Genomic DNA, 70214 nt, shown 5'->3' with positions numbered 1-70214 from the left:
TGTGTGCCTTATAATTTGGTTCGGAGGGAGTATATGAAAGGACTAAACAGGCCAACAGGTTTACATGACACCATGAGGAGAAAATATGAACAGGATAAAAGGAAAGAGATATGAGAACATGCCGTTTAGCATTACCAAAACCATGCTTGGCACCATTTTGAAGTACAGGGTCTTGACTCTCCAAATATGATGCTTCTAGTGAACTCTCCCCAAATCCATTGTCACAATCATTATCAGCATCACCATTATAGCTATCACTGCTCCGTTTTGTAACTAAGGATTCATTATTTGCAGTCACACATCCTTTGGATGAACCTAGGAGACCCTGGCAGTTTAAAGGGAACCAATGTATTAAAAATTATAAAGAACATACTGACTGAAGTACTAGAATTAGAGCAATCCCTACTCCCTATTTATATATTGATGAGGATTAATAGTAAATTGAGGAATTATAAAGAACAAACTGACTGAAGTACTAACACTAGAGCAATCCCTACTCCATATGAAAGAAGATAATTAATAAGTAAATTGAAGAATAAAAGCTTTGCATGTCTAAATATTCTTCAATAGCTTTCCATTCCTAAATACCCTTCGATAAGTTTTTCATTGTAGATAAAATCAATTGGTTGCTAGAACAGTTAAGGAGCTGAGAAGAAATCTTAAGAGCTGAATAAACCTAAATTCAAAATGATTGTGGAGCAGTCAATAAATTCAAAATGATTGTTAAGTGACAGATTTCAGTCCTGCAAATGTATACAAATAACAATGCAGTTTTTTTTTGCCGGGGGGGGGGGGGGGGGGGGGGGGGGGGGGGGGGGGGTGTAAGTCATTGTATTTGCATATGCTACATAGGTTTCAATTTTATTATCAAGCAATGAAATTTGGTATACCATGGAAAACCGGTAACTATTAACCCTGCACTCTAGTTTCTAGTTTTCAGTTTCATGGCAAGTAGAAAAGGCAGTCTTCTTGTGCAGCTCACACATTCGCCCTTCAATTTTTATAATATGTTAGGAGAAAAGAAGTTGATGTACTATGAATATATTTTCCATGACCAGTATATGTGTTTCTACTTTATAGCTATCGAAGTTGAGAAATAAAACTGCATGCATAATAGCAATTTGCTGACAATAACTTCTGTAATTTACTGCCTTCTGGATAATCTTACTCAGCTCAATAAACAAGTTTACTTGACAGAGATGGCTCATGACCAATAGCTAAACTTCCAGGAAAAGGATAATATAATTTAAAAACATCCAGGAAAAGGATATTATAATTTAATTTTCCATCTAATCGTTATCCAGGAAATACATGCATCAACTTTACATGATATCGCATGGTTATTACGCCAGGTTAGAAAAAGAAATGAGCAGCAATGCAAGAAAAGTATAGCAAATATGAAGTTCTACTGCCTACTGGTATGCAAAGTCAACCAATACCTTAATCTGCAAAAGATCCAGAAATCCATCCATTCGTTTCTTGTTAGCCTCCATTTTACTGTTGGCTATTCTAACAAGGTACCTAATATAATCAGGTGACACAACTAGCTCTTCAGTCTGCCCTAGCGGCACCTCCATCCTAATTGAGCATCTCAATGCAACCATCACACGTTTCACCAAGCTTGTGATGCCTAAGAATGGTACCAACAAGAAAAAACAAAACTTGATCAGAATATTTGAAAAGGCACATCAAGGCAAGCAAAGTGAAGAAGGCCATACAAATGACATTATCTCCATCTAAAACCTAATACTATATCAAAAGGCATCACTCTTGAAATTTCAACCTGCGCCTTATTTGACCAGTACATTTCAGGCAAACTCGATCAGATAAATAAAATAATCACTCAAAATTTCATCGACGATAGGAATTTTACCCAATTTAAACAGAATCAACAAGTTACAGCAACTTCTAATGGAATTGTTGTACAGTACAGCGCAGCTAACTATAACTGACCCAGGCCTCTGAAGAAATGAAGGTTTAGCGAACTTTTTTGCACAAACTATACACTAAACTGAACCAAACCCAACTACGTAGTAGCTCACTAGCTAGCTGAACGAATTCAAACGTTCACCTGACTCACGGAACCCCGCGGCAACAGCGGTAGACACGAGCGCCGCCGCCGCAGCCGCGTCCCTGCACTCCACGGCCACTATCATCGGCTCGAACCTGAACACCAGCTCATCACCTCCCCCTCCCGCTCCCCCTCCCTCTTCCTTCCCACCGAACAGCAGCTCCACCAGGGCCTCCGGGTCGGCGGGGTCGTGCGAGACGTACACCCACCCGCCGCCCCGCGCCTTCTTCTTGGCCTTGGCCTCGCCCTGCGGCGCGGGCGGCGGCTGCGCGAGGACGGAGACGCGGCCGGAGCAGGAGGAGGTGGTGAAGAGGTCCGGGTGGGAGTTGATGGCGTCGAGGAGCGGCGCTATGGGCGCGTCGACGCCGCCCTTCGGCGACTTGTCCGGCGCCGGCGAGGCGAGCGCGGCCAGCGCCGCCGCCTTCCGGCGATCGAAACCCATGGCAGCCAGAGGCGAGGAGGCGGCGGTTAGGGTTTGGGTTGGGCCTTTGCGAGTGTTAGGAGTAGACTGCGCGGAAGAATGAGATTTTGATTTGAAGGCTCCGATATTGGGCCCATCAAGAGACTGTCTAGTTGGGCAGGCCTTTTTTTTTTCTCTTAAAAAAGAGTAAATTTCACAAAAACACATGTGTTTAGATCGGGTTTCAGAAAACCATAGCGTTTTTAAGTATGTCAAAGATATTCACGTGTATTATGGTCATATAGTTTTATAAAACCTTACATTTGATCAAATATGACTTACAAAATTATGTAAAATTATGTCAGATTTATAAGTTTCTTGACACATCGTACACTAGTTGTAGCCATCTAACACTAATCATTTTATTTTAGTATAGTACCAAGTTAAATTGACTCTCGGAGCATGATATTCGGGGTCACGTGCCATATACCAAAATATATGTGTTTTTTTAGCAACTTAGACCATGATATATGCCTTATGTGGTTTTGTAAAATTTTAAATTTTTTTTAGAAAATAAAAAAGATTGGCAGGTTTTTGGGCATCGATGACGGAAGACACGCCTGATGGATCGATGTGTTTGAAGGTATTCGTATTGTTGGGGCAAATTGTGAAAGACATATAAATTGAGTGATAAATTCTGATAGGCTCGCGTACTCATTGCAAGTAGTGAAAATTTTCCCAGATGGGGCTGTCACAGTTTAAATCACATGCTTTTGTAAACGTGATCCCACTCCCAGCATTTACAGAAGACTACTCCATGATCTGTAAAGGAACATATAAAGGATTTTGATTTTTTTATATTTATTAGTACATTCGTTTCATATTGTAAGACTTTTTAGTCTTGTCTAAATTCATCAATTGATGAATGTATATAATTTGTATATATATAGATTAATTAGCATCCATGTAAATTAAGACGGGGCTAGAAATTCTTTACATGGTGAAACGGAGGCAGTAATAATCAACAAATCGATAAACTTGCACGGACACATTGGTAGTGAGATAACAGAGACAAAACACATCGATTGCATTTAAATAATTCTTGATCTTTCATTCATAATCGTGATAAGAACGATAGATATGCCATTTGAGAAGACTACTCCATAATCTGTAAAGAAACAGGTAAAAGGATTTTGATTGTGATATTATTAATAATCAACAAATCGATCAACAGAGACAAAGCACATCGCTTGCATATAAAGAAATCTTGATCTTTCATTCATAATCGATCATAATTACTCCTACAATTCACAGATTGTACGTAAAGAAATCTTGATCTTTCATGCATGACAACCAAAAGTCAGAGGAATCAAGACAGAGGCATCAGGCATGGTCTGAATCCTACAGGGCGGCGTCGGAGTTGGCCTGCATCTCCTTCAGCAGCAGCAGCTTACACTTGCCGCCGCCCTTGCTCCGCCGCGGGGCTGCCGTTGCCCTGCTGTCTGACGGCGGCGGCGGTGCGGTGTGGTCGACGGCGGGCAGCTTGACGTCCTTGATGGCGACGCGCACGGTCCGGAAAGGGTCGTCGCGCGGGAAGTTGCCGTTGTACATGACTTCGAGATGGTCGCCGGCGTCGCCGGCGTCGGAGACGACGACCGCGCCGAGCCACAGGACGAGACGCAGCGTCGAGGGCAGCAGCCTCCCCACCGGCGTGCGGACGCGCACCTGGTCGCCCGTCTTGAAGGACACGGGGGAGGGCGCGGCCGCCGGCGTCTCACCACCCCGGGACGGCGACTTGTTGACGGACGACCCCGACGTCGTCTTCTTGGACACCCTCGCCTTCGCATCGACGCCGAGGCTCCTGCGGCGGTCGCTGGAGCGGTGACGATGCGCCATGGACGATCAGTGCCTGCGTGCGAGGATCGGTGCGTGGAAGGCGATGGTGAATGTACGTGGGTGGAGGCGGCGAGGTGCGCGCTTGGATTTATGGCCGGCCAAGTCCGAGTTCGAGTTGAATCCGATTCCGTGGCCCTTGCTGTTAATTTGTCCATTGCCGACTCGAAATCGGAGACGTCGGCTTAGTTTCGACGACGAACGTTGCCGGATTGCTCTTGCTCTCAAGAATCTGAACCTCCGCGTCGTTCTTCTCCAAGACTCCAACGATTCTGCGAACACCATAATTATCTTGGAGTGGTATCAATTTTTTTATACTGTTTTTCTATTTGGTAATCGACTGCCCTTTTCCTTCATGTGTCAGTCGATCTTGCCGAGCGTCGGATGAGAGCGCCAAGATTAGTGCGACATAAATCTTACACACAAAAAAATGGACTGACAGTTTAAAAAAATATCAGTCAACCACTGAATAGACAACCATTTTTTATAACTATTTTTTATGACAGAAAAGAAGAAAAATGTCCATAGGGCTACCATTGGGTATCCGTTACTTGTCCCCATATTCATACCCACGCTACTGGGGTAGGGTATTGGTAAATAATAATTAAGTAGTGAATTTGGGGTATGAGAAAGATACTACTCATTTTATTCACTTTGTTTGTATCCATTTAGCACGTATAAACTAATGCCTATAATTTTAAAGTCATATTCATGTTGTAACTTTTTAAAATTTTACTAAATTTTGTAGGATGATTTACTATGTTGTAGAGTAACTTCATATAAATTTGATTCATTTCTACATGTGAAATTCACATATATATCTATTCTTTTACCTATTAATATCAATTTAGTTAGTGTTAGTAATATATTTGAAAATAGTTATAGTTATGGGTTACTTAATACACCCAAGTGGCAAACGTGATATCCCCACGAGGGTTTAAAATAGAGGTTTTTTTTATCATGTTTATCTTAAAGATACCAAGAATTTTAGTATAAACTTTCAGTATCTTAAATATCACATATTTTATACTTTAAAAAGTGTGCTATCTTAAGGTACTTTTTAAGTATGCTAAAAAAAATCCTAAAAAGGTTGTTGCAGTCAACGAAGTAGCCTGACCAAGACATCAGTTCAGGTTGACAAGAGTGCAGCAGCTAGTTAGTCAAGTACAGAGTTTGCAGATGCAAAGAAAGTAGTCTTGGAGTATGACACAAGTTTTTGGAGCACAACGTTCTCTTATCCATTAATATCCCATGCTTATGAAAAGCAGCCACATGGCCCACATCATAGCAAGTCAACTAAACGCTCTTCAAATGATATACGGAGTACTTGCATGGTATGAGAGGTTGAGGAGAATTGAGGGGAGGGGTGCTCAAGCCACCTCAGTTTGTTTGGATGGCGTTAGATAACGTTACGCTCGCTAGACTTGTTAACGAGGTACTAGATTTGGATTCATTACTTTATTAATCACCTCAGTTTGTTTGGATTCATTAGATAACGTTATGCTCGCTAAACTTGTTAACTAGGTACTAATGAATCCAAACAAAACAAACTGAAATGAATGTATATAATTTATTTATGTATCTAGATTTATTAGTATCCATATAAATCTAGACAATACTAGAAATGAAAAATGCTATAGATACAATGTTTTGTACGATCAAACAGCTAAGCTCACGGGCGTGCGCAACGGAAGAACGCTCATGGCCTAAAGCCCATTTAGCTTAAACCTAACTTTACGTCTTCATTTGTAAACCCTAACCTGTCTTTCCCTATTCCATGTTCTCGACGCATCTGCAAGCGAAGCTCCATCTGTAAGTCTGCAACTAATCCAAAGAACACACACCATACGAAGACAAAGACATGTCATCTTATTTACTCGAATTTCTTTAGCTTCACAATCATCTTTTTTGGTGCACTAGTCTCCCTCTCTTTCTTTTTTGTTCCTGGGCAGTGTCCATGGCTATGAAATGTTTTTTTATTATGGATTTAATCTGAACTTTTGCTTTGCAAAACATGCTATTGTTTCAATTTACCAGTTTCAGTAATGGAGACTAATTTGTCTACCAGTGAAGTAGAAGATGACATTGTCATATCAGACCAAGATGATTTTGTTGTTGAGGAGGTCCAAAATGAATCAGATGACCAATTACTATATAAGATATTATTAGGAAGAAGATTACTTAAGATATAATTAGAAAGAAGACTGGTTTGGTTGGCTGTGCAAGCAGGCCAACGAGATAGCAGGCCATGACGTCAGAAGCTTGGGCTTTGGATATAGCAGTGCGAAAAGGAGGTATCCGTTTTATCGTACAACTCTCGTACAGAACTGTAGTACGTATAGCAAAGCTCACTAGACATACTTATATTGCGAAACGGAGGCAGTATATCTCATTTAAATCATCTATATAATTTATAAATTTATCACTTTATTATATATTAATATAAGGATATACACTAACAAACAAATAAATCACTAAATAAAAAAGTTTGGATGTGATTAAATATAAAAATATGGTGATCTTTGATACTAACGAGCTTTTAAAAAAGTAACTCATGAGCTAAAAAGGCCAGCTCGACTTGATTAATCAAAATTACGACTTTGGGTTGATCCGAGCTATGAGCTTTTTATCCACCCTAGAAGAAAGTGAAGCAAACCGAATGGAAAACAGGGTCGTCACTTAAATCAAAAGCACACAATAACCAAACAAATATAGCAATTTCTAGGAAATTTGGTCTCAATTTGGTCATAAGAGCTAAGGAGAACATGTCATTAATTATTTGTGTAACCGTTTCTTCTAAGAAACGAACAAATTGTATATATGGAGAAATCTCGCGATTAAGAATTGCATCGACCAGGTCGATATTTTTACTTTTAGCTATCAAAAGTTACAGACACGGAACAACCAACGTGTAATCTCTAAAGAAGATACTACTAGAAAGTGATTGAGCAAATTTACTGTCCTTGAAAACTATTTGTATGACGAAATTCTGACTATACACTTGTAGGACGAAATGCCTCCAGATCCTGCAGTCCAGCCCTGTCTCCGATGCGAGTATGTCGAAACTACTTCTAGGGTTTAAAGTTTTTTGACGCTTAAAAGTACTAATCTTTCAAGAAGCAGCGCAAGGGTTTTGATTGTGATCGGAACACGTACTTGGCTGAGGCTCAACAAAACCAAGGATAACAGAGACAAAAACGCATCGCTCGCATGTAAAGAAATCTTGATCTTTCATTCATAATCAATCGTAATTACAATTCATAATCTTGCATGTTCTTCTTCTAATCCAAAGAACTCCAAAGAAAATCATCCTGTCTACGAACCTACGACAAATACGGGATCAAACTTGCGCCTTCCACGACACCAACAAAAAATCATAGGAAGACAAGACAGATCGAGCCATTGTTCTGAATCCTACGAGCTTCTGCACCGACACGTGCGATGCTGATCACCGTGTAGATGCGGCGTCGGAGTTGGCCTGCATCTCCTTCAGCAGCAGCAGCTTACACTTGCCGCCGCCGTAGCTCCGCCGCGGGGCTGCCGTGGCCGTGCTACCAGACGGCGGCCGCGGTGCGGTATGGTCGACGGCGGGCAGCTTGACGTCCTTGATAGCGACGCGCACGGTCCGGAAGGGGTCGTCGCGCGGGAAGTTGCCGTTGTACAAGACCTCGAGATGGCCGTCGTCGTCGCCGTCGCTGCCGTCGGAGACGACGACCGCGCCGAGCCACAGGACGAGACGCAGCGTCGAGGGCAGCAGCCTCCCCACCGGCGTGCGGACGCGCACCTGGTCGCCTATCTTGAAGGGCACGGACGCGTCCGGCGAGTTGCGAGGCAGCGCCGGCGCCGGCGAGGGGGCCATGTTGACGGCGGGCGATCGGGAAGGCTTCTTGGAGACAGCTCTCCCCTTGGCCTCGACGGCGAGCTTCTTGGAGACTCTCGCCTTGGAGCTCGAGCTAGGAAGCACCATGGGCGAACGCCGCTTCCAGGATCGATCGGTGGAAGGGATGTGGTGAATGCGGAGGAGCGCGGTAGGATTTATGGGCAGCAGAATGTCCGAGTTCGAGTTGAAATCGGTGAAGGAAGCAAGCAAGTCCGAGACGGAGATGGAGTTGAAGTCGGCGGCGATTTGCGCGCCAATCATTCATCGTTCAATCCGAGTCCAACTCGGAATCGGAGGTGTCGCAGTCGCAGCCTCACCGGAGAGATGAACATGGACGCAGGCGCCAGCGCCATTGCTGGCCTGAGGTTACGACCTGGGCTGCTTCATTTCCGTTGGATGATTTTTTTAAAAAAACTTATTTTAATTTTAAAACTGAATTATGTACTATATCCTTGGCATATTGCCACATGAAGTGCCTCCACTTTCCACCATTATAGTCCCTCTAAATTCTGAAATAGCATGTCGGAAAATGTGAACTCATTGTATAATTTATCCAAACACTAAGGCCCTGTTTAGATTCCAAAAAGTTTTAGAAGAAGAGTAACGTCGGATGTTTGATCGAATATCGAAAAGGGTTTTTGGACACGAATGAGAAAACGAATTTTATGGCTCGCATGAAAACCGCGAGACGAATTTTTGAGCCTAATTAATCCGTCATTAGCGCATGTAGGTTGTTGTAGCACATATGTCTAATTATGCACTAATTAGGCTCAAAATATTTGTCTCATAATTTCTCCTATAATTGTATAATTATTTTTTATTTTTATCAATATTTAATGCTCTGTTTAAATGTCCAAAGATTTGATGTAATGTTTTTTGTAAAAAAAATTGGAGGGCCTAATTTCATTGAGACGTATTGAAATCTGAAGATGCGGTCTAATGCAGGAATCTAATAAGCAGTTATCGGTGTGCCCATGAGTCACTATAAAGCATTTCCAGCAGCTGCCTTCTCTGACTAATCAATAGTTGCGAGTTTCAGAATATCCATTATATAAAAGGGTTAATTCGATCCTATAGAATGCTAAGGATTCCCTCCGGTAGAACATGATCCATTTCACAATTTTGAAGTTAATATAATGTAATTCCGTCCATTAGTTTGTGCCACTGCATCATAAAAATTTCTGAGAGTTACAAGACCAGTATTACATCATTTAATCTGTACAGCCACCAATGCAGAAATTACCAAGCGCATAACAACGGCCAAACAGAATTGACCCCTTTTTACATGAAAAATTGAACCAGTCCATGATAATAGTTATTTCCATTAATTAGTATAAATAGAAAGCAAAATATTAGTGGTTGGACTAGCACGAGTGTATGAGTGTTCATGGAAGCAGGTCGATCACGAATATAAAGCATTTATAGTTCATTTAAAACCGTAGTTAATTGATGAATATTCTCACTTAATATAAAAGTGCCTTAAAAAAGATGAAATGCTTTGCTTCATATCAGTAACCTGCATAGCACCCAAGGTCTTCGGTTCAAATCTCCACATTGATATTTGAGTGATAGCGTTCCCCTGCATAGTGCATGCAGAAGTGCCTAATCAATAGTTGGGAATATTGAACATTTAGGGCTGGATGTCAAGCCAGCTCGGCTCGGCTCGACTCATTATAGTTCGTTTGGTTAACCAGCTACCTCGGCTCGGCTTGTTAACTAAACGAGCTAGCAGACCAGCTCGGCTCGACTTGTTAGCCAACTCGAGCTAGCTCGTTAGGCTCACGAGCCGCAATATTTACATAAATTCTTGCATCATAAATTTACAATGACCATAAAAATAAAAATATAAAAAATATAATGTACATTTAATTCAAATATGAAAACATAATCTAAATTTAATTTCATACCTTCATAATTTTATGATCAGGATTGCTTAAATTATAAGTGTAAAGGCACAAAATAATCTAGAAAATTACTTTGATACGACTCGTTTAGCTCACGAGTACCTCGCGAGCCAGCTCGAGCTAGCTCGTTATCACAAATGAGCTAAAGCGGGCTCGTTAAGAAATTGAAACAGTCAAGTCGAGCCAAACCGAGCTAGCCACGAGCTTAACGAGCTACCGAGGCACGAGCTTTTCGTTCAGCCCTAACCCCGACTATCCGCTGTGCCTAATCACTTGTTAAAAGTTTCGGAACATGTATCTAGACTAGAACACCGCAGGTCATTCCTTCCGCATTATATAGGTCACGATATTTTTGAGAAATTAACTCATCAGTCTTTCTTATACGGCTGACAAGCCTGGATATAATATGTTCATTTGATCCTCTCATTTACAAAAAAAAAAATGCATCGTCGCATGTAAAGAAATCTTGATCTTTCTTTCATAATCAATGATAGTTACAAGAGATGTGCTTGTATGCTTCACGTACGAAAAAGAGCACGGAAATTAAAGCGTATCAATGGCTGAGATTAAAAGATAAACAGTGTCATTACTTGGGGGTAGTTTTGTACTTAAAAAATGTCTTCAGCCCAGCCCACAACAGAAGAACGCACGTTCGTTCTCACCACGCACGCACCGCATCGACGCTCGTCGCACGCACGCAGCACCGCCCCATCCTTCCTCCGGTGAGCAGGTTCGCCGGCGCCGTCCCCTTCCTCCGGCAAGCAAGTCCGCCTCATCCGTGCAGCCCCCTTTTTCCTCCGGTGAGCAAGCCCCTCGGCGCCGTCCCCTTTCCCGACGCTGCCCCCTCCTTCCTCCGGCGGGCAGGCCGCCGCCATCCCCTTCCGCCAGCGCACAGGCCGCCACCGTCCCCTTCCTCCGGCGAGCAAGCCCATCGGCGCTGCCCCCTCCTTCCTCCGGTGGGCAGGCCGCCGCCATCCCCTTCTGCCCAGCGCACAGGCCACCACCGTCTCCTTCCGCCGACGAGCAGCGCCGGCTTCCTCCCTGTCCTTCTCCAACCAGCACTTTGTGCAAGGCTGTATACTGTTTCTCAGACATATGTAGAAGCGGTCGAGAGCTCTATGACCAGAACTAATTGGTCTACATTGGAAATTCTACTTATCTTGTATGGATACCATGGGAAGGAAAAGGAGCTAAAGATGACATGGGACCTCATGCAAGGTCTCCCTCATATTCGACCCAAAAAGCTTTATTTTAGCGATTGAAGCATTTGGGAAGATTGGTTCAATTGATCAGGCAGAAGAGATATGGGGAAATATTAAATCAACCAGGAAGCTCAAGCTTACAGAACAGTTCAATTCTATTTTATCAGTTTATTGTAGGCATGGCCTCGTGGTCGTGGATAAAGCTTCGGCTGTGTTCAAAGAAATGAGAGCAAATGGTTGCCAACCAAATGCCATTACATACCACCACTTGGCGCTGGGCTGCTTGAAAGCAGGTATTGTTAAAGAAGCTCTGAAGACAATGGAAATAGCAAGAAAGAAGTTGTCAGCAGGAAGGTGAAAATTTCAACACCATGGTTGGAGACAACACATATGTTGCTTGAAAACTTTGCAGAAAATGATGAGTTGTTAAATGCAAAGAGAGTCTTTAGCGAACTGAATGAATCAAAATACTGTAGGAATTCATTTGTGTATAATAGTCTTCTTAAAGCTTATGTGAAGGCAAAAGTATATGAGCCAGATTTGTTAAAAGCAATGATTTTGAGAGGAGTGATGCCAGATGCTGAAACATACAGCCTTGTGGGTTTGATAGAGCAGTTGAAGACATAATAACTATGTACATAACTGGGAAGGAGTTAGAAATGATCTTCAGAAGACAGTGCTGAATTGAGCCGTACAACAAATGGTGGTTAACTTGTAAACATTTTGTGGCTCAAAATTATTCAATATTCCAATTGTCACATTGAAGGTATCACTGGTATGCGGGGTGCATAATCAAAATTTGCAAAGGTGTCAGGATATCACAATGACCACTGATTATACAACATGTTACAGATATCATCGTGCTCCTTTTAACTTCTTTGCAGATCCGGGGCCCCCCTGCAGGGCTGCAGGATGTACAAATGACTGAAAGAGAAACAGTAGAAGCTAAGCTAGCCATGATTAAGCTGAAGAAAACCGTGCTATGCTTCCCCAAGTGCTGGTTACACAAGAAGCAAAGTAGGCACATGTTCAGATATCAGCCTCCATTTGAATGGCATCAAAATTAGCTGCATGCAACTGTAACCCAAGCAGCTTGTGCTCTGACTTTGGAGCAATAGCTTCATGTATGTCGTATAGTTAGTTGCATATCAGGCTATCAGCAGTCTGACGTTCTTGTACATGCAAAAGAAATAAAATAAAAATTACGCATGTTTTCCATATGGTATGTTGACTCACTGGATATGTTATATTTGCATCATGTTTCTAAACAGTGTCCCTTGGACCCTGGGGTTGATGCAGAATGCAGAGGCCCTGCCCCTTGGAGGAAGAAGGGGGCGGGGCTGGGAAAGGGGACGGCGTTGAGGGGCCTGCTCACGGAGGAAAAAGGGGGCGACACGGAGGAAGGGGACGGCGCCGGCGAACCTGCTCGCCGGAGGAATGATAGGGCGGCGATGACCGGTGCCGCGTGCGTGCGTGCGTGGTGAGAACTGAGAACGTGCGTTCTTTTGTTTTGGACTGGGCTGGGCTGAAGATGTTTTTTTATGGACGAAACTGCCCCTAAGTAATTAGTTTTGCAACACTGCTTATCTTTTAATCCCAGCCATTGACACGCTTTAATTTTCGTGCTCTTTTTTGTGCGTGAAGCATAGAAGCACATCTCTAATTACAATTCACAGATTTCATCTTCTTCTTCTAATCCGAAGAACTCCAAAGAATATAATCCTATCCACGAATCTAGGACAAATAGAATCCTATCAGGGATCAAACTTGCGCCTTCCACGAGACCAAAATAAATCATAGGAAGACAAGACAGATCGAGCCATTGTTCTGAATCCCACGAGTACGAGCTTCTGCACCGACACGATACTGATCACCGTGTGGATGCGGCGTCGGAGTTGGCCTGCATCTCCTTCAGCAGCAGCAGCTTACACTTGCCGCCGCCCTTGCTCCGCCGCGGGGCTGCCGTCGCCGTGCTGTCAGACGGCGGCGGCGGTGCGGTGTGGTCGACGGCGGGCAGCTTGACGTCCTTGATGGCGACACGCACTGTCCGGAAGGGGTCGTCGCGCGGGAAGTTGCCGTTGTACAAGACCTCGAGATGGCCGTCGTCGTCGCCGTCGCTGCCGTCGGAGACGACGACCGCGCCGAGCCACAGGACGAGACGCAGCGTCGAGGGCAGCAGCCTCCCCACCGGCGTGCGGACGCGCACCTGGTCGCCTGTCTTGAAGGACACGGACGCGTCCGGCGGGTTGCGAGGCAGTGCCGGCGCCGGCGAAGAGGCCATGCTGACGGCTGGCGATCCGGAAGGTTTCTTGGAGACAGCTCTCCCCTTGGCCTCGACGGCGAGCTTCTTGGAGACTCTCCCCTTGGAGCTCGAGCTAGGAAGCACCATGGGCGAACGCTGTTTCGAGGATGGATCGGTGGAAGGAATGTGGTGAATGCGGAGGAGCGCGGTAGGATTTATGGGCAGCAGAATCCGAGTTCCAGTTGAAATCGGCGAAGGAAGCAAGTCCGAGACGGAGATGGAGTTGAAGTCGGCGACTTGCGCGCCAATGAATCATCGTTGAATTCGGGTCCAACTCGGAATCGGAGATGTCCCAACAGGTGTCAGGGTGGGGTGTCGCAGCGTCGCCGGAGAGAAAGGAGATCGACGGCGGCGGCTGATCCCTCCATATATGCAATAATACCACTCTGAAAAATGGAACGAGAGATGAGCATAGAACCTTTGAATGCATGCTAACTACTGTCTCGGGTTACGACATGGAGTGCTTCAGTTGTGTTGGACCATTCTTTAAAAAAAAAATTGAAACCTTTTTTAATTTTAACACTGAATCCTCCTAAAAACTTATTCTCAAATCTGACACTAGTACCCTCGTTTGGTTATGCTAGTGAGCCTGAAGTGATAAAAAGAATTTTCTTTTTGAGCGACGGGACAAGGAATTGTGGTATATTGTGAACGGAATATTTGGCTCAACAAAACCAACAACAGTGCTGAGCCTGGTCATGCGAGTGAACGATCGAAGGGCCAAAGGGTGTTTTGGTATTATTTGTGATAGAAAATTAGATTTAGTATGTGTATGTGCGACTAACATGGGTTAAGTTGCGACATCTATATCCGAAACGACTTATTTGGTTTGTGTGTGTACAGGTGACCAAAATCAACTTTGCTCGATGTTGAATACCAACACTACACTCAAGGAGGAGCGAAGGTCTAAAGCGGTCAGGATATCATGTGACAAGGTTAGATGGACATCAAGTTACTAGAAGATCAACCTGCCATGTGAGTATATGACAAGGTTGGATGGACATTAGGTTACTACAAGATCGACGTGTTCAATGGTGGATTAGGGACTAGACTCAGGGAGAAGTTGAGATCCAAAAAGATCTGGATGCCGAGTGACAAGGTTAAACACTGTGGGAGAAGGATTTTGCGACGGGTTTCACAAGGTGTTATGGAAGTGCTGGATATTCGTGAAGAAAATCAAGATTGAAAAGAGTGTTTATATTCTTTCGTGCTTCACAAGATTTTCTTATTTCCTTCTTTTCTTCCTTTCTCTTCTTATTTTATTTTCTTTCATGCCCTCCCTTCGACGACTGGGCTGCCTAGGCGTATCGGTGGCGGCGATGTTGGCCTGCGCAGGCCATCGCCGCCCGCCTAGCCGCCACCTTGGCAGTCGTCCTGCTCCGTCACAAGCCACCTGCGCGAGCCGTCGCCGTCTCCTCCCGCCCCGCTGCTGCCCGCCCGTCGCCGTCGCCCCTACCTAGTTCCGTCACAAGCTGTCTGGTCGCTGCCCCCACCCGGCTTTGTTGCATGCTGCCTCAGCGGGCCACCGCCAGTCCTGCTGGGCCTCGTCACATGCTGCTTGGGTGGGCCACCGCTCGTTGCCAATCCGCCACCTCCATCCTGCAGCCGCTCCCCCAGCCTGAGAGAGAAGAGAGGAAGAAGAGAGAGGGATGAGACTTGAGAGCATGGGAGACGAGAGAAAGAAAAGAAGTATTTAGAAAAAAAAGAAAAACCCTAACATATGAGGCCCATTATACGCCACGTCAGCAAAACCTAAAAAAATAGTCATTACTATCGAGAGACGTTTTTTAAACAGTTTATGTGAGTTTAGAGATACACATTTTTAGTTTTAAGATTAAGAGATCTAAGATAATCTCGAAGTTAAGTTGAAAGACCTCCGGTAAACATCTTCTTTAAATGGTCCTTGATGGTTCATGCTTGCGAGAGAGCAGCAGGCAGGGCCCGGCTTCGAGCAAAGCAGGCCGACGGGTGGCGGCCCAGCCGAGCGGCGCATTCGCGCGCGCACGGGCATGGGCGAGCGAGGAGGCGCTCTGCAGCAGCCCGGCCGGCGCGGCCGGCCCACGATGGCCACGCTACACGGCGCACCATATTGACGTCGCGCCCTCCTCTCTCAGCTCCGGTGCTACGACCTATCTGGACCCGGGAGCCAAGGGCGACGCTGTACGCCCCGCCCGCTGCCCCAGCCTGCCGCGGGACTCGCGCGGCGCCGCAACCTGAGACCAACGCCCTGGTGTTCCGTTCCACCTCCTCCGCGCCGGCGCCACAGCACCCTCATCTACGACGTCCCCGACAAGAAGGGAGGGCTCTCCGTCTGCGCGTGGGACATGATGCTCGCCCGCAAGTGCAACCTTCTCTCCGCCGCCGTCGGCGAGCGCCTCTCTACGTCCTCGAGACCTTGCACTGACGGCGGACAGGTCAGGATGGTGAAGCACATTGTCTAGGTGTATCAAGCTCTTCCATACTACCATTGTGGCAGAAACTTTGTTATCTAGACTAATCGATTAATTACAGTGAACTGTTTGGAGATGCAAAAAATAGAGTAAGATCTTGTACCAGAACCACTATATGTGTGCATCACCATTTCTACCAAGAAACCAAGAAATTACATACGGCGATCTAGAAAGGCAAGTGGAGATTCATTGCAAATGACACAACACTCTGCTTGTACATTTGGCATCGCTGAATTGAAATCTTATGTATCTCGCGATTAAGAATTACATCGATCGGATCGATCATTCTTTTTTTTTTCTTTTTTGCGTGCTAATCACAGAAATTACAGACACAGACAAGCAACGGCAAGGGCAAGAGAAGAGGAAAAAAAAGTGAAAAAAATAATGTTATATATATATATAGTGTAATAGCAGCATGCTTAGCTCAGCTCAGGCTCAGGCTCAGGTTGGTAGATTGATTGATTAGGCGAGAGCGTCGGCGCCGGCGACAATCTCGAGGATCTCGCCGGTGATCTTGGCCTGGCGCCGGCGGTTGTAGACCATGGAGAGGTTTTTCCGGAGCTCGATGGCGTTGTCGGTGGCGCTGCTCATGGCGCTCATCCTGGCGGCGAGCTCGCTGGCGAGGGACTCCTGGAGGGCGCGGAGGATCTGGCTGTTGAGGTAGAGCGGGAGGAGGGCGTCGAGGATCTGGACGGGGTCCTGCTCGAACTGGACGACGGGGGAGAAGGGCTGGGTCTCGATCTTGACCTTCTCGCGCTCGACGGTGAGCTTGCCCTCCTTGGTGGTGAGGCGGAAGAGCTCGTCCTCGGTGGCGTCGACGCAGACGCCGTTGATGTCGCAGATCTCGCCCTTGGGGGACATGGGGAGCAGGGTCTGGATGATGGGGTCGGAGCGGACGAGGGAGACGAACTTGGAGTAGAGCAGCTCCACCTTGTCCACCTCCTCGGAGACGAAGAGGGAGTAGACGAGGTCGCAGATGGTCTGGGAGTCCTTCACGGTGGGGATGCCGTTCAGCTCCAGGGTGCGCTCCGTGGGGATGAAGGGGCGCCGCACGAAGAAGGCGTTCCCCTTCTTCCCCACGCTGACCACGGTGTAGTCCAGCCCCAGCTGCTTCAGCTCCTCGATGCGGGACTCCGCCTTCTTCAGCACGTTGTTGTTGAAGCTGCCGCACAGCCCGCGCTCGCCGGTCAGCACCACCAGCGCCACCTTCTTCACCGGCCGGATGCGCGTCAGCGGCAGGTCGATGTCCTCCGTCTGGATCTCCTGGTTCATGTTGTACAGCACCTCCACCAGCGCCTCCGAGAAGGGCCTGGACGACACCACCGCCTCCTGCGCCCGCCGCACCTTCGCCGCCGCCACCAGCTTCATCGCCTCCGTGATCTTCTGCGTGTTGCGCACCGAGTCGATGCGGCTCCGCAGCTCCCGCAGCGAGCACCGCACCACCAGCCTCCCGCCGCCCCCGGGCGCCCGCCGCCGCCCCGACGCGCTGCTCGCCAGCGCGGACGACGACCAGGCGGTGGAGAGGTGCGAGCACGACATGGCCAACAGCAGCAGCAGCAGCGTCCGCGGCGGCGGCAGCGAGGATTTTTGGATTGGGTTTGGGTGGAGAGGCGATTCCAAGGCAGCAGAGCAGCCAGGTGGGGTTTTCAAGCCGGGCTGAGTGGTGCAGGGGCCACTGCCCGGATCATGTGGATGCTGGATGTGCTGCCATTTCTCCCTCCAATTTTTTTTTTTGTTCTCTTTTTTCGTTTTTTTTTTGCTTGGCCTATCTTGAACAAATAAACATCTTGGAAAAAAAAATGCAAAATGGGAAAAAAGAGAGAGGGGAAAAGATAGTACCCACACTCACACTAGCTGGGATTGTGCTGAGGATATCCTGCAGTAGAAATCAGACACGCACACACAAAAAAATCTAGAGGTGAGGGTTAGGCTAGTAGTTGTGGGCTTGCTGGGTTTAAATATTGGAGAGAAAAAACGATATTTATTTTATTTTTGTTGCAATGTTTCTGCATACACCCAACTCTTCCTACAAGTAGAAATACATGAATGGGGAGGGGTACAGGTACCAGGTTCAGGTTTTTTGATGAAATGTAAAAATCAACTTCGAATGTAATTTGAACCTCAGGGTGCAGTGGCAGCTAAGGTCTCCGATTGATCCGCGGCAGGAGCATTCTTTGATGGCTTGTACACACTGAAATCGCCAAAATCCCGTCGGCCGCTACACAGCACCAACACAAGGTAGAGGGTAACTATCAGATGGTCAAAGATAATTAAGTGACCTAGGAAAAAAAAGGATATTTAAGAATTTGCCACTCTTAGAAGTGGTATTTAATCTATGTATCTATGACAAGTAGGTATTGACCTAAATGTCATAAACACAGAGAGTGACAATTTGTTAAATCTGATACTGTAGCAGGTGGCAAATGATTAAATGCCCTGGAAAAAAGGCATCATGTTTCACAGAAAAATCTCCCAAAGCTACCATAAGGTTTAGATAGGCTGGGAAATTCCAAGGACCACAGCCATGCGCAATCATCAATATGTGAGAACAAAAAAAGAGTAGCAAAATTGAAGGGTGAACTTACCTGTGCTTTATATTCCAGCCCGAAGGCAGATAACGGGGGTGAACAGACTCTACAAAAACCTGCCTCCACCGTTGGCAGAACTGGTTGATAGCCTCCTCCCCACCGGTCGAAAGCAGAAGTTCCACGACCTGTTTACCGTGATGCCCATGACCCAACAGGGATATCTTCTTGTCACCATTTTGGGGAATGGTTTGGTTAGAATTGTCACCGCTACATGGATCCCTGTCAAGATCACCGTTTGCAGGATTTCCACCTACGTTTGCGTTTGCTTGATGCACGGTTTCTGTCTCCATGTTACAGATAGACATAGGATCCTCTATACTGAGTGGATAGCTTGTGCTTTCTTGGCTTAGATTTGGATCATGCAGATGATTATTACTTCTGATGTCTGGCTGACTGGTAGTGTCATCAACATCTAGCTGGCTATTATTCTCATCAATGTCTGGTTGACTGTTACTCTCAACTCCATCTTTTGAAAATTGCTCAGGTAAGGCATACCCATTTTCTGAATCATGTTGGTTATTCGCAACAATGTTGTTGCTGTTGTTCTTTCTAATAACATTTTGAGCCTGAGATCTGTAAGAAAAACCTTTTTTCTTTGAAAGTCGCCTTCGCTCGTGGGGACTCATGCCAATAAGTAATGCCATCTCAAGGTCTTCAGGAGTCACATCCCTACCACCATAGTAAGATTTCACAATCTGCAATGAAATGAATAAGTCAGCAATACAGATTTAAGGCTAATCATAAGAACAGGTTCACTATAGCAAAATATTGACAGCTAGCATAAAAAGTTGTATTCAATAAGACAATGTCAAAACTATGTGTCACGGATAAAAGTGAAGCCCAAAATACTTGAAGATTGTCATGACCTGCATTAGTTGTTCACATCTCTTCAGAGGCATATTGGATCCATGTCGTAGAAGGGCCATTGCAGCAGTCCTCAGCTGCAAAGGAGAAACACCTGTTCCATTTAATTTATCTTCAGATGATGATGCACCAGCTATTAAACTTATATCACCCGAATTAACTATCTTCTGTACAAAAAGGGGTACTCCAAATTCTTTTGCTATTTCCCTCTTGTACTTCTCAGCTGCTGAGTGAGCAATTTCATGGCAGTCTACGCAAAGAAGAACAATATCATGCGAACGATGACTTTTCAGATGTTCTGGAAAATGCATCCTGTAGCAGGATGGTATTATTCTATATCTGATGTAGTGGCTCTTTTCTCCACACCCAACACATATATTTTTCTTGCTCTGAATATAGAAGTCATTATCTTCATCCTCTGGGCGACCCTTAGGTTCAAACAAGAGCATAATTGCTGGAGGATTATCTTCTATTAGTTTTGCAAGATTACGTTGAATATACCTGGGACATAGAGAGTCAGTTGAAAAATACTTGTGATTTACATAGTTATAAATACTAGTAAAAGGCATATATAAGTGACAAACCATTCCAACTTTTTGTGGTCACAGTAGCAAAGTAGTCTCCCATCACTGGCGTAGATCCTGCAATTGTGATATACTGGGGACTTACATGAGAATTTTTTAATGAATAATTCCCGAGAAGCCTTTTTGTTGGGTGGTGCCATCAACAACTTTTCTCCACTTGATGCAAACGAGAACATATTTGTTTGCTTCAAGCTCAGTTGTGATACAAGGTTATAATTATAAACTGATAGTCGACATAATCCACTTGGATCTTTATACTTCTCAAGCAATTTTTTAAAGACGGCATCCATGCTGACAGTTGCGTCCTCAATCAGACAACGAAGTTCTTCAATGTGAGCAACAACAATAGGTGAAGGCGATGGCAAGGAAGGAGACATAGTTGAATTGCTTATGTCAGTTTCTAATATGGCAGAACACACCTCAGTTGGACCTCTTGGAACACAAACAGCAAGAGAAGCTATAGCTTGATCTGACAGAATGTACCGTAAGCTCTCATCATGCATGCGAGCCTGCAATGAGGTACCCAAGACAATTGAGGAGTCTGAAAGGAGTGCCAGTATCCTAAATCACAAAAAAGTGGATATGCCAAATTATTAAGATGGCACACTTGGAAAGAATATGGGAAGCAACTCAATATATCATGAGGTGTGAGTCCACAGAAATAGATAACTACAATGTACGAAGGAGTCAATAAATATAACTGATAGATTTAACAAGAAGTTAAAAACATACTCTACCAAAGTGTGAAAATCAATTGCTCTAGAAGAATAAGAATACGTTCACTGACCATTAAGTCCCTCCATGCACAAATTTTCCAAACAAGATCCTACAAAAGATAAAAAAATTGAGAATCTATTGAAACCACTGGCAAGCAGGCAAACAAATACAGAAAACAAGCACCTTCACTTCACTTGATTTATAGGAGTCTAGACCATGGTTTTGCAAATTTCTTGAGAAAATAGATGCTGCAGAGGATGATCCTGGTGGACATTCAATTTCCTTTGCATACAGTTGCATGCAAACCATATTTGAGCGATGACGAGCCTCGAAGAAAAAATTGATTTTGTCATTGGGAGAATCTGAAGCATCTGATTAGATATTACAGCTTATCAAAAAGTGAGACAGGAAACAAGGGACATAATTATGTAATTTAGTTTCAGGAAGCAACAACATATCATTAATTCAACACTGAATCTTATTTGTTGAACTGCAGACAAGGACTTTATTGATTGATATATTTTCTTACAGAGCTATATTATGTTGATATCATCAAATAAGTTTTAGATACTTGATCCAGTAGGCTCCAGTTTATGCACAGGCTAAGCTATTAGTACATGAAACCTTGTTTTTTACTTGTATTTTCAAAGTTATTAATCCATCCAAGAATGTAAGATATGTCATCTTGAACATAGACCAAATCGTCATTAGAACTTACTAGATTACTCTCTAATTAGTATCTCTAAGAGCTATATGAATCAGGCCTATTGATGACAAGACTATCCCAAAAGTACACCTTGCATTCTTGGATGGAGGAAGCATTCAAAAGAGAGTACAACAAATAGTTATGAGTCTTTATATAAATTCTTCATAGGTGCTCCTCCAGCTACACAGCTCAAGGACTGGAAGCTTTTCAAAGTTTAAGCTACAGAAGCTCCCCAGGAATAATTAGTCTAATTTCAGAACCCTGTGGTCAGCAGTAAGCATGACAGAGCTACATCAAGTAACTTCCATTTGCAGAAAACAATGTGCTCAGACCAACTGAAGGGTGAACAAAGAACAGTCCAGATAAACTGATGCCATGAGATCATGCAAAATTAGCTTAATGATGCAGAGAATCATGAATTCTGTTGTTTATGATGTCAAATGTAGCTGTAGTCATCGTCTCCTTGACTCAGTTTGCTGAACAAATTATACTATCTTGTAACAACTTAAAGTAGCACATGCTACATATTGGAAGAGAAAAGTTTCCATCCAAAAAAGCAAAGGGAAACTTGATATAGGACAATAGCACCTAAATCATACCATAATTTTTTGCATGAAGCTCTAATGCCAAACAATTTGCAATGTATAACAGATAATGCGCATCACAACGAGCATACTGAATCATTTCTGGTGTTAGTGGGCGTAATCTCCAATCTTCACGCTGAAATATCAAAAACAAGGAGAAAGAGCATTGAGACACAAAAGGAGAGCAACTGTGATGCTGGAATACAAGCTACTCCCTCCGGTCAAGTATATTTGATGTTGGGAGTATTCGTTTTAGTGATCCCAGCATCCAATATACTTGACTGGAGGGAGTAAAAGTTTGCAGGCACAACTAAAATTTGATAGGCAGAAGTAACTTGTTTATCATCTTCTTTGGAAAAAAGTCTACCTAACCCCCTGAAGTAAGAAGGTTGGATTACTTCACCCCCCTAAAGTATAAAAGCAGACAGATAGACCCTTAAAGTATCAAAACCAGATCAAATAACCTCCTATGGAGGTTTTGCCACCGTGGTATCCAAGTGGATGATGATGTGGCAGTGGGCCTGTCAAGCTCTCTAAGCCTTACCCCTCTGTCTTCCCTTTACTCTGAATCAAGGAACCATAGACACACTATTCTAGGGACAAGGAGAAAAGGAGGAGTGGGGGTAAAGAGAAGAAAATGATAGGCAGGACCCACTGTAAGTGAGAGAAATAGATAAGTAGTGGTGCTAATATGTAGGATCATTGCCATGTTGTCATCCACATGGATCGCCGAGTTGGCTAAACCACCTCCAAAACCGTCAATAGGGGGTTATTTGACCCGGTTTCATACTATAGGGATAAAGTAATCATACCTCGTTACTTCAGGGGTCTAAGTAGACATTTTCCTCTTCTTTTACGTGTCACGTGTTTAATAGCAATTGAATATGTAAGGAATAAAAGAATCAGCTGAACTTGATTAATGGAAAAGAGTTTCAATCAATAATTTATACGTGGATCAAATAGAATCGAGTAAAAGGGCAAGGGGATCATGCATATACTATTGCAAGCAGTGAGCTAAAGATGGAGAACCATTTTAGAGACATTTTGTAGAGGGTGTAAAGGCGCAAGTTCAGGAAACTACAAAAGTTCAATAGGTCAAGTGGGTCAACAATCACCTTTTCCAGCAATGGTGGTAATATTCGTAACAACATTATAGCACAAAAAAAATAGAATCTACTGCTGCACTAGATTCTGAAATCATGAGCGACAATACATAACATGAGCTTTATTATGCAACTAATGTTCTGTAGGACTTGAAAGCTTCAACAAAAGTTAAACATATATATTGCCAAGCTCATAAAAGTGCTAAAAGAAGTAATCATGTCAAAGTTTAGGAGGCACATGAAAGCTAACCAGCTACCTAAACAAACCAATAATAAGCTGATGAACACATTAGTGGCTATATAGCAAGCCAACCTTGAACAATGGCCTACCTGCATTGTCTTGTCTGTGATTACTCCACAATATAATTCAAGCAAATATGCTAATGACTTCTGTGGTTTTGATAGTAGCTCACATGCCTGAAATAAATTACTTTCATAAGGCAATTCAAAAAAGGCTCAATAGCATAAATAATGAAGTGGGGCTGGGTTTTTAAAAAATAGAGAACATCTACGATAGCCTAGGTGAATAACTATAGGGGCAAAGTTGCCATCATAAGTAGACGGTCTATAATCTAGATTATAGGTACTGGTATTCATAAAATATTTTCCCGGTGTAAACTGTAACAGCATTCTACCACTTTCCAAATCCATAAAGCTTCTCATATTGCAGCAAACCAGTTGTGAATTCACTTTCCCCTGCTTAAACTGAGTACATTTCTGGTTGAAACTAAAAACAAACATAGGAAATTGTACTCAAGCGTGAGGAATTTAAAACTATCACATATCACAATACTGGGTGATGATGCTTGGCAGCTCATCACTTTGCCTCCATGAAAAAACTATAATCTTTAATCCAAAATGAAGGGGAAACACATAATGTAGGCCAGCTCAGAAGGTAAATTTTAGCAGTTCATTGGCGCTGCCAATCTTCCTTCATTTACATTAAAGAAAGTAAAACATGCATATCTCACGAGATGTCTAGGAAGTAAAACGGTGTTTCATGACATATTGCCATTTCTATGTACTGTTTGGCATGTAACTTGCTACAAAAAAGACATGGCAATGTGACAAAAATCAAGCACCGTTCACTCACATGCTGGAGAAATATCTGCGAAATGGAATTAGATGTTTCATCCAAGACATACATACTGTAGAAGGACTTACCTTAGCAGTATCAAACATATTCACGACATAAATATGAAAGTCTCTCTGAAGCCAAAGTACATCGTTGTCAGATCCATGGAAGATCTGAAGATATATAGGCAGAACATAAATGAGACTGCATTTTAAGCAAAGAAAGTAAGACAGATCTTCTGTTCAGGAATGTATATACAGCAACTGATTTTGCTCATTAGTGAAAAACTTGTTAGAAATTAGTGTAAGTGTATTAAAAAGGCTTCCGCCAGTACAAGGTGAAGAAATGAGATAACGAGCTAAAATAGTTGTGAGCTCTGAAGGAATTGAAGAGACCATCAAGTGGCTCAGGGAATCCTGGATATTACATATGCACATTGCAGAAGGGACCAAAAAAAAGGAGCAAGCATGGTAATGAAACAACTCAAAACTGTGGCCGAGAAGTTAACAGCTAGCATCGGTTTGTATACATAGGAATGTCTATATGGCTTTGTAAAAGTTCATAACACTATGTTTTGCCAAATGTCTATATTGCTTTGTAAAAGTGAAATACACCACGCTTGGTAAAATGTCTATGAGAATACTGATGGACTAATTCAGCAATCTTATTGGAATAGTTTGATCAACAAAACAGCCTTACAGGCCAATGATCCAGACATTCGAATTTACAAGAAGATTTAATGGCTTGGGTTTGTTGGAGTGATTTGGTTGGCCAAACACCAAAGACCAAACTTAGCATTTATTTATATAAGGTGTTAGGGGTCCAGAGACTACAGAAAAATATAGGATTGGCTGAAATAACTTATAACTTTTTGTCCTTCAAGCACCGATATTTTGGTTGTTTGTGCTTAATGATTCCTGACCCTGCTGTGCCTCAGCATAATTCATAAAAAGTTATTTTACTGCCTCTAATGCAGATGTGTATAATTATCTTTCATATTGTCTGAAAAATAAAGATCCACCATCATATGGATATCATAAATTGAGTTTATTGTGTTTAAGCTTGACAAAAACAAAAACAAAAACAGGAAATTAGACTGACAATGAAACCACGTTTCGGAGGGATGAACTATGAAAGCTGTAGGCTTAGTCCCTCTTGCACGTCAGACAATGTGGATTATGTGCAATGGTGAAAATATCACTAAAAGGCATTTCAGTACTGTTTTTTAACCAGAAAGAATCAATCGCTGAAATTCTCTAGATATACTACTGTAGTAAACTTAGTACTGAGAGTGCAAGAGTGCACACAAATGCGAAGCAGGTGGAAAGTTGTTTACACCACATTCTCCTACACCCTATCTCTGTAGCACGTGTTCCAAGTGTAATCTAAAGTTTATTGGAATAGCATGTAAACAAATTCACACTATCATGTGTACAGTTCCACAATTCTAGAGTGTCCAGGGTTTGGCTTATTGTCAACACGTAAATCCACCAGAGTACCAGAATGTATAAAATACAAATGGTAAGTGGCAAAATCACTTTAAGCAAAACTGAGAATGAAAACAAACAGTTGCCCAGTGATATCAGATGCTCATTCTGTTTTTTTATTTGACGTCAGTGAATTTTAGGTCTAAGTTTGACCAATCATTTTATTTAAAATTTATATAGTTATTAACTATTATGTTATAATTTGATTTATTACTAAAGGAACTTTAAGCATAACTTATTGCATATTTGCACAAAATTTTTGAATAAGACAAATATTCAAACATAGATCCAAAAGTCAACGGTGTCAAATAAAAAAACGGAGGGAGTATAAAAGATGCACTACCTTGCAGATTGAAGGATTGGCAAAAACTGGTCGCAGCATGCCCATCACATCATGCAGGGCTATTGTGTCTATTAAATAATCTGCCTTCTGGGTAGAGATCTAAAAAATGATATTATGTCATAATCTTAAGAGAGCAACAAAGAAGGTATACATCACCACCAATTACCTGCATTAGTGTAGTGTATCCTAAGAATGACCGAAGGCTATGTTGCTCTGTATCAACAGCAAAAGCCGTTTCATCATCCAACAACCTAGCCAGGTTGTCCAATTGAGCTTCTGTATCGACCCAATTGTATGAACTGCTCATTTCTGGCCATTGACCATCAGGCATGAAATTTTGAAAGCCGGGGGGGTTGTTCAGCAAGGAAGTGACTTCCTCCTCAAATGGGTGCACCTTTTGTGATGATTCTATAACAATAAGAAAAGGAAAATGTGTCATCCATTATATTTCAAGTTGCGCTATGTTACAATCTGCAGTCAATTTGGTTGCAGTACACGCATAAAGATTGATTATGGTAAAACACTTGCAATCAAATTTTGACCTAGGAACTTGTGTTGTCATCATGTCCTCTAACTATCACTTGTTGCAAATTTGAATGATCAATATTTTCAATTTACTTGCCTAAATAGGAGCCTATAAACATTTAGGTGCACTGCACCAAATATAATGGGGAAGGATGTACAACACTGTGTTTGGAGTGTGATATACTGATATACAAACAATGTCACTGCTTAAATGTGTAAAGTATTGATAATGAACAAACGTAAGAATGCAACAGATCCGCATTGAGTGCATTTGCACCGTTGTCACACCTACCTGACGAAGCTCCCACAAAGAAATCGGTATCCTGAAGGCACCTAAATTTCAATGCCAAGTCAGGACTAACACATGGTGCAATCAACTCGGCAACCGTTCCTATGTTTCATAAATGCAACGACACAGGTTCAAACCTCCGTAGTCAATCCTCAAGCTCGAGGCAAATTTGCACTCAAAATGTTCGATGAAATTCCCCAAAGAACCAACATGAATTTACGTCCCCCTAATACCCTCCTTGCCTCCTTAACACACCAAATGTTCGCTGGAATTCCAAATACCATCGAGCATCTACAAGGGAACGGCAATGCTGAGACTAAACAAAGCAGGAGCAGCCGACCGCACCTTGTGGCACCTGCTGGGCCTCGCTGCCGTGGCCGGAGCCAGCCTGTTGGGCCCCCTGGCGGCGCAGGTGCTTGAAGGAGGAGTAGGAGTTGTCCGCGAGCACGCGCCTGAACCGATCTTGCGGCTTCTCCTCCTCCTCGCAGCCTCGGCGCGGGCGACGCCCTCGCCGTCCCTCGAGGTGGCCGGGCGAGGCTGGCGCCCGACCCCGTCTGCGCCTGCGGTGGAGAAGCGTCGCCGCGGCGAGGACCGCGAGGCATGCGGCGGCCGCCACGGCGGCGTGCGACCTGAGGTTGGTGGTCGGCATGGGCATGTCGCGACGCAGTGGCGGTGGGGAGGAGGAGAACCGGAGAAGGCGGCGAGAGGTGGCTCGGTTTGACCATTTTGGGACTCCAACCGTCGGTCCTCCTGCGACGGCTGACGTCAGACAACGCTTAGGCCCAGTTACATTTTTCCCGGCCCATAGTCTCATTATTGGATGGGCCGATTACTGGGCCAGATTTATTGCACTCAAGATTAGGCCAAATTTAACCACATATTTGGGCTAAATTGACGTGCATCTATGGGCCGAATGTTTGGGCCTCAATCCCTGCTGGCTCGACGCGAAATATGGGCTTTCTCACATGTATGGGCCAAAATTAGGACTACTGTTGGTCCAAATTTACGCTTATATTTGGACCGATTACCTTTGGGCCCAATTGAGTCCCACGTTTGGGCCGAATTAACAGTGACTTTTCTCCTCAAATGACAAGCAGTGTAGGTCTGAATTTAAGACTACTTTTGGACTGAAATGCCGTAACTGTATATTTAGTATTGGGCTGTATGGAACGAGCCTTTGGGCTTAAATTACCAGCACTGATGGTCAAAATTCGCGGTCATATTTGGGCCAAATTTAGTTATACTGTTAGGCTGAATTGACGCGTACCTTTGGGCTGATTGACACACATCTTTGGGCCAAATTTGTAACTGATTTTGGGCCGAATGTACAGTCCCTTCTCTGTGAAATTTGCCACACTCTTGGGCTTATATCATTAGCACTGCTGGGCTGAAATGAAGAGCACATTTTAGGCTATTTTAATGATACCATTGGTCCATTGGGCTGAATTTGTGCTAATTTTAGGCCGAATTCATACGAACTTTGGGCTGAATTGACACACATCTGTGGGCCAAATTTGTACCTTAGTTTGGGCCGAATTTACATTCCCTTCTGTGTGAACTTTGCCACAGTCTTGGGCTTATATCATTTTAGACTGCTGGGCTGAAATGACAAACACATTTTGGGCTATTTTAATAATACCATTGAGCTGAATTTCTGCTTATTTTAGGCCGAATTCGTACGAACTTTGGGCTGAAACTGTGAGGACGTTTCGGCTGAATTGCTTACAACTTTTGGGAATAGACTTGGGCTGAACTGTCAGGTGTTTTGGTCTGAAATTACAAGTGCTACTGGGCCTAATTGACTTGCAGTTATACTTTTGGGCTTCTCCAAAAAATATACTTGTGGGCTGAATTTATTCTCGTTTTGCTTAACTAGCACATTTCTGTGGACGAAAAGTCTAATGCGCGTTCGCACTATCGGCCCACGGCCCATCTACACTGCTGTTGCGGCCCAACTTAGCTGCACACACATTTTTTTCTACCTTTTGTTATGGTTTTAACTTTGGGAACGTATCAGGTGGAAACTAGCGAGCCTGTGCAACCATGGAAACTCTGTATCAAATCCATAGGATGAGCATCCGATGGCTAGGGACAAAGGTGGGCTAATTTTGCAAAAAACAGCCTGCTATTAGCCATACTAATCTTGCTTTTTTGCAAATCACCCCTCCCCCTAATCCCTAGCATGCACGCTGCCGATTTGTTTCTCCCGTGCAGTCCCAAAGTCACGCCTCTTCGTTTCTCTCGTCCCGTTCGCGAGTCGTTGCCGCCGCCGTCCGTGAGTGGATGCTGTCGTCGTACACGAGGCGCCGCCGACCTGGCCCTCAAGTCCGCACGCCAGCGAGCCGGCATGGAGTCCTCTTCCGCGACGCCATGGACTCCTACACAAGGAAAGGACGTACTGCCCCACAAGGGTGACATGGATGATTTGATCAACTCCGGTAAGACTTTCATGTCGTCGTAATTTTCTCTTGTAAGACTTGCATCTTGACTTCGATAGAAATTAATCTGATCATTGTCGTGGACGGTAAACCTGTAGTCGCCGTTGATTCTGCCTACGGTGAGGCCGCCGCCATGGATCATGCCGTCATCACCGTTGATGCCATCGACGCCGGAGTTGTAGCCCACCTTGAACAACCAAGTACACCACAGCCAACATCTTCTCCGAGTATAGCAAAAAGTTGCAAAGAACATTTGAAGCCTATGGTTGGAATGATATTTGATACACTTACAGATGTGGAGAAATTTTACAAATCGTATGCACATGAAGCTGGTTTCTCTGTTCGTGTTGGTCAGCACAAGAAGCAAAATGAGGAAATATTATTCAAGCGGTATTACTGTTCAAGGGAAGGGTACAGAAAGGAGAGCATGAAAGATGTTACTGATGAATCTGGAAAAACAAAAAGAAAGACACCAAATGTGATGGAAACCAGATGTGGCTGTGAAGCACATATTGTTGTCAAGCTTGGCAGTGACAAGAAGTATCGAATATCTTCAATTGTTGAGGAGCACAGCCATGGTTTTGTGTCGCCAGATAAGAGGCACTTGCTAAGATCCAGCCGTGCTGTTAGTGAGAGGGCAAAGAGTACTTTGTTCAGTTGTCATAAGGCTAGCATTGGCACGTCCCAGGCATTTCGACTTCTCCAAGTCAGTGACAGTGGATTTCATAATGTTGGGTGCACACTGAGGGATTTGCAGAACTATTACCGTGACCTGAGGAGCAAAATAAAGGATGCTGATGCACAAATGTTTGTAGGACAACTTGAGCGAAAGAAGGAAGTAAATCCTGCCTTCTTTTATGAGTTTATGGTGGATAAACAAGGACGACTTGTTCGTGTCTTTTGGGCAGATGCCATATGCAGGAAAAACTGTAGTGTTTTTGGTGATGTGATTTCGGTAGATTCAACATATACCACTAACCAATATAATATGAAGTTTGTGCCATTTACTGGAGTCAATCATCACTTGCAAAGTGTTTTCCTTGGGGCAGCATTCTTGGCTGATGAAAAGATTGAGTCATTTGTATGGTTGTTTCAAACCTTTCTTAAGGCTACGGGGGGAGTAGCACCTCGTCTAATCATAACAGATGAAGATGCAAGCATGAAGGCTGCTATTGCTCAGATTCTACCAAGTACAATTCATAGACTTTGCATGTGGCATATCATGGAAAAGGTACCTGAGAAGGTTGGGCCCTCCATAAGACAGGATGGTGAGTTCTGGGATAGATTACACAAGTGTGTTTGGGGCTCCGAGGATTCAGATGATTTTGAGTCTCAATGGAATTCTATCATGGCAAAATATGGGCTCATTGGAAATGAATGGTTTTCCACAAAGTTTGATATTCGGCAATCATGGATTCCGGCATACTTTATGGACATACCTCTAGCGGGAATCCTTAGGACTACATCACGATCGGAAAGTGCAAATTCTTTTTTTAACCGTTTCATTCATCGAAAATTGACATTTGTTGAGTTTTGGCTAAGGTTTGACATAGCTTTGGAGTGCCAACGCCAAGAGGAGTTGAAAGCCGACAATACAAGTCTTCACACCAATCCAAAATTGATGACACCATGGGCCATGGAGAAGCAATGTAGTGATATATATACACATGAAGTTTTTAGTAAGTTTCAGGAACAACTCATAGTTGCAAGAGACCATTGCATTATTCAAGGAATTTCAGAGTTTGAAGATATGAAAACTGTCACCATCAGCAGCTTATCTGGAAAAGAACGAGTGGTTCAGATGAACAAGTCAAACATGTTTGGTACGTGTTCGTGTAAATTATATGAGTCCTATGGCATCCCGTGCCGTCATGTCATTCAAGTGCTTAGAGGCGAGAAGCAAAATGAGATACCATCGATTTATATTATGAAGAGATGGGAGAAAATATGTAAAAGGTGAGTTTGTATGACTATTTTGTTTTCTATGTGCAATAGTGTTGATCGGATCTTTAATTTCACAGAGAACTATTTTTTGACGACGAAGGTAACCTTCTGGATGAAAAGGCTAAAGATCCTATGGAGGTGGAAACGCGGAAAAAAATTTCAGATTCACGCAACAAGTTTGAAGATCTTATCCAAATGGCCAAGAACTCTGAACAAGGGATAAAGTTTTTATACTCTAGTTTATCCAACCTTGAAGAACCTCTCCAAAAGATTATTCCTGCTGCTACAGTTAATAAACAGGATAAGTTTGAATCATTCCTTGGCAGCAAAATTCCAGATGAAGTCAAGATACATCCACCAAATGATATCAAGTCCAAAGGGCGATGCAAAAGAATTAAGAAGAGCAAGGAGAAGACGGCACCAAAAAAACGCAAGTGTGGAAAATGCAAGCAAGTAGTGGATCATGATGCACGGAATTGCCCAAACAATGTTGTTGGCTGATTGTAAACATTTTTTTATACCAGTGCTAATTTTCATGGTGTCAGTGAGTTATATAGCATGGATTTTTCAATGTTTCAGTGCTTGAAAAAATCAACATGAATGTTTCAGTGTTTTAGTGATTGTAAACACCTTGTAAAAATTCAGCATGAATTTGCAATGATATGACCATTCTGGTATGTTTCACTGTTTCAATCTCACACACAAGTTCATTACATATGAGGCACCATTGCTGAATCTGTAAAAAATCAGTATGAATTTTCAATGATATGAGCTTTCTGATATAAGCAACTGAGGTACAATTTTTCAATGAATTTCAGACACTGCTCCACACACAAGTTCATTACATAGGAGGCATAATTGCCATTGCAGAGCCTTTTGTTCATGCATTACAGTCCCAGACGAGGATGCCTTTTGTTCAGGACTTTCCTTGGGTGCCTGCTGCACATGTGTGACAAAATAGCATCCTGCTGCACATCGAGCCTGACCTGTAGGAACCTATCACGTTGTCTCTCACTGCTCATGTGTCCTAGTAATCGCTGGGAGTGAAGCCCCTTCTCATTTTTTGCCGGCGATGCGCAGCTGCCGGTGAAGCACTGCTGCTGATGATGCTCCATGCTGCTGCCCGTGGTTCCACCACCGCCGAGGACATCTCCCTGTCAACCGCCAGCAAGACCACCTCCGAACACCACCGCGTGGCTGGCGAAGCCCAATGTGAGGCTCATGAGGCGGCACGGCTAGATTGGAGACGGTGGCTGGATCTGAGGCGGCGCGGCGGATGGGAGGCGACGACTGGATTGCGAGTCGTGGTGAGATGATACAGGCACGGGGTACTTGGGCGCAAAAGTGATGGGAGGCGGATGGCACAGGGGGTGTTTTGCAAAACAGACAAAGGGGCTGGCGGGCTGTTTTTTGCAAAATTAGCCCACCTCTGTCCCTAGCCATCGGATGCTCATCCTATGGATGTGATACAGAGTTTCCAAGGTTGCACAGGCTCCCTAGTTTTCACCTGATACGTTCCCTTTAACTTTATAGATATGAAGTTTACATGTATAAATTTATAGTGTATAAAGATTTTTCAATATTAAGTATATATCTATAATATTTGTGTATATATATATAGTGTATGTATGTATGTATGTGTGTATACACACACTAGCCGCAAAGGATAAAAAATATTATGTTATTTCTAAAATAAATAGAAAAATATTTTTCATGAAATATGTGACCATCTTTTTTATATAGGAAATATTCATACCAATTTGATTTTATATGGATATCTATCTAGATTTAATTGATTTTTAATATTATGAAGTTAAGGGGGGTAAATATCACTAAAAGACATTTCAGTACCTTTTGGACTAGAAAGAATCAATCGCTGAAATTCTCTAGATATACTACTGTAGTATAAACTTAGTATTGAGAGTGCAAGATTGCACACAAATGCGACGTAGGTGGAGAGTTGTTTACACCACATTCTCCTGCACCCTATCTCTGTAACACGTGTTCCAAGTGTAATCTAAAGTTTATTGGAATAGCGTGTAAACCAATTCACACTATCATATGTACAGTTCCACAATTCCAGATCGTCCAGGGTTTGGCTTATCGTCAACACGTAAATCCATCAGAATGTATAAAATACAAATGGTACGTGGCAAAATCACTTTAAGCAAAACTGAGAATGAAAACAAACAGTTGCCCAGTGATATCATATGTTCATTTTGTTTTTTTATCTGACGTCGTTCACTTTTAGCTCTATGTTTAACCAATCATTTTATTTAAAAAATTATATAGTTATTAAATATTATCTTATAATTTGATTTATTATTAAAGTAATTTTAAGTATGACTTATTACATATTTGCACAAAAATTTTGAATAAGATAAATAGTTAAACATAGATCTAAAAATTAACGGTGTCAAATAAAAAATACGGAGGGAGTATAAAAGATGCACAACCTTGCAGATTGAAGGATTGGCAAAAACTGGTCGCAGCATGCCCATCACATCATGCAGGGCTATTGTGTCTATTAAATAATCTGCCTTCTGGGTAGAGATCTAAAAATGATATTATGAGTCATAATCTTAACAAACCAATAAGCAACAGAGCAACAAAGAAGGTATACATCACCACCAATTACCTGCATTAGTGCAGTGTATCCTGAGAATGATCGAAGGGTATGTTGCTCTGTATCAACAGCAAAAGCCTTTTCATCATCCAGCAACCTAGCCATGTTGTCCAATTGAGCTTCTGTATCGATCCAATTGTATGAACTGCTCATTTCTGGGCATTGACCATCAGGCATGAAATTCTTAAAGCCTGGGGGGTTGTTCACAAAGGATGTGATTTCATCCTCAAATGGGTGCACCTTTTGTGATGATTCTATACCGATAAGAAAAGGAAAATGTGTCATCCATTATATTTCCAGTTGTGCTATGTTACAATCTGCAGTCAATTTGGTTGCAGTACACACATAAAGATTGATTATGGTAAAACACTTGCAATCAAATTTTGACCTAGGAACTTGTGTCGTCATCATGTCCTCTAAGGGGTTGTTTAGTTGGCAAAAAGTTTTGCTAAAGAGATCACATCGAACGTTTAACTGGATGTCGGAAGGGGTTTTTGGATATAAATGAAAAAACAAATTTCAGATTCCGATTGGAAATCGCGAGACGAATCTTTTGAGTCTAATTAATCCATCATTAGCACATGTTGGTTACTGTAGCACTTATGGCTAATTATATTCTAAGTAGGCTCAAAAGATTCGTCTCACGATTTTCTCCGTAACTGTGCAATTAGTTTTAATATTCATGTATATTTAATGTTTTATTTATGTGTACAAAGATTCGATGTGATGTTTTTGGGAAAATTTTTTAGGAACTAAACAAGACCTAACTATCACTTGTAGCAAATTTGACTGATCAATCTTTTCGATGTACTTGCCTAACTAGGAGTCTATAAACATTAGGTGCACTACCTGTAACAAATATAATGGGGAAGGCTGTACAGCATTGTGTTTGGAGTGTGATATACTGATATACAAACAATGTCACTGGTTTAATCAGTAACGTATTGATAATGAAGTAAGCATGCAATAGATCCTCATGTCACAGCTACCTGAGGAAGCTCCCACAAAGAAATCGGCATCCTGATTCCTGAAGGCACCTAAATCCCAATGCCAAGTCAGGACTAACACGTGGTGCAATCAACTCGGCAACCGTTCCTATGTTTCGTAAATGCAACGACACAGGTTCAAACCTCCGTAGTCAATCCTCAAGCTCGAGGCAACTTTGCACTCAAAGTGTTCGATGAAATTCCCAGAGAACTAACACGAATTTACGTCCCCCTAATACTCTCCTTGCCTCCTTAACACACCAAATGTTCGCTGGAATTCCAAAGACCATCAAACATCTACAGGGAAAAGGCAAATGCCGAGACCAAACGAAGCAGGAGCAGCCGACGCACCTTGCGGCAGCTGCTGGGCCTCGCTGCCGTGACCGAAGCCAGCCTGTTAGGTCCCCTGGTGACGCAGATGCTTGAAGGGGGAGTAGGAGTTATCCGCGAGCACGCGCCTGAACCGGTCATGCGGCTTCTCCTCCTCCTCGCAACCTCGGCGCAGGCGGCGCCCTCGCCGTCCCCCGAGGCGGCTGGCCGAGGCTGGCGCCCGACCCCGTTTGCGCCTGTGGTGGAGAAGCGCCGCCGCCGCGAGGACCGCGAGGCATGTGGCTGCGGCGGTGGCGGCCATGGCGGCGCGCGACCTGAGGTTGGCGGTCGGCATGGGCATGTCGCGGCGCGGTGGCGGTGGGGAGGAGGAGAACCGGAGAAGGCGGCGAGAGGTGGCTCGGTTTGACCGTTTTGGGACTTCAACTGTCGGTCCGCCTGCGACAGCTGACGTCAGACAAGCCCAATACACATTTTTCCCGGGCCATAAAGTCTCATTGTTGGATGGGCCCATTTCTGGGCCAAATTTATTGCACGCACGATTGGGCCGAATGTAACAGTATATTTGGGCTAAATTGATGTGCATCTATGGGCCGAACATTTGGGCTTAAATTATCCCATCATTGAATGGGCTGACTTCTGGGCCAAATTTGATGCACGCTCGATTGGGCTAAATTGACGTGAATATATGGGCCGAAGGTTTGAGTCCCAATTATCTCATTATTGGATGGGCTAATTTATGGGCCAAATTATTGCACGCACGACTGGGCTGAATTTAACAGTACAATTGAGCTAAATTGACGTGCATCTATGGCCGAGGATTTGGGCCTCAATTATCCGATTGTTGGATGGGTTGATTTCTAGGCCAAACTTATTGGACGCTCGGTTGGGCCGAATTTAACCATACATTTGGGTTAAATTGACGTGAATATATGGCCGAAGGTTTGGGCTTATCTCATTATTCACTGGGCTGATTTATGGGCCAAATTATTGCGGGCACGACTGGGCCCAACTTAACAGTATATTTGGGCTAAGTTGACGTGCATCTATGGACCGAACGTTTGGGCCTCAATTATCCCAATGTTGGATGGGCTGATTTGTGGCCCAAACTTATTGCACGCTCGGTTGGACCGAATTTAACCGTACATTTGGGATAAATTGACGTGCATATATGGGTCGAAGGTTTGGGCCTTATCCCACTATTTGATGAACTGATTTATGGGCCAAATTTATTGCACGCTCGATTGGGCCGAATTTTACCGTATATTTGGGCTATTTGACGTGCATATAAGGGCCGAACTTTTGGGCCTCAATTTGGTACTCTGCTGCCTCGACGCAAATTATGTGCGTATGGGCCAAAATTACAACTACTGTTGGTCCAAATTTACGTTTACATTTGGGCCGCTTACCTTTGGGCTCAGTTCAGCCCTACGTTTGGGCCGAATTAAAAGTTACTTTTGTCCTCAAATGACGAGCACTGTAGGCCTGAATTTAAGACTACTTTTGGGCGGAAATGACGTAACTGTATGTTTAGTATTGGGCTGTATGTAACGAGCCTTTGGGCTGAAATTACCATATTCGGGCCAAATTTAGTTATACTGTTGGGCTGAATTGACGCGTACCTTTGGGTTGATTGACACACATCTTTGGGCCAAATTTATAACTGATTTTGGGCCGAGTGTACAGTCCCTTCTCTGTGAAAATTTGCCACACTCTTGGGCTTATATCATTAGTGCTGCAGGGCTGAAATGACGAGCACATTTTGGGCTATTTTAATGATACCATTGAGCTGAATTTGTGCTAATTTTAGGCCGAATTTGTACGAACTTTGGGCTTAAACTGTGAGGACGTTTGGGCTGAATTCCTGACAACTTTTGGGTTAAATTGACGCGTTGTTTTGGGCTGAACTTTCGGGTGTTTTTGGTGTGAAATTACAAGTACTACTGGGCCTAATTGACTTCCAGTTATACTTTTGGGCTTTTCTAAAAAAATATACTTGTGGGCTGAATTTATTCTCGTTTTGCTTAACTAGCACCCCTGAAGGTTTTCTATTTTTCTTTCTTTCGAATCCTATCTGCTTGTCTGCCGCCGCCGCCGCCGTCGCTGCCTCCGGCAGGTGGCCCAATCCCCGCATCCGCCGGCGCCGGATGCTCCTCCGCCGCGCCATCTCCGCCGCAGCGCAGCGCTCCTCCCGATTAACGCACTCGCATCCCCTCCTCCGGCACGTGGGTCCTTCCTTCTCCAGGCGCACCACCACCTCCTCCCCGCGTCGTCTCGGCCGTCGTCGCGCCCCACTGGCTGACTGCGACGCCCTAACAGCTACCGCCGCGCCGCGGCCGTTCCCGGACTACTCCCCGCCCCTCCCCGATTCGCCGGTCGACGACGACCTCGCGCGACGCCTCGCCGCCGCCGTCCTCTCTTCCCCGAGACCCGCCTCTCTCCCTCCTCTCCCCTTCCTCCCTCTCCTCCGCCCACTGCATCTCCTCCTCGCGCTCCCGCGGCTCGCCTCCCACCCCGACCTTCCCAGCATCCTCCTGCCGCTCCTCCTCCTCTTCCCATCGGGGCCTCGCCCCCATCCTCACCTGCTCCAGTCCTTCGCTGTCGCCGCACACCTCGCCGCCGTCCGCGATCCTGGCGCCGCGCGGGCCATCCTCGTTCGTGCCCTCCGCTTCCCGTCCCCTCATCGCCATTTCGTGGAGCAGTTCATCTCCACCTATAAGGCCTTCTCCGCCGACCCTGTCTCGTTCGACCTCCTCCTCTCGTGCCTCCCCTCCGCGCCACTCCTCCGCCGCCTCCGCCAGTACGGCATCTCCCCCTCCGCGGAGTCCTGTAACGCGGTGCTCTCGCGTCTCTCGCTCGATGAAGCCATCCAGCTGTTTCAAGAGCTCCCCGATAAGAACACCTGCTCGTACAATATACTACTCAAGGCGATGTGCAGCGCTGGCTGCATCAAGGATGCACACCAGTTGTTCGATGAAATGGCATCGCCACCAGATGTTGTAACATATGGCATTATGGTGCATGGGTATTGTGCTCTTGGTGAGCTGGAGACTGCAGTTAAGCTGTTAAGTGAAATGGGGACAAGGGGGTTGGAGCTCAACCCAGTAGTGTATACTAGTGTCATTGCACTGTTGTGCGACAAAGGGCAGGTTTCAGATGCTGTGAGGGTGGTAGAAGATATGGTGATGCATGGGGTGGTGTTGGATGCAGTGGTGTTCACAACGGTAATAAGTGGGTTCTGTAGGAAAGGTAATTTGGTAGCTGCAAGGAATTGGTTTGATGAGATGCACAAGAGAGGGTTGGCACCTGATGCAGTGACGTATACTGCACTGATCAGTGGGCTTTGTCGAGCTGGAGAGTTGAAAGAGGCAGAGAGAGTGCTTCAGGAGATGGAGGACAAGGGGTTGGACATTGATGCGGTCACATATACGGTGCTCATTGATGGGTACTGTAAGGTAGGGAAGATGATGGAGGCCTTTCTGGTGCATAACAAAATGGTGCAGAAACGAGTGACACCAAATGTGGTGACATACACGGCTCTGTCAGATGGACTTTGCAAGCAGGGGGATTTGCAGGCTGCTAATGAACTATTGCATAAGATGTGCAACAAAGGGTTAGAACTGAATGTTTTCACATACAACTCCCTGATCAATGGCCTGTGCAAGGCTGGTAATCTGGATCAAGCCATGAGGACTATGATAGACATGGATAAGGCAGGCCTTAAACCGGATGTTTACACATACACTACTATCATTGGTGCTCTTTGCCAGTCTGGAGAGCTTGATAGGGCTCACAGCCTTTTACAGGAGATGTTAGATAAAGGAATTAAACCTAGTATTGTGACTTATAATGTTCTAATAAATGGGTTTTGCATGTCAGGTAGGGTAGAAGGAGGAAAAAGGCTGCTTGAATGGATGCTGGAGAAGAACATCCGCCCAAATACCACAACTTACAATTCTCTTATGAAGAAATACTGTATTGACAAAAACATTAAATCAACCACCGAGATCTACAAGGGAATGCTTTCGCAGGAGGTGGCACCAAATGAAAACACATATAATATTTTGATAAAGGGACACTGTAAGGCAAGAAATATGAAAGAGGCACTGTATTTCCATAGTGAAATGATAGAAAAGGGATTTAAACTTACTGCAAGCTCATACAATGCTCTTATAAGATTGTTGAATAAAAAGAAAAAAAATATTGAGGCAAGAAGATTATTTGAAAAGATGAGGAAGGAAGGTTTGGCAGCCGAACCAGATGTATACAACTTTTATATTGATCTCAGTTTTAATGAAGATAATTTGGAGTCAACTCTTGCACTTTGTGATGAGCTGGTGGAAGCCACTCTTGTAAAATCTAAAGCTGCCGTGGACAACGACTTTGCAGAAGAGCATATATGCAAGTAACATGGTTTGACAAATGATATCATCCTAATCTTATGTGGAACAATATCACACATAGAACTGCTCCTTTTTCCATGCTTAACTAACAATTGAGGTAATAATTCATTTCTAATGACGTAATCAATCATCCATTGACACTTCAGCAATTTCCTGCACTTTCTTATGATTGATGATAAGATCCTTTGTTTACAGCAATCATGAGACTTCTTGAGAAGATGTGGAGGAACTTGGATATTACAGAGACATGTTTTCTTGCAGCTTGCTCATCATGGTTTATGCAATTTGCAAGTAAGACACAGAATGCACATTGAGCTCATTCCTTTTTCAAGTATTGCCGGCCCTTTTTTCTTGTTCTTCTAGTGACCTAAATTTTGGTGCTTCCAGCCAATTCAAACCCTTCATAATTATCAAATCTGCAGTGACTACAGTGTTAAACTGTGTGAAATTACATTTGTGCCTCGTATTGCCCCTGGTTAGGAAAAAGGTTTGGAGAACCAGTGCTGTTCTGTACTATTCTTTTAAATTGTACTAATAAACTCCTATAGCTGTGCAGTGATTGAATAACAGTTTTTGCATATGTTGTAATGCCTTGCATACAGGTCTATCGCTCCAAGATGCTGAGTACATCTACTATTGGACTATGTCTGTTGGTCAAATCAGGACTCTCCTGACACCAAAGTTCCGATGAACTAATGATGTCATGCTGATGCACAGAGCACAATTTTATACTTAATTTAGGTTAAGCTATGCGATCACACATATATGCATATGAAAAAAAGGACTGTACACGCATCTGTATGTACATAATGGGATAAATCATTAACTGTATTATAGTCTTATAGGTATTGCATTGTTCGTCCAGTGTTCATCCACACAGCTAAAGCATTCAATCCATTCCCTATATTGTCATGACTTGACATATGTGTACTCAACATCCTCTTCGCAATGTGTGATCAATAATGTTGTGATAATTTTTAACAGATAGATCATCCCTTTGTGCATGTAAAGAAATAAATGATGATTCTTAGTTAAAAGCACTCAAGGCCATGAGGAATGAGTACTGCTCCCTTCTTCTGTGGTTTTCAGTATGATTCATATGTGGAATTGTGTATAATGTGATGGTGTACTCAAGTCTTAAAGTTCAATTATCACACAAACGATCAGTGAACCAAGGATTCCCTTAGATGGATTTCTGCTAAACCACTTTAGCCTTTAGGATTGGATGTTCTTTTCCCACCATTACACGAAATTGCAGTATTTTATTCGCTGAATCATGTACAGCTTTTTCCTATTTGGATGCATTGTAATATTGTACTTTTTTTTCTTCCCCAGTTGTTATATACTGTGTGTTTTTTACCAGTTGAATTCTCTATCCATTTTTTTATGGTATGCACAAGTATATAACACAGTATATACACTATTATGTCAAACTTGTGTTCTGAAATGCATGCTCATGAATCTTAGTATGTTTGACAGTTCCTGTAGTTACATACCATAAATATACCGAACAATCAACTACTTATAAATCTATTTATAATATAGTCTGATTTGCTAAAGATAAAAGTTAATACGGCCTGTATGTAAAACGTTGTGCACATCTTGATGTTCTAGTTCTTGTATCTGGTTTTGAGTGGGATATGCAAGTCTGCAAGCTTTGTCTCATTCCTTGTTTAAGTGCATGATTGTAGGGAAAATTTTCCATGGTGTTTTTGGCAATGTCAACACTGAAGTATTACAATGCTGATGGTCTGGACCTGAGTTGGATATTTGGAGCAGAGGTATAACATTCATTTTTCTCTGTGAAACGTGTCCTGTTTGGCCTTTTGGGATGAAATAGATGACAATATTTGCAAGGAGATAATTGGATAACTGTTGCATATATTTGGCTTCCACATAAATGTATTTGGTGGTGAAGGCAGTGACAAACGTTTACCTAGTGTTGATAGGGTTTGACATCATGGAGCGATGCTATCTTACATCTTTTCATTACATAACATGGCAGTGTTACCCTTCTGACCATGTCTCAGTGTTAGGCAATATTTAGTAGGGACATTAGCAACTTAAGCCAAGTGCCAACTAGTGATTTCTGTCATAGGCCATTTTTTTTCAGTAAGATGCATCTGTTCAATTTTACAAGGCTGACCAGATAGAACAACCTTGAACAATTTCTTTATGACGCACTAAAGGTAAAAGTAGCAAAAATGACCTCCACTTGGTAGTTATAATTCATATCAATACACCATCTGTGCTTCCCATGTCCTCAGGAATCAGGCTGTGTACCTGTTGGTATATCTACTTCAAAATTTTGAACCATGCCATCTTTGGCTAGAAATGGCAAGTTTCCTTTAGTCATTGGCAGATGGCACCATCTCATTTCATTTTGTTCTTTTCTTCCCACTTACGATTCTTTCTGTTACTTTATAATTAGATGCCATGTACTCCCTCCTTTGGTTTTATAATATTTTGCAATAGAAATTAGTGATCCAATTTGCATTTTGAAGACCACATCAGGATTCAAAACGACAAGTTTTCACGACCAGAGGTGTATCAATCAAATTTCACGGGTTGTTTTACAGTCTTAACTGTAACTTTAAGCTGTACTTTGGAGTTGTCATGACTACAAACTTATGTTGTAAGTTGTCTGCTTTGCACTTTCGCAGGAGAAGTTTCTTTCTGCCTGCATAATTTGGTTACAGACGAAGACAGTGGTCAGGCTGTGAACAAGTGAATAAACCATCAGGGGGGGTATTAAGCCAAATATAAACAACAGCTAATTTTTCCATTGATTATCCCGTATGGATGAGATGAAGATGAAGCCAAACAAGTGGAACCAGAGGTGAGAAGCCCAATGATAGTGAGTTCCATGAGTACATTTTCATTTTTCTTCTCCTTCGAGAGATTACACCGTTTTCTCAGAAGGAAATGTTGGACTTGCATTGAATTTATATGGATATCTGATGGATCTATAAAAGAAAAGAAATCATGCTCTGTTTCCATACTTGCAGTATCTTGCATTCAGAGTGAAATACTACAAGGACTATTTGATCGGTTTGTCGAAATGCAGGTGGTGGTGGGCTAGATCCTCTCGTTGTCGTCTCTATACCGGAGCAGAGGAAGAAGGGCGCGACGTCCATGAACCATGCCAGAACACCCCTGTTTTATGTGACATGCTCGAAGATGTGCCGCCGTCGTCTCCTTGCTCTCCGGCGACACCTCCACAAGTTAGAGCTTCGCATTCTCCGATCTCGAGTCGAGCTCGGATTGAACGATGCCGCGTCGTACAAGGATTCTGCTTGCTTCCTTCATCGACTTCAACTCGGACTCGGACTTGGCCGGCTGGCCATAAATCCAAGCGCACACCCTGCCGCCTCCGCCCGCATTCACCATCTCCTTCCACCGATCCTCGCACGCAGCATTGTTCGTCCATGGCGCATCGTCTCCGCTCCAGCGACCGCAGCAGGAGCCTCGGCGTCGACGCCAAGGGGAGGGTGTCCAAGAAGACGTCGTCGGGATCGCCCGTCAACAAGTCGTCGTCCCGGGGTGAGACGCCGGCGGCCGCGCCCGTGTCATTCAAGACAGGCGACCAGGTGCGCGTCCGCACGCCGGTGGGGAGGCTGCTGCCCTCGACGCTGCGTCTCGTCCTGTGGCTCGGCGCGGTCGTCGTCTCCGACGCCGGCGACGACGACGACGGCCATCTCGAGGTCTTGTACAACGGCAACTTCCCGCGCGGCGACCCCTTCCGGACCGTGCGCGTCGCCATCAAGGACGTCAAGCTGCCCGCCGTCGACCACACCGCACCGCCGTCGTCTGACAGCACGGCCACGGCAGCCCCGCGGCGGAGCAAGGGCGGCGGCAAGTGTAAGCTGCTGCTGCTGAAGGAGATGCAGGCCAACTCCGACGCCGCATCTACACGGTGATCAGTATCGTGTCGGTGCAGAAGCTCGTAGGATTCAGAACAAGGGCTCCATCTGTCGTCTTCCTATGATTTTTTTTTTCTTTTTTGATGTAGTGGAAGGCGCTAAGTTTGATCCCGCATTTGTCGTAGATTCGTCGATAGGATGATATTCTTTGGAATTCTTCGGATTAGAAGAAGAAAATGAAATCTGTGAATTGTAATTATCATTGATTTTGAAAGAAAGATCAAGATTTGTTTACATGCGAGCGATGCATTTTTTATAAAGGAGAGGATCAAATGGGTCAGATCAATGGCTACAGAGCTGTTTGCTCAACATGAAAAGGGGTCCTCTTTGTCAAGATTTGATGACTCCAACATCAAGGTTGCGCCAAATGAACATATTATATCCAGGCTTGACAGCTGGATAAGAAAGACTGATGAGTTAATTTCGTGAAATTATCGAGATTTATATAATGTGGTTCGCAACACTGTGTTCAGGGGTTACACTTTGCAGCAAACACCAGAAGATTGGAGATGCCTATTGGCGCTAATGTTGCAACCCATGTTTTTCCGTAGGAAATCAAATAACATACTTTGACATAATCAAATGAAATTTCATCTCGTCTACTGGAAGGAATGCCCTGGGGTTCTAGATACATGTTCCGAAACTTCTAACAAGTGATTAGGCACTTGAGAGCAGCGGATAGATGTTCTGAAATTCCCAACTAGTCCGCAAATTAAGTTTCTCCATTGGGCCCTTCTCCATTTAAGTAAAAGGCACCTTTTATCTTAAGTGAGAATATTCATCAATGAACTAAGGTTAGATAAACTATAAATGCTTTATATTCGTTTACCTGCTTCCATGAACACTCATACACTAGTGCCAGTCGGCCCAGTCCAACGACTAATCTTTTGCTTCCAATTTATACCAAGGTCGTGTCGTTTACCCTCCTCTTTAACCCTAGATTCCCTCGTTTTTCATACGCACGCATCCCGAACTGCTAAACGGTGTGCTTTTTCAAAAATTTTCTATATGAAAGTTGGTTAAAAAAATTCAAATTAATCTTTTTTAAATTTTTATAGCTAATAATTAATTAATCATGTACTAATATATTACCACGTTTTCCGTGCTGACTAATAACCCAGCTGCCGAACGCAGGTATAACCCGCACGGAAAAACGTAATAATAGATTAACACATGATTAAGTAATTATTGATTATAAACATTGAAAAAATGGATTAATATGATTTTTTAATGTGACTTTCCAATAGAATTTTTTTTGCCAAAAACAGCAGTTCAGAAAACATACATGTAGAAAAAGAGAGAATTTGGCTTACTTAGCTCACCAAACGAACGCGGCCTAAGTAACGAAAATAACTGCATTATAATGGACTGGTTGAAATTTTCTGTAAAAAGGGGGTCAATTTTATTTGGCTAATATTATGCGCTTGGTAATTTCTGTTAGAGTTTGTATCGAATATGTGTACATAGTCGGTTACTACTAAGTCTTAGAGTTGTAGTATGTATTAGGGTAGAAGTAGACTCGAACGAGTGGAGCCAAACTCTATCATAAGCTTGTTTTTTAAATAAGAAGGTAGACCTATTGTAACCATAGGACAAAAAGAGCATAGGTAGGTAGGCTTGGGGAGCAACCATTGTCGGCATAGCCGACCGGCCATGGTCGTTGATACCTGATAAGCTGTAATTATGATGGAATCGGGGAGGAGCGCATGTAATCAGTGTCTTGGAGAGTAGGCTTGTCCGAACCTCGTTAACAAATATCGTCTCTCGGTGTCATCGTCATGATTGGATATTCTATGGTGATCGCTTTTTTGTTTCGCGGCCGATATCAATTTTGGAGCTAGTTTTATAACAATTTCCATGTTGATGGTGGTACAGATTAAATGATGTAATATTGATCTTGTAACTCTCAGAAATTTTATTATGCAATGGTACAAACTGATAACTGCTGCTGGGGAATGCTTTGTGGTGACTTATGTGCACACTTGCACACTGAGAACTGCTTATTAGGTTCCTCCATTAGTCCGCATCTTCAGATTTCGATACGTCTCAATGGAGTTAGTGGTTCGATAAATTATACAATGACTTAACATTTGCTGACATGCTATTTCAGAGAGACTACAATGGTGGAAAGTGCAGGTATTTCCTGTGGTAATATGCCAAGGATGTAGCAAAGAATTCAGTTTTAAAATTAAAATAAGTTTTTAAAAAATCATCCGATCCAAAGGTTCAGAAAATGGCGCCTGCATCCAAAGGTTCGATGTTCATCTCTCGGGCGAGGCTCCGACACCTCCGGTTCCGAGTTGGACTCGGATTGAACGATGATTCATTGGCGCGCAAATCGCCGACTTCAACTCCATCTCCGTCTCGGACTTGCTTGCTTCCTTCACCGATTTCAACTCGAACTCGGACACTCTGCTGCCCATAAATGCTACCGCGCTCATCCGCATTCACCACATCCCTTCCACCGATCGATCCTCGAAGCAGCGTTCGCCCATGGTGCTTCCTAGCTCGAGCTCCAGGGGGAGGGTCTCCAAGAAGCTCGCCGTCGAGGCCGCGGGGAGAGCTGTCTCCAAGAAGCCCTCCGGATCGCCCGCCGTCAGCATGGCCTCCTCGCTGGCGCCGACGCTGCCTCGCAACCCGCCGGACGCGCCCGTGTCCTTCAAGACAGGCGACCAGGTGCGCGTCCGCACGCCGGTGGGGAGGCTGCTGCCCTCGACGCTGCGTCTCGTCCTGTGGCTCGGCGCGGTCGTCGTCTCCGGCGCCAGCGACGGCGACGACGACGGCCATCTCGAGGTCTTGTACAACGGCAACTTCCCGCGCGACGACCCCTTCCGGACCGTGCGCGTCGCCATCAAGGACGTCAAGCTGCCCGCCGTCGACCACACCGCACCGCCTCCGCCGTCTGGCAGCACGGCCACGGCAGCCCCGCGGCGGAGCAAGGGCGGCGGCAAGTGTAAGCTGCTGCTGCTGAAGGAGATGCAGGCCAACTCCGACGCCGCATCTACACGGTGATCAGCATCGCACGTGTTACCCAGCCTCTATATCCACTCATATATATGCAATCATTTTTATTTTAAGAACTTTGGGAACTTAGTCTGAGTAGAGGACTTAGCCTCTCAAATATCCAAATCTAAAATTCATGCTCCTATTGAGATTTGATGCTACTTAAGTCACTGCAACCACTAGGCTACGTGCTCTTTCACACTTTACATGTACTTACATGAGCAATTCTAAAGGTATTAGGAGTTACCACTGGTTTTTATATAAAGTTTGGTAGCTCTTATTATCTTAGATATTAGAATATATCAAATTTTACATAGAAAATAGTGCTACGTCATGGTACCTGCTCAAGGATAACAAAAATTCTCTGCCTATATTATTTCCTTTTAACTTTTTTTCCCCTTATCTTACGGTTTGTTCTGTGTGTGTAAAGATTGACCTATCGATGAAATTCTTAATCGCCAGATAGGTGATAAGATTTCAGTTCAGCGATGGCAAATGTATAAGTAGAGTATTCTATCTTGCAGTCCTGGCTTGCCCTTTCTCCATATGCAAAATATCTTCGTTTCTCGGAGGAAACGGTTATTCACAAATACATACTTAGATGTTGTTCTCTTTAGCTCTTACGACCAAATTGAGACCAAATTTCTAGATATTGCTACATTTGTTTAGTTCTTACGTGCTTTTGATTACAGTGACGATCTGTTTTTCCCTCAACTTGGGTATGGAGTAGCTACCAAGTTAGTTGCCCTCTCATGCCATGCAAGTATATAATTTGATTTTTTTAAGTAACTAGCCTAAAAACATGATGAAAATTATCAGACAATAAACACTTTGTATCGATAAAGGGTCACCTTACCCAATTCACCTAAACGGCATAAAGCATGTTGTGATGTATATGCTACACGAACATGTTGTGATGTATGTGCCATGCAAGCATGTTGTGATATATATGTTAGCATGAGCGGTTATGCAAGAGGAATGGGGAGTGTCCAGAGTACCGCTCGAGAAGGGATGATACGAAGCTTGCTGGCTATGACTCTATGGGGTATTATCCAAGATGCCTAGGGACCAGAACTCAACCACCGGTGACAACTCACAAGGTGATCTCAATACATTATGTATATTACCAAAATAACCATGCATATTGTATAACAGTTAAGGGGTATTCTTGTAATTTTACAAGAGGATTCCAAGGCTATAAAAACCCCGTACTTCATCTAAAAAAGATTAATCAAGTAATACACTATTAGAGTATTTGAGTATTTCCTGGGTTCACTTTGAATGATTTATCAAGTAATTCACTATTAATTAAATATTAGATGGAAGGCTGCATGATTCACTCGCATGCTATAAGTTTCATTCACCATCGCCTACAACTATCCAGGTTGTCAATAAGAGAACTCTCAGCAACTCATCTAAATTTGATCATCCATATTATCATTTGGATAAGCATCTAAAATAGATTCTTCATTCGTATTAGTTATCACTCTAACATAACATTCATATTGCCCCCTATATATATTTTACTACTCTACCCGTTTCATAACATAAGATGTTTTGACTTTTTTACTTGCAATGTTTGATTATTTGTCTTATTCAAAAAATTATGAAAATATCATTTGTTTTGTTTGTGACTTACTTTATTATCAAAAGAACTTTAAGCACGACATGTTAATTTTTATATTTGTACAATTGTACTAAATTTTTGAATAAGACGAATGTTCAAACGTTGCAACCAAAAAAGTTATCTTATATTATGAAACGGAGGTAGTAATATTTTACAACCACATCTTCTCATATTGTTCTCTTGGATGTTGAGATATGAAGCAAAAATAGCGAAACTTTTTAAAATGAAGGATACTATATTTTAAAAAATGAGATGAAATATCTCCCAAAACATTGTTTTTTCTCCACCTACTCTATTTTAAGGATGAGAATGCGATAGAGTTTCTGCTGCGATCTCCTTGATCCGTCTCCTCTCCAAACGCACGTAGACCAGAACAGAAGGCGGTGACGAGATGAGCATGGCGCTGCTCTTTCCACCCATCGCCGACGGCTTCTCCTTCCTCCTGAGAGATAGCGTTCCCCTGGACAGCTGGCTTCCTCCGGTCAAAGATCACCGGCACCGGCACCTTCGACGGCCACAAGCCAGCCTTCCGGCGCCGGCGTCATGGTCTGGTACTTCTTCAGCCCGATCGCCAGACCTAAGAGCGCGCGCACCGGTGACAGACTGACAGGTGATATCACTCGGAGGGTTCCAAGAACGAGGTGAACAAGAGCGCCGCCCGCCGCCGGCGGCCGGGTACTGCCAGAAGTCGACGGCGTCGCCCGGGAACACGGCGGCGACGACATGGTGCTCTGCAAGATCTACCGGTCGCCTCGCGTGATCGATCGAGTCGCTTGGGGTCGCCGTCGATCTGCCGCGCGCGCGCCGGCCTCTGCCTCCATGCACGTCCTGCTCAAGATCACGGTTTCTTGCCCGGAGACCCCGCGCTTGCCAGTTGCCACACCATGCCGCGCACCAGCCGAGCACGAGCACAACACATCGAGATCGATGTGTGGAGTCGGATGTACTAAAGACCAAACGTTGCGTATACCGCATTGTCTCAACCATTGCTGTATATATATATATATATATATATATATATATATATATATATATTTGCAATTCCTTAAGCTCTAGTTACTTTCCTTGCGATCTCTGTGAACAATCGACGGCAACTGCAAGGATGCCAGAACACCGCTGTTTTGTATGACAATGACAAGCGTAATCAATCCCCGGCCGCCTTCCATCCATGCAGGGCGTGATTCTTGCCATGACAGATGCGAGAGGAGCATGTCTCTCGTCGTTCCATGGTTCCATTTTTTACGATTGGTTCTGCTGCATATATCTACACACATGAGGATAAGGTGTACGTAGGGGAAAAGTCCGAAATACAGGGGTGCCACGGGTATCTGAATTTGGATCGAAGGAACGAATATGTGGTGAAAATTCATAAACTTTAGTTAAAATTTTTTCGAAGGGGTTTCTGGGAACCCTCCTTTCGGACATGGAGCTTCGCCACTGGTTGTACGATCCATCCGTCTCAAAAAAGTGCAATATTTTAATTGCCCGTCTTATTTAAAATTATTTTATAATTAATATTTTTTGTTATTAGATGATAAAATATTAATGGTTCTTTATGGGTTGCTATTATTTTTTAATTTTTTAAAATAAAATTTTTAAATAAGACGAACCGTCAAATGTTGGACACGAAAATCTATAAATACAATTACATTAAGACAAATGTAATACTTTCTTTCTCTTAAACTAAGACTAGCCCAATGTATAAAGTTCAAATACACCATAAGATGGGGCACATGTACAAGCAACAATAGTTAAGGCCGGCTCTACAATGGTACATATGTTTGGATGGAATTAAGGTGAGTCCCACTAAAGAAAAAATACCAATGGCTAGTACTGACATGCATAATTTATTAGTAAAAATATTGTATTGTATACCCTCGTGGCCACACCTGAAATTTAAGGTCTATATTTTTCCATGAAACTTGTGTCTTGCTCCACAACGTTAAAGGTGATGTACTGTAGTGATATTTATTGCCTAAGATTGTTTTTCAGTGTACATTTTGGTTGCCTAAGCACGTGTTCAGTTCCCCTTATCTAACCCCAGATTCTCGTGTTTTTCATGCGCACGTTTTTTGAACTGCTAAACAGTATATTTTTTACAAAAAAAATTCTATAAAAAGTTGTTTTAAAAAATCATATTAATCTATTTTATAATGCTATATAATTAATAATTAATTAATCATATACTAATCCATTACTATGTTTTTCGTGCCGGATAACTAACCCTCACTTTTACTCAAGCCGAGCCGAACACGGCCTAAGAAAATATGTGGAAATATTTGAAGAAATTTGGTACAAGAAGAATTTAATAGAAAATAATCGTAGTTGGCTGAAAGAATAAGTCCGTGTTCGGCCACCCCAATAAGGTATCTAATCTCTTTTTTCACGTGCATGCTTCCCGAACTGCTAAACGGTGTATTTGTTGCAAAAACTTTCTATAGAAAAATTGTTTTAAAAATCATATTAACCTATTCTATATTTTTAATAATTAATAATTAATTAATTATGTACTAATATATTAGTACGTTTTCCGCACCAGATAACTAACCTTTTACTCTTCTACCGAACGGGGCCTAAGTCATGTACAAAAATAGTTTGATTTTTAACACAAAAGGTATGGGACGGAGGGGTTGCGAAATGGCATTATTTCCACTTGAAAACGTACAGCCAAGTCGAGCCAAGTATCGTACGTACATACACCTCTGTGTGTGCAACTGTACGTTCGATCCGCTCAAATGAAGACACGGCCAGCCGTCGCATCGATCCACAGCCAGTTTCACCTCATTTCACCTGCTGCCAGCCACACGGCCAGCACGCCAGGGCCTCTCATCCCATCGATCAGTCACGTCCATAGACGTTGGACTCCGCGTTTAGTTCCCAAAAATATTTGGGAAAGAGATCATCCGGATGTTAGTAAAAGTTTTCGGACATAAATAAGAAAACGAATTTTACGGTTTGTCTGAAAACTACGAGATGAATCTTTTGAGTCTAATTAAGTTGTTATTAGCATATGTAGGTTACTGTACCACTTATGCCTAGTTATGGACTAATTAGACTTAAAAGATTCGTCTCACGATTTTCTCAATAATTATGTAATTAGTTTTTTTATCTATGTTTATACTCTATTTAAGTGTTCAAAGATTTAATATGATGTTTATAGAAAAAAAACTTTTTGGAATCTAAACGGCACTGCCATTACTGCTATATGTATTTTGTAAAATTTAAACTTATCTCCAAAAGGTACGTGGAGTATTATTTATTCCATCAATCACCTCATATTAAAATATTTTTTATCCTTAATTACCATCTCTTCGTATCATTTACTTATTTAATAAGAGACATTTAAGTTATTTTTATTGTAACTAATTTAGTTCTACAGTATAAAAAATACATTTATATTTACTAATTTTATATCGTAGTATAACTATTTCTACATCGATTCTTATGATTCAATCATTAATAATGACAAAGCTGACTAGCAGCTTATAAAGATAATCGAATTAATTCAAAATTCAAACTCGACTATTGAATTGATTAAGAAAATCTATTAATATATTCAAATTTTATTCTTGATAAACTAAAAGTGTTTATGTCTTAAGCTGCGGAAAGGAATCGAGATCAAGCAGCCCGGCCGGCCTGGCTGCATGCTACTCGTTGGCTTGCTGCTGCTGGGGTATTCTGGTTTGCTGGCTGGCTGGCTGGCTGGCTGCTTGCTTCCTGCAGAGACGCAAGGTGTGCAGTGGTTGGCAGGCGAATCTGTGCTTTGCCTCGGGCAGCTTCCCTCCCAATCGCAGCCCTCCACTAGTCTTGTGATCTTGTCACCCCACCCGGCTTATCCGATCCATATATCCAAACACAGTTCCAGGGTACTCTACGTGTACTCTCTATGTACTCTCTACTCTTATTCGGTTTCCGTGTTCAACATTTGACCATCCGTCTTATTTAAAAAATTAGAAAAAAAATTAGTCACACGTAAAGTACTATTCATGATTTATTATCTAATAAAAACAAAAATATCAATCGTAAAATTTTTTTGAATAAGACGAAAAAGTCAAAAATTATAGTTAAAAAAGGAAAAAATTGGTTTATTTTGAGAGGGAGGGAGTATTAAACTTGAGGGCATACGGAATATGAGTAAAAATTCAGAGGGATAGAGTAGATTGACTGAACACTCGTAAGCACATATATAGGAAATTTTAAAACCGGTTAGATGACACAGACCAGATCACATTAGTTATGGTTTTAAAACCCGCACTAACGTTCCAAAACTGGTATATACCGATTGTCTCGTGGAGAACCGATGCTAATGGTGATCTACGTGTACTCTATATCTGGTTGTTTATTTAACGACGTTGACTTTTGAGTATATGTTTAATCGTTCAATTCATCTTATTTTAAAAATTATATAATTATTAATTATCTTGTTATAATTTGATTTATTACTAAAGAAATTTCAAGAGTTTTGCATATTTGTACATACTTTTTAAAATAAAACGAATAGTCAAATGTAAACACAAAGTCAACCACATCAAATAAAAAAAAATAAAAAGGAGTATATGAATAGTATAAATAAGCTAGGCTGCGTTCGTTTGAGGTGGAAGATGGGTTAGTTATCCGGCGCGGAAAACGTAGTAATAGATTAGTACATGATTAATTAATTATTAATTATTAAAAAATATAAAATAGATTAATATGGTTTTTTAAAACAACTTTTCTATAGAAAACTTCGCAAAAAATACACCGTTTAGCAGTTTGGAAAGCGTGTACGTGGAAAAGGAGAGGAATTAGATATCTAACTCTCTGGCCGAACACGGCCCTAGAGGTTGTTAACGAGATGACGAGCTTGAGCCAATCTGGATTCTCTGACTTGGTTTACAAAAGTCACAAAAATATCCATTGAAATAAGTCTTAGCTACAGTATTATGCAGTTAAACACCATAGCGATCAATCTCGAGCATTCTTTGCGAATCGGACGGCTAAAAATACCCGAAAGTCATGATAATGTTCATATCTCATTTTTATAGAATCCCTTTTGAGCTCGAACTGGCCCTCCGAGCCAAGTCGATCTAGATTTCATCATAAATAAGCTAGAGCTACCAGCATGTTGATGTAATCCTGTTTCACGTTCTGTCATGGTACTCACACACTGCACATCTGTGTGAACCAACTACAGGAGAGAGAGTGCCGTCCTGCTAGTTTGTGATTTGATGTGTTACAAATGGAGAAATATTTCCCTCGCTAATTTAGGTTAATTCTTTGTTGTTTGATGCGTAATTTTTTATATAATATAAATTCAATTTTGCTATACCTCTGTCGACAAGGTTTTCCCAAAATTTTCAAATACAATTTATTTTAGATAATGATAATGTAATATACTCCCTCCTTGTTTGACGTCATTGACTTTTTTATAAACGTTTGATCATTCGTCTTATTCAAAAATTTGCATAATTATTAATTATTTTTATATCATTTAATTTATTGTTAAATATACTTTTATGTATATATATATAGCTTTACATATTTGACAAAAAAATTTGAATAAGACGAATAGTCAAACATTTATAAAAAAGTCAATGACGTCTAACATTTAGGACGGATGTAGTAATTATATTGTTATTATATTGTAACTTGTTTGTAACTTTCATGTGTTTTTTGATCGTTAAGATTTTCTCCTAGACTCGTGCAAGTAGAGAATGAAAAAAAAAATCTAGCGCACGCATTGGGAGGGTATTTGACCCTTGACCTCGGCTTCACGGAAGCAGCTACTAGCATGCTACCATGGATTTTTTGAAAGTTTTTACACAACAATTATATTGTAGATTCATGCAAGTCTCAGATTACACCACAATATACCGTATTTAGATTTGAAAAATTATGTGAGAAAAAAATATCTACATATGTATAGATAGTCCCCATAAATTATATTCCCATTTAATTATAAGCCCAAATAGATTTTGTTCTAAAATTGTGTCCTCAGTAATCGATTGACTCTCTGGAGTTACTTATTGTTTTATATATAGTATGAATCGTTTTGCATACTTGTTAATTAGTTTGTAAATTTGTATCTAGAAAACAAGTTCATCCAGGGAAAGGTCTGTCAAACAAAGTCACACACATATATGTAATATAAATGCTAATTTTACATCACACGAATGATATATAATTTACCGTGTTTGTTAGCTTCCTGCAAAAAGAAATGCATAACAAAAATGTGGAGAATCCCCGTCCTATGAAGAAATTGATAATTCATTTTATTTTGATCTGAATAATATATAGTACAACATCAAACCCATGGACATTTAGCTAGTACTATGAAGAAAAGATCATCACACAAGCACCTCACCACAAGCAGTTTTACCAAGCACTACTATAGAGACGAAGGCTATTGGTGCTAGTTAGGAAAGGACCATAGGTGCTGAATTTTCATCCAACACCAGCTTGGCGGCATCAATGGAGGCAACCAACACCAATGCGACTAAAATAGAATTGACACATTTAGGTTCGTATGAATGAAAAAAGAAAACTAGGTTGAATCAAGCCGAAGCTTCGGGCCCCAGATCCTTGATATGCCCCTCCCCACCCCACCCACCCCCCACCACCACCACCACCGCTAACATCCTCACTCAGAACAATCAAACACCTTATAACACATGAATAAACAACATAAATTTTTGAATAATCCAATTAAATATAATATTCACATCAACAGACGAACACACATCCAAGTCCCCATATTCTCAACATATGAATAATCGCTAAATTGTAAATGCACTAGGGTCTAAAACTAGATTAATTCCTCGAGTCGCCGCCATCGCACAAACTGTGCCGCTATTGTCGCCATCCTTCCGCGATCCCCCATCGTCATTGTCTCCCTTGAGCCCCTGCCCCTGCCCCTGCCTTCACCATCTCACCCTACTAGATCCAATGGCCCAAAGTCGAATCTAGCTAGGAAACGAAGAGGCCGAGGGGGAGAGGGGCACAACTACGCCACCACATCCAATAAGTGGTTATTTAAAGAATCAACACTAATACTATATGTGCCAATTTTTCTCTGGATCCAATATCTACATCATTTAGAGGTGACAATTCTATATTTTTTCTGTCCCACCGGGGGCGACAGCCGGGCAGCGTTCTACGAGGTATTGGAAGATTGATTGAAGGGGACAACAGATTTGTTTTGTACGTACCTCTGTGGCTCTGTTGATCGTAACCACTTCCGAGAAATAGAAAAAACCCCACGAACTTAACTAGGAAACGTCCGGAGATTTTTCTTTTCCTCTGGAAACAAGCACCAAAAATAAATCTTTTCATCAGTTGACACAATTTTTTCATGCCTGTCCTACCGATGGTTTCTACAAAATTTTATCCATATCCTATTTTATTTTTATAAAATAGATTGATTTATCTATAGAGATGGTTCATTGATCTATCTCTCCCATCCGTATCTACGTAATGAGGTGGGGTGGGAAGTGGCTTCGGTAGATACATTTTTCCAAGTTGTTTCTTTGAAAATGTCTCTAGATGCACATTTTGTTGTAGTGAGAGGTCGAAAACAACCAATTGGTGAGGTGTCGGCTTTAAATGAACATTCACATATTAGGGGCTTTTGTCTTAGTGAAGGAAAGTCTTTTTGCCCAACTCTCGATGGAGTCAATTTGTTTTTTTCATGTCATTTAAATAGTTATGAAAATTCGGACAACATAGACCAATTGAAAAGGCATGGAATTTAAATTTGACCTATATGATTAAGTTCAAAGAAAAACAACTATGACCATAATAGTTTACTTATTTTTCTCCTTTTGTTTGAAGTATTATTGATCAAATTTATAACTGCATATGTATGTAAAGTGATATATAGGATGTCATCACATATTGATACATATTAATAGCCACTTTTTCATTTTAAAAAAAGAAATTCAAAACTATAATGTGATGCCAAGAAACGGGGACATACCACCTTAAGGGAAACAAGCCATCTCCGATTCATGGAATAATTATTTTTCATCCTGGACAGCAATAATCCTAGGCTCCCATCGTTTCGCTTTTTAAAGAAAAAGCGAAAACGTGTTTTTACAAATGAAAAATAATCAACAGGTAAAACTCTTATATATATGTATCCTTAACGATTTAAAAGAAAAATGTGTAAAATAAATCACGATGAAAAAAACCATAAAATTAAGTCTAAAATTAAATTCTAAAATCCAAATTTTGACTTGGAAGCAATTGCAACCGCAGAACGATGGGATGGCAAGGGGAACCCCCCTATAGCAACATATGTATACGTGGCTAAAGGTCTAAATAAGCATTGTAATGACTTGTAGCAACATATTAACTATGTGTTGCTTTTGCTGGCGTTGCTAGGGTCCATACGTTGCTAGGGTCTAGAGCAATAGATATATAAGCGTTGTAACACACAACAATAACCGTTGCAAGGTGGAAGCAGCCACGAGATGTAAGCATTGCCAGATGACACATTTATGCATTGCTATAAGCAATTATCAATGATCGTTGCTCATGTGGCAATTTTTCAACTAATGATTCACAATATGTTGCACCAAACACCAATTCCATTTCAAAGAGAATGACTTACAAATATTATAAGCAAAAATCTCCATATATTGATTTATATAAAAGTATCATCATACAACTTGTCAACACACCGTAATGCTATATCTAGCACAAAAATCTATCCTAGCAAAATATAAATATTCTGTCATTTTTTTTATCAAACTCTTCTTCAGTTCTTCCCCTGTTTGATAAGAGTATCTCCAGATATATATGGAATCTCCGATTGACTGTTCAGACCTGAAAGATCATCATATAATTGTAAATATCAAATAGAAAGTGATTATTAACTACAAGAAGTCATTAAAACTAGGAAGCAAAGTGTCCAACAAAAATAATGTAACTGTGAAAGATGTTACCTTTCTGTTTGAAGCAAACATCTTAATTCTTCAGGATTATATGCAATGCAATTTTTTTCTGAAGAAAGGCACACTGAAAATGTTAGTAGTTTTCTGGCTTATTTCAAAATTAATTAAAAATAAGCAGGAATATTAGTTTCTGTACTGGATGAGGAATTAACACATGCATATATTCATAAACTATGTGTCTATATTTGTTATTGGAAAAATATTTCAGTTATTGAGGACACTAATAAAGTTAAACGGTTTCTTCCAATATCAGTAGATAAATTATATCAAGATGTGCAGCTAGGGGTTAAAATGCATGGTTTCCATGATTATGCATATTATCTTCCTGTTCAACTATAGTTGATCTACTGTTATTCATTTTTGTCAACTGACTGAAGGGCACAAATTTATACAAAGCAATATTGTGATTTGACATTAGTTTTGTATAGGACAATGTACCAAATGATTACAATTTGATAATATTCATATACCTAGGTTTGTTCACTGCAATATTGTAGTATAACAAACATAACTGTGAATAAAAATGGTACTATCTGCGTAACAATATATGGGAGTGATATACCTTGGAGTAGGGCTTGAAGAAAGCATCAGTTATTTATCGACAGGAGAAGCAAAACTGTTCTACCTTTTTTATCCAGAACGAACATTAATAATTAGAGCAGTAAGTAGAGTTGTTCATATCTGAACTCTAGCAGTAGTTAAAATCATAAATTCTACTTACCAACCCACAGGTACTCAAGAACCATTTGAAGTAATACTTGGTTAATTAGTACGCATCAGGCGGCTAGATGATACCAGTCTATTGCCAAGTTCTGTAATTGATGTGCATATAATATATGTAATTGTGGCTTGATCATAACCATATATATAGATGAGAGGATTTAAGGATATTGTAGGATCTTCTGCGGAAAAAAATAGCAACTCAACTAGCTAGGCAGTATACCCATCGATTGCACAACCAAGGATTTGCCAATCCTGAACAACACAATTAATCTTAAGGACAAGCAGCGCTATAGATCAGAACAGGGTAACGTGAAGAGAGAGAGAACTGTGGAACACAAATTAAGGTATATCAAACCTAGGCTGCGGCTGCCTCGTCTTGCCCGATCCCTGTTGCAAACTTCCCATCGATTCGGTCCCCGTGGCGCTGAACGATCTGGCATGGCTGCCTATAGCAGGAAGACATATATCGGCGCTGATCCATGGTTCTGATGCGGTCTGCTTCCATTAAAGAGAGATGACTCGGACGAGAGGGATTAGGGATGAGGAATTTAGCGATACGGATCTGCACCACGAAATTAGGGTTGATACTGTTGTGCACGATGGCCGGGCCTGCTGGGATGGTGGGGGTGGGAAGATGATTCGGTTTTTATTTTGGTGGATTCACTCAGGCGTGGCTGCATGAGATTGACTAAGTCCTTCTAGACCATGCAACGCTTAAAAAATCTGTTGCAACTTATCTGTTGGTGTATGGGGGTTCGTGTTGTAGTGCATGGGAGCCCTAGATTCCCAAGCAAAAATAGTACTACTCCATATGTGGCGGAATACAAAGAAAGGTCACTGTCTCAGTACTGGTGGAGTATACTTGTATCCAGTATTCCACTGAAGCACTCGAGTGAAAACACCTGTGAGTCTGTTGGTCGGTGAGCTGCCATGCCAGTGCAATGTTGTCTCGACGCGTCGCCTGCATTGTTCGGCTTGTGATCACAAATATACGCACAGCATTGCCAAGTGCCACAGCCTCACGCCATAGGAGAGAAGAGCTAGCTTCTTTAGCCATCAGAACGCGTCCATGGCAGGAGTGGCTCGTCGTCGAGAGGAGGAAGAAGAGGAGTTCGACGAAGGGGAAGTGTGGGACGTGCTGCTGCAGCATCAGGATCAGAGCAGCAAAGAAGCGGCGGCGCTCGCCGTCCGGAAGGTTAAGAACAGGTGGCAGCACGAGGAAGCCGGGGCTGCTGCTACTGCTGCTGCTGCTGCAAGGAGGAGCAAGGGGCGGTCGTCGGCGCCGGTGGCCATCCCTGCGGCCGGCTCGTCCTCGTCAAGGCGCGGTGACGAAGACGAAGACGAGGAGGAGATGAAGATGCTGCCGCCGCACGAGTGGCTGGCGAGGAAGATGGAGAGGATGAGCGCGGCGTCGCCGCCGCCGGACATCGGCAGGGGGAGGAGCAAGGGGAGGGAGATGAGGAAGGTCAGGGACGCCGTCCTCCCCAAGACCGCCTTCTCGTCGGAGCAGCAGTAGACGAAGACGATCGACGACGAGGCATGCATTGCATTGCATTGCATTGCACGCATGAATGCATGCATGCTTGCTCGAGCTTGAAGATTTGCTAGCTAGCTAGTACGTAGCTAGTAGTAACGTACGTAGTTATAAGTAAGTGAGGTGGCTTTCTTTTTGGAAATGCATGCATGGTTGCTTACTTGCTTGCTTTCTTGTGATGTTTACCTCGAGCCGGGTAGTTAATTAGTTGGCAATTAGTGTTACTAATTAGGGTGAGGTTAGTGTATGTAGTGTTAGTAATTAGGGTGAGGTTAAGTTAGTGTACTAGCTGTGTCAGCTAGCTAAAATTATCTTAAGCAGTGTGTATCATATGCATATGGTGCATAAAACCAATTTTGTTTTTGCTATAGCTTGGAAAGCTAGAGCTCAATATGCTTTTAATTAATCCCATGTAATATGCAAGCCCACATTATTGCGAGTCCAGCACACCTTTCAATTTAATCATGCTAATATGTACGAATGGATTGTGTTAACGTATATGCATATAGGTTGCAATCATTTCGCGGTTCCAATTGCTTATAAACCAAAATTTGAATTTTATTAGAACATAATTTTTGGCTTGATTTTGTAGTTTTTTCATTATGTTTTTTATAACTTTTGCTTTTGAGTCAATATGAACATGTATATAAAAGTTTTACTTGTAAATTATTTTTCTTTTGCAAAAATATGTTTTCGCTTTTCCTTTAAAAAAGAGAAATGATAGGAACCATAGTTGCGTTGCCATCAGATATAGTTTAATTTTGTATGTTATGTATATTCTCGCCATTCTAGTTTAACTGCTATATATTCTCGACATGCTTGTTTTATATGTTAATATCCCCTACCCCCGAACAAAAGAAAAATACTCTCTCCGATTATTTTTATTGACACCATTGATTGTTGAATTTACGTTTTACCTTTCGTCTTATTCAAATCCTTTGTCTAAATATGCAAATTTATATATCATACTTGAAGTTACTTTAGTAATAAATCAAATCATAACAAAACAATCAATAATTATATAATTTTTTTAAATAAGACGAACGATTAAACATATATCCAAAAGTTAACGGTGTCAGTTAAAGAAACGGAGCGAGTGCCATGTAATGGTGCATCGTTCTGAAATGGGATAGTTTCATGAGTTCTGCAAGCAGGAAATTTATGCGTTAGCTTTTATAACATTATGAGTATATAAAAGTTTAGCTCATAAATTATTATTTTTAATTTATTTATTTTTTTATGACTTACAAGTAACTCAACTCAATCGATCAGAACATACTCCATTCATGCCAGACAATTATTTTTCCTCCTTATTAGTCTTATAAAGACTTTATTTTAAAGCAATTATTATATCAGAGTTAGTGGGAATGATCACTAAATACATTGGAGTATTACAAATATATTCGAGTTTAAGTGAAAGTGAATAATGATATTTATAGTATGGTATAATGAATGATGAAGTTTTTCTTTGACATAGATTGCATGTTCTTTCCTTTGCCGCTGCCACGAACTCCCCATAAGAATATACTCCATGTGCAAGTGGATATACGAAAGCTATAGATTCTCACAAAAATAATATTTAATAAAAGAAATAATCTGGGCCTGGCCAACTGGGCCTAGCAAAACTCGGCCCATGTAGAACTACCTCGTAGCGTGGTCGTCGGCCCTTTAAGCCGAAGCAACTCATTATCTCCCAAACAAATAAATTTATTTTGTTGTTTTTTATTTATTATTATATCCATCATGTCTTGGATAATAATAACAGTGACGGTATGCTACACGCATTCAATTATGGATGGGAGGATGGAATGTGTAACGAGGAGACACCTTCTTGAATGTTCAACGGTGGCTATTTTTTATGTAGAAAACCACGGTTTTGCCTTGAAAATCAAGTTAGTCTCTCGTAATAAGTCATTTAGAAAACTAATCGGTATTTGAGTAGAGTATATGCCCATGTCCAATTGTCCATGTTAGCTTAAGAATAGTATAAACCCATGTTAGCCAAAAAAAAGTTGCAAAAGTTGTAGTATTGCATTTATTCGTGTAACAGAAAAAAAAATCAAATTATCTTAGATGTGATTTTTCAATGCGTAGGAGACCATCCACAAAACCTAATCAGCAAATTGTCTTGAAATTTCTCAAAACTAACAAACCAAAAATATATTTGAGATTTTGTTATGGCATGGCTGTCTTCTTTTGCTCAATGAAAGATTATCTAATTATTTTTTAGTTATTTAATAGTATAAACAATAAAATTAATTTTGAAAGTGTGTTAACCCAAACCGAGAAATAATCTGACAAAAGGACTGCATCTCCCATGTAATTAAATTCATTTCCAAGGAGTTTAGCGTAAAATACGCAACAAGAAATCCCCATTAAATAGCGGCGACACGCTACCAACCAAACCCTACCGCGACTTCCCTTCTTCTTCTTCCGGTCGCTTCCACCGATCGACTTCTCGCCTCTCGATTCCCCGCAACCTTCGTCGATCGATCGATCGCCCGCTCGCTTCCCCGGCACAGCCCTTCGATTGGTGAGCTCCTCGATCTCTTTCCCCCAACGGGCCGCCCAAATTCGCGAGGATTTGGGAGGCCTTCTTCTCGTGTTCGTGAGGGGATTCCATTTGGTGGTGCACTGGTGCTTGTTTTTTTGGGTCGATCGGTTTGATGGAGGGCGTTGACTTGGGGTTTGTTTTGGTGGATGGATCGATCGCAGGTTGGAGATGGCGAAGACTTCCTTCAAGCTCGAGCACCCACTCGGTTTGTTTCTTCTCTCTCTCTCTCGCTCGCGCGCCTCCCGCCCTCTCAATTTGTTGCGATTAGGTTGCAATCTGTGGTTGCTTCGATCGACCGTGCGGTAGAATGGTTGCGACTTGCGAGTATGTGGATGGGCCGTTGTTATCGGAACTAGGTCTGCGTTTTTGTGTGGTATGATGATCTGACTGTAGATTGTTACTGGAGGGTAGAGTGCTGAATTTGTGAAGAATAGCTTTTTGTGTCGGAATTGCTTTGTCATCGTTTGTGTTTATTGTTGTTGGCATATGAGAGGGCTGCGCTATATATGGTTCTTGCTTTGATGTTTGTGTGTGTTGCATAGTGCTCTTGCAATAGAGCTATGTGTTTTGTATTAACTAGGCCGCGTTCGTTTGGACGGGGATAAGTTAACTTATCCTGGCATGGAAAATGTAGTACTAGATTAATACATGATTAATTGTTTATTAATTATTAAAAAATATAAAATAGATTAATATGATTTTTTAAAATAACTTTCCCATAGAAAATTTTTACAAAAAATACACCGTTTAGCAGTTCGGGAAGCGTGCGCGCGGAAAACGAGGGTGGTAAGTTATCTAGTAGGACGAAAGAACGCGGCCCTAGTCGCATAAGAGGACTCTGCAATTTAGGATTGCTTATTTTTGGTGAATTTTTCATATGATCAAAACGAATGATTTAACTCTTGTGATTCCTTACTCCGAGCTGCAATAGGGTCGTTCGATGACATTCGAGATAGCACAATAATTTGTTCAATAGATTTTTGTTTTAGCTCTGTTACTCACAGAGGATTGTAAGGGCGTCCAAGTTTGCTGACATAATGTGTTCTTCCTTTTCTGCTCAGGTTGATTTTTTTTTTTATGTGCCATTTCCTGTTATATGAATATGTTGTTTTAATCTGCTGCATTGTTTTTTCAAAAGCAAACTGATTCATGGATTTAGTAAGCTGTTTTTTTCAACCTATGGTGTGATTCTTATAATTCTTTCTCCTATATATTTCATTAGTTAGAGCAGAAATTTGTCCTACTTGTGGATCGAACATATGCACTTTGCATCTGTATTTGTCTAATTGATCATTGTACGTGTCTTCTAATTTAACAAAAGCCAGCCTTTAGTTAGAGCAGAAGTAGACTCTGTTTGTTGATGGAACATCCTGCACTTGGTATTCATCTGATTGATCCTTGTACATGGCTCCTAATTTAACAAAGGCATACTTCTGTTGATGCTATACTATGATGATAACTTTTCCTTTTGATGCTATACTTTGCTGGAGATATCATGTGGTTTCTCTAGTACAGTTTGATCTGTTTATGCCATTCCGTTGTATGGAGATAGCATGCGATTTTTCTAGCACAATGTGATCTGTTTGTTCTTAAAAATGTGATAGGTTGCATGCATGTCTTGTTACACTTGCCATAGATTACCTGTAACTAACTACATTACAATACAAGAAACCATTATGCAAAAAAAGAAAAAAAAATCTTAGCTTTGCTTATGACAACCAAATGTAATTTGGACATACTATCTTATGATATTTGAATCTTGAATGATATTGCAGAGAGGAGGCAAGCAGAATCTGCCAGGATCCGTGAGAAGTACTCGGACAGAATTCCAGTAATATATCTCCGCCACTTCTTTTTCATCTTGCATGTCAGCCCATGCATTTGTCTTCCCTAAAAGTTTGTGATATGCTATTTCAGGTGATTGTTGAGAAGGCTGACAAGACTGATGTTCCAGAAATCGATAAGAAGAAGTAAGCTCTCTTCTCCACATCTTGGCAGATGTGATATTCTATCTCATGGTTGCTCCCGATTCAGCTGCAGTTGCAGTCCTTTATGTATGAGAGGACTTCATCTTTCCTCTCTCTTTACCACTATTTCTTTAGTTGGGGAGGAAGAGAAACAGGGGCAGCTTTTCTTTTACCTTAGGTTTATTTGCTTTAGATGTCATCTTTCCTCTTGAAATTGGTTGTGTTTTCCTCTTTGTTGGGCTAGCAATCTTGTGTAGCTTATTGACTTAGTATACCCAGACATCTTATGCTATTAAGTATTTAAGTTGAGCAGTGACAAGAAAATGTATCTTCGATCTCGTTTCTTGCAATTAACTAGTATCGCTATATAACATTGTCTTTTTCTGATGAAGGTACCTTGTCCCTGCTGATCTCACTGTTGGACAGTTTGTCTATGTGGTGCGGAAGAGGATTAAACTTAGCCCAGAAAAGGCCATCTTTGTCTTTGTGAAGAACACCTTGCCGCCAACTGGTAAAACATTCTTCTTTATTTGTCATTCTGTCGCATGCCACCTGCCTTTTTCACCTTATCTCAACACATACTATTGGCAGCTTCTTTAATGTCCGCAATCTACGAAGAGAACAAGGATGAGGATGGCTTCCTCTACATGACTTACAGTGGCGAGAACACATTCGGCTGTGCCTAATTCAAGTGCCGCTGCTGCTGTAAATAAACATGGATGACCAGATGGCATGGTCAACCACCTGTGTACATAGTCTGGATTGCCTCAATTGTCTAATGCGTCCTTAGCTTTGAAGTATTCCTATGCTCGTCTGAAGTTGGAACAACCCATAAAACTGATATTATTCTTTCTGGGTTGCTGGTGTTTCCTTATTCCATCATTATGAATTTGCCATGGGTTTTATGTCTGAAGTGTGGCTGGCGTTTCAACTCCTGTTATCTGTGATAATTGTTAATTGCAACTGATGCAAGCTAATAAAAAATTAAGGCCTTTTTAATCTTTGTATCACCATTATTCCACTGAAGCACGGTTGCATCGCGTGATCGATTGGTTGCCTCTGCACCATGGTATGCAGTGTGACCCAACATCACCTTATCTTACTCATTTTTTTTCTTATACTTAAAAGCCAGGAGTAGAATTTTCAACATTAATTTTGTGTTTGTGTTGATTTTGGGGCTTTTTCACTGAAGTCTAATTTTCTTTTTCATCCTGGGCTCTTACATTGATATAAGATAATTAAGAATACATATATAATTGTTTTATTTATAAATTATTTATTATTTGTAAATGTGTCGATCACCCCATGTATCTTATTCTACAGCCTATCGTTTCATTCTATTAATTTAGCATGTCATGGCCTGCCTTCGGTTATTTCATTTCATCAATTTGTCACTGGCTTTGCACCTTCAGTTAAACTTTTAGGCATAAATCAATCTGTCATTGGTTTTGCTTCAGGCATCATAACTGCCATATGCACAAATAATGTTTTTCTTTATAAGACAGTAATAATCGACAAGGGACGTGCGTAAAATGTACTAATGGATTGTTTTTCTAATCCATGATTACTCTTTTGGGGGAGCATGCGGCAGTTGGGATGTTTGTAATCATCTGTTTGTTCGTGACACCTCTCATGCCTCACTATTATACGCAAATGATGCCACTTGTCCTCATCATGCCTCGCCGACGCTCATCTCCTAGTACAACATTGTCCTCACCACTAGTACAATGCACGCTGGAAATATGAAAAATGCAACCCCAGAAAACGGCCCTGGTGTGAATGTGTTTTGTTTATAAAAGTTTTAGATTACTTAAAAATAGTACTTATACAAAAGTTTTATCATAAATTAATTTTTATTTATAAATATACCATTGATTTTTTTCTAAATTGATTGATCAATCCATCCATGAAATCGGCTGGTAGGCAGGCCTGGGCACGGATGGATAATTGTAGTTGCCGCTGCACGCTACACCTACACCCTGGCATGGCAAGCGGACACGCCAGCCATTAGCCATGCACGCATACTATACCACCACCAGATTGTATGATCCGTGTTTTATTTTGTCGGGACAAAATTTAAATGAAAAATATTATTAATATACCACTTATACGACAAAAAATTATAAAAAATAAATACGAATATAATAATAATAATGATAATAATATTGTAATAAGTGATCTTTAATTAAACATCCTAACTAGGGAAAACATATTAATGGAGCGAGTACTTGCTTCGTTCCACACACACCCCACGCTGTCGCGAGGATCTTCTGCGGCGGCCATGCCCGGCCGTACCACAACTGGAATTAATCACCGCCACAGTGGCGTCCGTCAGGCAGCAATGGCGGCAGCAGAGAAGATCCAGGGGAAGAAGAAGGTTAGGAGGAAGCAGACAAGACCGGCCCCTGACCCCGTGCAACGTCTCCAACCCCAACGCCTTGTTGGCCTTGGGCCCATCTCTCTCTCTCTTCCCTGCAAGCCTATTCTACATTTCTAGTAGTACCAGTATTGTTCACCAATCCGTTCTTGCGTGGCTTTACTCGATCACTGTCCCCAATCTGTCTTAATAAATTTTACTTAAAGGCTGTCTGGATCAAGGATTTTTTTTTCATTTGGCATATCAAATGTTTTGACATTAATTAAGAGTATTAAATATAGACTGATAATAAAACTAATTGTATAAATAAAAGCTATTTCACTAGACGAATTTTTTAAGCCTAATTAATCCATGATTAGTAAATGTTCACTGTAGCATCACATTCGCTAATCATGGACTAATTAGGCTAAATAGATTCGTCTCGCAAAATAGTCCAGATTATGGGATGAGTTTTATTAATAATCTATATTTAATACTTATAATTAGTGTCAAAATATTTGATGTAACGTGGACTAAAAAAAAGTTTCGATATCCACGCAGGTCAATCCTAGCCCGATCCATGTGTTTACTCCCAGATTCCCAAGCCAAATATTTTATGTTAACTGCTCACATTCTTTACATTGTCATTCTAGAGCACGTACATAGCACACAATAAACCAGCAATAAATATATTTTAACTGGATAAGAAAAGAGAGAAAAGTAGGGCGCTATAAATTTATAGCCTACTGCAGCACGGACTCTAAGACATATGTGTGTATGAGAGCATGGCTAATAATATAGCCAACAAGCTGGCAAGACTCCTTATAGTCTTCTTATAGCCTACTCATATAATAGTTAGCTCTTTATCTTTAATGCAGGACCCATATGTCTGTCTCACATGCTGTCTTGCTTTTTATGCCTGAGCTGGCTATAAGCTTATAGCTGGCTTCTCCTCTCTCTCCTCCCTTCTCTCTTCCACGTCCATTTAGCTAGCTTATAGCCTGCTATTATACTTGCTCTGATAGGTGAAATCGGATATTAGTGTATAGTATATAACTATGTTATGAATTCACTATTAAGTTGGCTATAAATAATTTGTAGCCAGCCGTTAGCTACGGTATTGAACTTGGTCTTAAAGTCTGTTTGGGAGCGTTTTGTGGAAGTTTTCTTTAATGCTTCGCAATCTCAGGCACAATCTGTATTTATACGATCTAGAAACTGGAGTAAAAGTCCTGCCTTTTCCAGATATCAACTTCTTACGGCAAAGGCTAATAATATAGCCAACATATCGGCTATAAGACACTTTGTGTAGTCTTATCTTAGCTCATTCATATACTCTTTCTAATTTTTTTTGACACCGTTAACTTTTTTATCTATGTTTAACCATTCATCTTATTTAAATAATTTATATAATTATTGACTATTTTATTATAATTTGATTTATTATTAAAGTAACTTTAAGTATGATTTCTAATTTTGTATATTTGGACAAAAGTTTTGAATAAGACGAAGGATCAAACATAAATAAAAAATTCAATGGTGTCAAAAAACCAGAGGGAGTAGTAGTTAGTTGTTCATCATTAATTCAAGATCTACGTGTCTCTCCCATAGAGTTTTTTTAGTTCTGGTGTCCAAGCTGACTATAAGCTTACAATCCGCTTCTCCTCTTTCCACGTCAGTATTTAGTTAGCTTATAGCCTGCTATTATACCTGCTCTTAGAGCACTTTCAGGTACCAGTCGTCCATCTAAATTTAATCATCCATATTACTATTCAGATTCTCTCCATATTAATTATTACTCTAATATAATATCTATGTTACATTATATATATATATATATATATATATTATATTTTATATCCACCTCTTCTTATATAGTTATTATATAGTTATTGCTCGGTACTCTAAGAGTGGAGGTTGAGATATCGAGTGAGAAGAGAAACTCTAAATATGATGTTTCTATTATCAATAAGAAGGATCCTCCTTTTCTTTTAAGAATGTAATGAAGTTGCTAAAATAATTTTTTTCTCACATACTCTAATTTTAGAGTAGACGATGTGATGGAGTATAGAATGATCCTACTAGCTGTCTATTAGAATGTTAAAGTCACCTAACAGAATATTAGTATTGATTTATCCATGCGATTACCAGAAGTCATGGAGTTATAAAATACTATCTTACTCCTACGTATCGTATATTTAGATCTACGCTTTTCGTATTATAGTATTTTACAAAAATTGTTTCCCCTAATTTTCTCAATCTAATGGCATTGCCATCGGCAGCAAAACTAAGCTATTTATTTTGTAAGAAATTCCCGCCCGTTTTCGACAGAGTGGCTTGGTGCCCAAACTTTGAGTCCCTCTCTCACACTCACATCACGATTCATGAACATGAACTTGTTGGTGTGGTCCAAAACCTGAGACGAGAGCTGCAACTGAACAGTGTCTCCTTCACAGGTGACCCCTCCCTTTTTCTTGATTTTTTCTTTCATCCCCAAATCAAAGCAACAACAACAACAGCCATGCATGCAACCATCCATGGACCCCCGAGAGCTGCTACCTCCGTACTTTTTTATATGACATCGTTGACTTTTAGATTCATGTTTATCCATTCGTCTTATTTAAAAATATATAATTATTTTATGATAATATGATTTATTATTATAGGAACTTTAAGTATGCATTATAATATTGTATATTTGAATATAGATTTTGAATAAGATAAATGGTCAAACGTAGATTTAAAAGTCAACGGCGTCATATAAAAAAATATGAAAAAAATACTATATAACATTAGTGCTAATCTGGAGGATCCTCTGGAAAAGAAAAGAGATAAAAACCCTAAGCTGGATGGATTCCAAGGCAAAGAGGAAAAGAAGAGAGGAGAAGAGGTGCAAAGAAAAGCAAAGGCAAAGAAAGGGCTGATCCAACCATCTCCCATCCCAACTAAAGGAGATCCCATGGTTGTACTCCTGCATGGCCAAAAGCCAGTAGTTGTAATGGATGTAGATGGTATCAAATCACACTCACAGATACCTTCACACAGTGCTGGTATCATACCATCCTGCATTATAGCAAGGCTGGTCATGGTCATGGAAGAAGGGAAGAAGAAGGCAAAGGGAGGTGCCAAAAGAAAAAGATAAAGAGAGATCCACGGTTTTTGCATGAGACACCCCCATACTTTGGTGGTTCATGTGTATCATTAGTGTGTTATCTATTTTTACGTCGTGCATTCGCATCGTATTTGTGTGAGCAAAATGGTTGAATGGATATGTGAGAAAATTTAGCAAAAGTTATTAGGTGGAGCATTTTTACTATCTTTGTAGGATTAATGTTTTCATAACTAATCTAATATAATTATCGCTCCATACTATCTATTGTACGATGGGTGCAAATCAACCAATCTAAAAAAGAAACATATATTTTTTTCTTTTACTCAGCTATATTTTTTTCCTGGCCAATAACGAGAGCATACATATTTCTCTTTGGCCAACTGTGTAGATGTATTTCAAGTGTTGAAACGACATTGGCAGTAATTTTATTTCCAACAAAGCAAGCTCAAATTTGCAAACCCTTGTGTTACAAGGAAGAGGTTTTCTCTACTCCCCAAGGTAAAAATTAAAAATGCCTTCTCTAGTGTAACGCAGTAACAAATAAATAAACAACCACCCTGAGGTCCTTACTGCAAATTTGCAAAGAGCAGTAATGAAAAGCAAAAGCAGTAAACAAGCAGTTGTGACCAGAACCCAAGAGATGCAGCAGCGGCGGTAGCTAGGCCTCCTCCCATAGATATCTATAAGTTATCTATAAGGTATACTATATAATTTTTTAATAAAAGAGAAATAAAAACTATCTCTTAATCAAGAGATAGTCTCTTGCATATATTTTAATATTAAGTGAGAAT

The 70214-nt window shown here is 41.6% G+C and overlaps 7 protein-coding genes and 1 long non-coding RNA gene across 13 annotated transcripts in view; 4 read left to right on the top strand and 4 right to left on the bottom strand.

Annotated features, from left to right (window-relative positions):
- The window catches only part of LOC102702769 (tRNA wybutosine-synthesizing protein 2/3/4), a 7377-nt gene extending 4823 nt beyond the window's left edge, over positions 1-2554 (bottom strand). The window contains exons 1-3 of the mRNA XM_015839649.2: positions 2072-2554; positions 1440-1630; positions 123-325 (exon numbers count right to left, since the gene is read on the bottom strand). Coding sequence (XP_015695135.2) covers positions 123-325; positions 1440-1630; positions 2072-2513 — 836 coding nt within the window. The 5' untranslated portion in view covers positions 2514-2554. The remainder of the gene's footprint in view (positions 1-122; positions 326-1439; positions 1631-2071) is intronic.
- Positions 2555-16298: 13744 nt separating this feature from the next.
- Positions 16299-17723, bottom strand: LOC102702482 (ATP synthase subunit gamma, chloroplastic). The gene has a single exon (XM_006657696.3). It carries the CDS (start codon positions 17639-17641, stop codon positions 16565-16567), a length of 1077 nt encoding a protein of 358 aa, XP_006657759.2. The 5' UTR covers positions 17642-17723; the 3' UTR covers positions 16299-16564.
- A 204-nt stretch (positions 17724-17927) lies between these two features.
- On the bottom strand, positions 17928-35640 carry LOC102711450 (protein RRP6-like 3). Of its 2 annotated transcripts, XM_040525737.1 has the most exons (14): positions 35313-35640; positions 33988-34229; positions 33806-33904; positions 26320-26561; positions 26154-26252; positions 24413-24496; positions 23579-23665; positions 22161-22281; positions 21039-21226; positions 20926-20964; positions 20139-20647; positions 19557-20055; positions 18688-19385; positions 17928-18320 (listed from the first exon to the last, which is right to left on the bottom strand). In XM_040525737.1, exons 4-14 carry the CDS (start codon positions 26482-26484, stop codon positions 18224-18226), a joined length of 2586 nt encoding a protein of 861 aa, XP_040381671.1. In that variant the 5' UTR covers positions 26485-26561; positions 33806-33904; positions 33988-34229; positions 35313-35640; the 3' UTR covers positions 17928-18223. The 2 variants fall into 2 exon arrangements, with proteins under 2 accessions (XP_040381671.1, XP_015694650.2); XM_015839164.2 differs by lacking the exons at positions 33806-33904; positions 33988-34229; positions 35313-35640 and adding an exon at positions 27313-27628.
- Positions 29315-31850, top strand: LOC102711171 (protein FAR1-RELATED SEQUENCE 5-like). The gene is made up of 3 exons (XM_006658545.2): positions 29315-29405; positions 29504-31223; positions 31427-31850. Exons 1-3 carry the CDS (start codon positions 29315-29317, stop codon positions 31848-31850), a joined length of 2235 nt encoding a protein of 744 aa, XP_006658608.2.
- Positions 35641-37345: 1705 nt separating the features above from the next.
- LOC102701838 (pentatricopeptide repeat-containing protein At1g05670, mitochondrial) lies at positions 37346-43872 on the top strand. Of its 3 annotated transcripts, XM_006657693.3 has the most exons (6): positions 37346-39788; positions 39887-39982; positions 40079-40178; positions 40294-41472; positions 42355-42530; positions 42759-43872. In XM_006657693.3, exon 1 carries the CDS (start codon positions 37436-37438, stop codon positions 39695-39697), a length of 2262 nt encoding a protein of 753 aa, XP_006657756.1. In that variant the 5' UTR covers positions 37346-37435; the 3' UTR covers positions 39698-39788; positions 39887-39982; positions 40079-40178; positions 40294-41472; positions 42355-42530; positions 42759-43872. The 3 variants fall into 3 exon arrangements, with proteins under 3 accessions (XP_006657756.1, XP_015695360.1, XP_006657758.1); XM_015839874.2 differs by lacking the exon at positions 40079-40178 and having other exon boundaries at positions 41383-41472; XM_006657695.3 differs by lacking the exon at positions 40079-40178.
- Positions 43873-56859: 12987 nt separating this feature from the next.
- Positions 56860-58507, bottom strand: LOC107304625. 3 transcript variants are annotated; one of them, XR_001550700.1, is made up of 5 exons: positions 58256-58507; positions 57899-58152; positions 57740-57802; positions 57169-57226; positions 56860-57049 (listed from the first exon to the last, which is right to left on the bottom strand). It is a non-coding gene; the product is annotated as an uncharacterized LOC107304625 (long non-coding RNA). The 3 variants fall into 3 exon arrangements; XR_001550699.1 differs by having other exon boundaries at positions 57899-57989; XR_001550698.1 differs by having other exon boundaries at positions 57899-58507.
- Positions 58508-58969: 462 nt separating this feature from the next.
- LOC102710607 lies at positions 58970-59416 on the top strand. Its single transcript, XM_006658543.1, has one exon. It carries the CDS (start codon positions 58970-58972, stop codon positions 59414-59416), a length of 447 nt encoding a protein of 148 aa, XP_006658606.1.
- Positions 59417-61854: 2438 nt separating this feature from the next.
- On the top strand, positions 61855-64962 carry LOC102701366 (autophagy-related protein 8A). The gene is made up of 6 exons (XM_006657692.3): positions 61855-61967; positions 62150-62193; positions 63764-63819; positions 63906-63958; positions 64348-64466; positions 64547-64962. The coding sequence occupies exons 2-6, from the start codon at positions 62157-62159 to the stop codon at positions 64639-64641; spliced, it is 360 nt and encodes a 119-aa protein (XP_006657755.1). The 5' UTR covers positions 61855-61967; positions 62150-62156; the 3' UTR covers positions 64642-64962.
- Positions 64963-70214: the final 5252 nt, after the last annotated feature.

This window comes from Oryza brachyantha, chromosome 7 (assembly GCF_000231095.2).
Source record: "Oryza brachyantha chromosome 7, ObraRS2, whole genome shotgun sequence".
NCBI lineage: Eukaryota > Viridiplantae > Streptophyta > Magnoliopsida > Poales > Poaceae > Oryza > Oryza brachyantha.
Note: the sequence above shows the minus strand (reverse complement) of the source record. Positions and strands in the feature narration are given on the sequence as shown.

Excerpts from the sequence above, each read along its gene's own strand:
- LOC102702482 (XM_006657696.3), bottom strand. The coding sequence starts at position 17,641 with ATGTCGTGCTCGCACCTCTCCACCGCCTGGTCGTCGTCCGCGCTGGCG.
- LOC102711450 (XM_015839164.2), bottom strand. The coding sequence starts at position 27,622 with ATGCCCATGCCGACCACCAACCTCAGGTCGCACGCCGCCGTGGCGGCC. Across the intron at positions 21,227-22,160 it reads GCTTCATGCAAAAAATTATG|ATGCTTCAGATTCTCCCAAT; the intron begins GTATGATTTAGG and ends ATATCTAATCAG. Across the intron at positions 19,386-19,556 it reads GATGTGAACAACTAATGCAG|ATTGTGAAATCTTACTATGG; the intron begins GTCATGACAATC and ends ATTTCATTGCAG.
- LOC102711171 (XM_006658545.2), top strand. The coding sequence starts at position 29,315 with ATGGAGTCCTCTTCCGCGACGCCATGGACTCCTACACAAGGAAAGGAC. Across the intron at positions 29,406-29,503 it reads GGATGATTTGATCAACTCCG|TCGCCGTTGATTCTGCCTAC; the intron begins GTAAGACTTTCA and ends GTAAACCTGTAG. Across the intron at positions 31,224-31,426 it reads CAGATGAACAAGTCAAACAT|AGAACTATTTTTTGACGACG; the intron begins GTTTGGTACGTG and ends TTAATTTCACAG.
- LOC102701838 (XM_015839874.2), top strand. The coding sequence starts at position 37,436 with ATGCTCCTCCGCCGCGCCATCTCCGCCGCAGCGCAGCGCTCCTCCCGA.
- LOC102710607 (XM_006658543.1), top strand. The coding sequence starts at position 58,970 with ATGGCAGGAGTGGCTCGTCGTCGAGAGGAGGAAGAAGAGGAGTTCGAC.
- LOC102701366 (XM_006657692.3), top strand. The coding sequence starts at position 62,157 with ATGGCGAAGACTTCCTTCAAGCTCGAGCACCCACTCG. Across the intron at positions 63,959-64,347 it reads CCAGAAATCGATAAGAAGAA|GTACCTTGTCCCTGCTGATC; the intron begins GTAAGCTCTCTT and ends TTTCTGATGAAG. Across the intron at positions 64,467-64,546 it reads GAACACCTTGCCGCCAACTG|CTTCTTTAATGTCCGCAATC; the intron begins GTAAAACATTCT and ends TACTATTGGCAG.